This window comes from Mustela putorius, unplaced genomic scaffold (assembly GCF_011764305.1).
Source record: "Mustela putorius furo isolate JIRA1106 unplaced genomic scaffold, ASM1176430v1.1 tig00002118_pilon_pilon_pilon, whole genome shotgun sequence".
Taxonomy (NCBI): domain Eukaryota; kingdom Metazoa; phylum Chordata; class Mammalia; order Carnivora; family Mustelidae; genus Mustela; species Mustela putorius.
The window spans coordinates 84,659-155,249 of NW_025421952.1; the positions used below are offsets into that span (position 1 = coordinate 84,659).

General features: G+C 47.9%; 1 protein-coding gene, 1 long non-coding RNA gene and 2 pseudogenes across 4 annotated transcripts; 2 read left to right on the forward strand and 2 right to left on the reverse strand.

The window, feature by feature from the left end:
• The first annotated feature begins 209 nt into the window (after window positions 1-209).
• LOC123394267 lies at window positions 210-6,375 on the forward strand (annotated as a pseudogene).
• Window positions 6,376-7,804: 1,429 nt separating this feature from the next.
• On the forward strand, window positions 7,805-10,878 carry LOC123394266 (intraflagellar transport protein 172 homolog). Of its 2 annotated transcripts, none has more exons than XM_045088019.1 (5): window positions 7,805-8,055; window positions 8,239-8,419; window positions 8,643-8,752; window positions 8,864-8,993; window positions 10,329-10,878. In XM_045088019.1, coding segments are annotated over exons 1-5 (453 nt in total). In that variant the 5' UTR covers window positions 7,805-8,053; the 3' UTR covers window positions 10,359-10,878. The 2 variants fall into 2 exon arrangements, with proteins under 2 accessions (XP_044943954.1, XP_044943955.1); XM_045088020.1 differs by lacking the exon at window positions 10,329-10,878 and adding an exon at window positions 9,104-9,229.
• Window positions 10,879-41,699: 30,821 nt separating this feature from the next.
• Window positions 41,700-56,467, reverse strand: LOC123394269. 2 transcript variants are annotated; one of them, XR_006608991.1, is made up of 5 exons: window positions 56,451-56,467; window positions 56,271-56,353; window positions 42,804-42,846; window positions 42,088-42,142; window positions 41,700-41,876 (listed from the first exon to the last, which is right to left on the reverse strand). It is a non-coding gene; the product is annotated as an uncharacterized LOC123394269 (long non-coding RNA). The 2 variants fall into 2 exon arrangements; XR_006608992.1 differs by lacking the exons at window positions 56,271-56,353; window positions 56,451-56,467 and adding an exon at window positions 52,211-52,287.
• LOC123394261 lies at window positions 56,468-67,679 on the reverse strand (annotated as a pseudogene).
• Between the last annotated feature and the right edge of the window lie 2,912 nt (window positions 67,680-70,591).

Sequence of the window (70,591 nt, forward strand, 5' to 3'; positions counted from 1 at the left end):
CAAGTGTATTTGCATTATGGGTTTCTAAAGCACCTTGTTCTCCTGGGCCAGAGTTTTATAGCCTTGGAGACCAGGATGCATCTTCTGTTTTAAGGACTATGATGTGGAGAATTGACCAAAGTCACAGTAGAGCTAATGGACCCAAAATTATTTGTCACTCAGGACGAACAGCTGGGCTTATTTTTGCCGCCTCTGCCTCTGCAGGATGGAGCTGCAAAGGTGACCTGCATGGCTTGGTCCCAGAACAATGCCAAGTTTGCGGTCTGCACAATGGACCCAGTGGTGTTGCTATATGATGACATGGGGAGCGGAGAGACAAATTCCCCACCAAACCAGCTACCTTGAAGGTGAAGAGAGTACTCTGTGTGTCAACCTGTTCATGGGGTCTTAGGAATCTGGAAAACTTCCTAACTAACTTCCCCAGCCATCTGCCTAGGAAATGGCCTGCCCCATCTTTTCTCAGGATAAATCCCTCACGCTCAATACAGTCACACAAACACCTTTTCTTCCCTTTTCTCTACCATGTGTGCTCATGACTTTTGTTTTTCTTTTCCATTTTTAACTCGTAGTATGGCAGGAAGAGCTATATGGTGAAGGGCATGGCTTTTTCTCCCGATTCCACTAAAATTGCCATAGGACAGACCGACAGCATCATCTATGTGTACAAGATAGGCGAAGATTGGTGAGGATAGAGACTGGGAGGTGGGGGTGACCTGAAAAAGAAAAAGAAGGGGAAGGCAGGAAGAAATGTCTCACTGGGGAAAGGGGAGAAGAGAAGGTGATGGTCCAAGCTGGGACGTGGAGAGCAAAGGCCTTCCCGAGTCTGTTGCTGATTCCCTATCTGTGCCTGCCTCGTGTTGTGAGATCCCATCCCTGGGGGAATCAGCCTAAGGTCAGCATGAGGACCTGTGATGGGAGCCCTTGGTGACACAGCATCTTTGTTCCTGTTCTAAAACTGCTCGGGCTCCATTTTATGCCTCCTTTCAAGGCTCTTATGGCAGGGTAGGCAACATTAGGGGGAGCAGGGAACGTATCAGGTCTTTTCTTCCCTTCCCCCAGCATCACATGTGGCACTTTCTTTATGAAAGTGTTTTTAAATGTGTTTTCCCTCCTTTTATTTGGCAGGGGTGACAAGAAAGTCATCTGTAAGAAATTCATCCAGACGGTAAAGTTCAGACCTGTCTCGTGGAGATTTGGATGAGCAAACATATATCAATATAGCTACCTGTAAATGTAACCGGAAGTTGCATTTTTCACGTGTCCATCTGACCTTTCCAGCTGAGAGGATGGAGGATGGTGCTGCGTGGCTGCCCCTCCTCCTTGCTTTCCCCCGTGAGCCTGGCTGTGTCCTCTTCTCCGCTTAGGCGACTGGGGCGATGGCAAGTGGCAGGGGTTCAGTTTGTTATAAGTGCGCTGGGCGACATGGACAGGGTTATCCTTTTCATGATTTCCTCCTTGCAGAGTGCTGTCACCTGTCTGCAGTGGCCAGCAGAGCGGCACATCATTGTGTTTTTGGACTGGCTGAAGGGAAGGTAAAGGGGGGAAGAGAAACACAGGAGAGGCTGTGGGTGGGGATAACGGTTCTGGAGAGAGAAATACAGTTAAATGTCTCCCTTAGGGTCAAGTTATATATTGGGGGAGAAAATGGAAGGACCGTTTTTTTTGTTATTTCTTTTTCTTTCCTTAGGATCTGGGTGGGATTGAAAGGAACCTTGTATCCATTTTCCCATTTTCAGGTTTCTTTAGAAAACACTAAAACTAATAAATCATCTACCATCTATGGGACAGATTCTTACATGGTATCACTGACAACAAAGTGAGTAAGGAAGAGCAGTATCCCAAGCTGAGAGACATAGGAAGAAGCGATGGGGAAGTCGGGACTGGGAGACTATAATATGGAAGATGGGGAGGACTGGTAGCAGGGAGCCCAGGTAGGGTAATCTTTGACATAGAAGTGTGATTTCTTGGTGAGTCAGAGTAATGAATTTATTTCATTTGAGCTATGAGGGAGCAAGGCCATTGCAAGGGCCCATCGGTCCACTTCATTCTGTGAGTCACCTCGAAGTGTATTTGCATTATGGGTTTCTAAAGCACCTTGTTCTCCTGGGCCAGAGGTTTATAGCTGTGGAGACCAGGGTGCATCTTTTGTTTTAAGGACTATGATGTGGAGAATTGATCAAAGTCACAGTAGAGCTAAAGGAACCAAAATTCTTTTGTCACTCTAGACGAACAGCTGCGCTTATTTTTGCCCCCTCTGCCTCTGCAGGATGGAGCTGCAAAGGTGACTTGCATGGCTTGGTCCCAGAACAATGCCAAGTTGGCGGTCTGCACAGTGTACCGAGTGGTGGTGCTATATGATGAACACGGGGAGCGGAGAGATAAATTCTCCACCAAACCAGCTGACATGAAGGTGAAGAGAGTACTCTGTGTGTCAACCTGTTCATGGGGTCTGTAGTCTCATTGGAGACTATAATATGGAAGATGGGGTGGACTGGTAGCAGGGAGCCCAGGTAGGGTAATGTTTGACACAGAAGCAGGATTTCTTGGGGAGACAGAGTAATCTCTTCCTCTTCTTCTCCCTCTTCCTTTTAATTCACTCACTTGTTTAGTTCCTCTGGGAAAGGAATTCTCTCTGGTCATGCAGATGGCACCATTGTTAGGTATTTCTTCGAAGATGAAGGCTCTGGAGAGTCACGGGTATGACGAAAGGATGCTGTGAGATGGGGGTAAAGAAATCCAAGATCCCTCCTAGGGGAGGTTGAACATTAAGATTGAGGTGGTTGGCGGGGGCACATTTAGATGCATTCACAGAGAAGATTTTTATTCGGGAGGCCACAGCTTAATATTTGTGGGCAATGAGGAATCGAGGGGATAGGATTCTGAGAGTAAGGGAAAGTGAAAATTATTATCTATGTAAAAAGTGTATTTATATGTATAAATCATTTAAAAAAGTCATTCTCAAGAGAGGAAAGGGAAAAGGTGGGGGATACAAGGAATGTTTATGTTTTACTTGATGTAATTCTCTATTGTTTGAAGAACTTTCCTTAAGAATTACTCATAGAGGGGTTCCTGGCTGGCTCAGTTGGTGGATCATGTGACTCTTGATCTCAGGGTTGTGAGTTTGAGTACCACATTAGGTGTAGAGATGCCTTAAATGACTAAAATTTTAAAAAGAAAGAAAAAGAAAGAAAGTAACCCCTTTCTGCCTGGATGGCTTTCTGCAAACTAGGAAAATTCTGGCCTTAGCCTACAGCACTCTCCTCCTGAAACTAGAGAATCTCTTCTTCCCTTTTGACTCCAACCTAAAAATATGACATTAAAGGCAGGAAAGAGAAATTCGTACTTTATTGGAAGCCAAAAGAGTTTAAAAAAAAAGAATTACTCATGTAATAATTAAATTTATTTCTTCTGTAAAGAAAGAGTTGTATGCTCCATGTGGACCTACCCAGTGTTAGATAATGTAGGATATGTCCCTTTGGGGGCCTTATAGGTGTTTACTAAAGAACTCAACATACAAGCCTTTTGAGGTTTCCTCTTGCGGACAATGTCAGACGTGTGTGTGTATGTCATACATACGTGTGTAAGAGTATAAAACCTAACGACAGTTTGTGAAGTTGTCTAGATTAGGATGTGCTTGGGTGGGAAAATGTTGGAAGATTTATACAGGGTATAAATTTTTCCTAGAAAGGAAGAACCTCTGGCTGAGGCTGTCAGAGTCAGAGCGATTGGAACCCTTTACTTCTGTCTTAGGGGAAGTCGGTTATCCACCCATGCCCGCCCTATGCCTTGGCTTGGGCAACCAACAGCATCGTGGCTGCAGGCTGTGATCGCAGAATTGTAGCCTATGGAAAGGAAGGCCACGTGCTACAAACTTTTGATTACAGCCGTGACCCTCAGGAGCGGGAGTTCACCACCGCTGCTGCAAGCCCTGGGGGCCAGTCTGTTGTGTTGGGAAGTTATGACAGGTGGGTCCCTTTCCATATGCATCTTCTGCCTACTTTCCCTGTGTACACTTGCTCTAGCCCACTTATTTTCAACCAGAGTGGGAGAATGGTTGGAAAGCAAGTATAGGTTTGAAGAGATCCTCAGGTTTTAATTCACTCACTTCCCTTTTCCTGCTCCCACCATCTGTTGGGACTCTGGCAGTTCCACAATACACCAGGATTTTGTGTCTCTGTGCCTCTGCCTGGGACTCCACAGTGGAATTCATCTCCACTCTCTTTGTATTACCGTTACCTCTTTTCAGACCACTGGCTCAGTGTTTGTCGCATGATATTACACTTTTGTGTTTATAGTTAACTGGCTAAACTGAAATGCCCATGAGAAGAGGGCCTATTCGCTTTTGTTTTTTTTTTTTTTTTTTTTTTTGAAATCTCCGGTGGCTAAATTAGCATCCAGTACATAATGTATGCTTAAGTGTTTGGTGAAGGAAAGAAGGAAGGAAGGGATGGATGATGGAAGGGTGAATTAAATAAATAAAATAAATAAAGGGCCCCGGTCCCCTCACATCAGCTTTATTAGTCCTGTCCTTTTATCCCCTTCGATGTCATCTGGGTCTCTTCCTTCTGTTTTCTGTTTCTTTTTTCCTTCTTTCTCCCTTGCTAACAGCTCATTTTTCTCACCAGCCATGATCTCCTTTTGTTTTTTTCCCCACTCCTATCGCTCTCACCCCATTTTACTTTTGGCTTGATTTTCCCACCTTCCTTCCTTTGAACCTTTGTGTCCTCTCCTATGAGATTCCCTAGCATGTGTGTGTTCTCTCTCACTTCCTCTCTTCTCTACTACAGCGAGACTCATTGCCTTCTGTTACGCACCCATTTCCACCCTTTTGCTCAGTCTCCATCTCTTCTGAAATCCACCTCCTTAATTTCAGACCTCGGGTACTCAACTGGAGCCCTCGAAGAAGCATCTGGGAAGAGGCAAAGCGCAAGGAGATTGCCAACGTATATACCGTCACTGCCTTGGCCTGGAAACGGGATGGCTCATGACTCTGTGCGGTGCGTTTTACTAGTAATCCCTTTCTGCCTGGGTGACTTTCTCCAACCTAGGAAAAATCCCCGGCCTTAGCCTAAAGCACTCTCCCTGAAACTAGAGACTCTCTTCTTCCCTTTTGACTTCAACCTAAAAATAGGACATTAACGGCAGGAAAGAGAAATTCACACTTTATGGGAAGCCAAAAGAGACAAAGAATTCTGTAGGCAGGGCTGATTTCTCCCTTTCCTCCCATCACTATCCTGGCGTCCTGTGAGTGCCACCTCTTTCCATCTGGTACTTCCCCAAACTGCCAGCCCTTTTACTGCTAACTCTTTCCTAGATTCTAGAACTTGGGTTTCAAGGGTGTCTCCAGATATCCTTCTGATGCCTGTTACCTTTTATGTTGTCGCTTTCCCTTCTAGGGCACACTCTGGTGGAGTGAAACAGTTTGACTGCTGCCTCCGGAGAAGCATTTACAAGAATGAGTTTGAGTTGACATGTGTGGGACCTAGCCAGGTAAGCAGCTGATAGCCTGCTGCACCAAAATCTCCTTCTGGACACTGCCACAGTGCCAAATTGAACCCCTGGCAGAGCTGTTCTGGAGAACAGAGTGTATCAGGCAACTCTTTGGCAACTTTCCTGCTATAGCCCTTCCCGTTTATTGTAAGAAAAGATTTAAACACCAAATTGAAGGGGTACAGAGATCGCCACTTCCATCTTCCTGGTTTAAAACTTTACTACCTGGGGCGCCTGGATAGCTCAGTCTTAAGTGTCAGACTCTTGATTTCAGCTCACGCCATGATCTCAGGCTTGTGAGATCAAGCACCCCGAGGGGCTCCACGCTGGGCATGGAGTCTGTTGAAGATTCTCTCTTTCCCTCTCCCTCTGCCCCACCCGTGTCTCCATCCCTCTCTAAAACAAAACAGAAAAAGCTTTATTACCTGTATGTTGTTAACTGGAGAGTTTAGAATTATGCAGGTGCATGACATTGCTTTAGGGCCTCTGAACTCACCGTGTATGACATTGCAAGGTAATTTCTTAGTTCCTGAGCCCACTTTTCTGTTTTCTCTTCCTCTGTCCTTTTTTCCTTCCATTTATTATTCATTGGTTCCTTCATTCTTTTTCTCTTTTTTAAAATTTTGTTCACTTATTTGACAGAGTGTCCGCACAGGATCAGGGGAACGCCAGAGGGAGAGGGAGCACAAGCTGGATGATGATATGATCCGCCTGGTAGGGAAGCACCACCCAGATCTCCTCAGTGACACACACCTACGCCTGGGCAAGGTGAGCCCTTCTCCGGTCTCGGCCATCTCTTCCCCGAACAGGCCCCACGTCCCCCTCGCCCCATCCTGACCCTCCTTTCGCCAGGAGCTGGAGGCTGAAGGCCGACTGCAGGAGGAGGCCGAGTATCACTACCTCGAGGCTCAGGAGTGGAAGGCAACAGTGAACATGGACCGGTCCAATGGGCTTTGGGAGGAGGCCTACCGGGTAAGGAGTCCAGGTCACTCTGGGGACACGCCCGTCCCTCTTCCCCACTCTCAAGTGACGCATTCTGAACTGGTCGTGGGTCTCTTTGAAAAAACACCCATACCGACAGGCAAAATTTCACATGCGGTAGGAGGGGTCTGTGGACTACCTGAAGTCCATCCTTGGACCCTGAGCAGGCTAAGGCTAACAGACCCCAAAAACTGAGCCATATCCCTGTTCTAGTAGAAAGACCTGACCTTTGTCAACGCTGCAGTCCGGTCAGAGAGGGGAAGGGAGCAGCCCTGTGGCCCTGCATGGGAGGATTGCCAAATGGCTTTGCTTCACAGGTTCCCAAGGCTCACAGAGGAGCTGATGCCCACAAGCACGTGGCCTATCTGTGGGCAAAGAGCCTGGGAGGAGCATCCTCAGTGAGACTGCTCACTAAGCTCGGACTCCAGGCAGCTGCCGTGGACCACGCCGCCGACAACTGATGAGGCCCCACGGCTTCTCTCCCCTGGACCCTTTCGAGACAGAGCTTCTACATAGACAAGGAAAACGGCTGTATAGCTGAGAAGTGTTTCTGAAAATGGAGGCAGGAAGTGAAGAAATCCTTGGAAGAACGTGATGGAGAGGCAAGGAATGAATCAGTAGCTCTGCCCCTGTTCCCCGGGGCCTCAGAACAGTGTTTAGCTGTTCTAAGAAGATGGAAAGTGATCCGCGTTTTTCCTTCTTTTTCAAAAAGACCTTTTTAAGCAATTACTATAGCCAGTGTGGGGCTTGAACTCAACCTCAGATCAAGGGTCCCTCATTCTACAGACTGAGCCAGGCAGGTGCCCCAGAGAGAAGAGCTTTTAAAGTGAAGGTGCACTAAGCCAGTAATTGACTTCTGAGTAACAGAAGTGGGCTTCTGTTAAATGCAAAAAGAGCTTTTCTTAAGCAAATGTTACAAAGACCAGTAATAATCCTGCATGGAGTCAGATGGCTGAGGGTAGTCAATGTTTTAGAGAGACAGTTTTTCTGCTAGTATAAATGTGGCTCAGGAGGAAGTGGTGGAGAACCCGGCGCCCTTGCTCCCGAGGCAGAGTAGTGCTGGGAGGCTCACTGCGGTCCCCTGCCTCACGCCCATCCCATTCCTTTATGCCCACTGGTCGCAGGAAGCACAGGCTTTTCCAAGTGTCCCCTGACCCCGTCCTCCTTTACGTGTCTGTGTGCTTCTGTGTCACTTCACATGGGTTGTCTTCTCAGTCTGTTCTTTCCCTCCCCTGGCCCCGTCTCTACCCTATTTGTTTTCTCTTGCCCTGCTCCGCCTCTTATAAAATGAAAGTACTGAGTAGGCAGACCTTACCTACACCTTCCATTTCAGCTCATTTGAATTTGCTTTTGAACTCTCCCGGCTGGCCCTCAAGCACAAAACCCCTGAGATGCATCTCCCATATGCTATGTACCTGCTCCTCCTCCCTTGCTTTTAACCTGGACCTCCTCCTGTCTCCCGGCTGCCATGATGGCAATCTGCTTCTGATCGTGTGCGGCTGCCCTTCTGTCCCTACAGGGTAAATTTGAAGAGGCCAAAGCTGAATTCATCAGGGCTGGTACGCCCAAGGAAGCAGCCCTCATGTGAGTTACCCGTCAATTCCTTACACCCGTCCTCCCCCACCGCAGCCCCAGGACCTGGCATGGCCACCTTCACCTGAACCTAGTACCAATAAATCTTCTACCCCCCTCTGATATGGCTGTCTGTCTCCCACTATTGAGGCCTCAGTCCTGTGCTGAGCCTCCCGTGTCCTCTTCTGGGAGCAGGTTCGTCCATAACCAGGCCTGGGAAGCAGCTCAGCAAGTGGCCGAGGCCCACGATCCTGACACTGTCGCCGAGGCGCTTGTGGGGCAGGCCTGGGGGGCCTTGGAGGAGAAGGACATTCAGAAAGCAGAAGGGCTGCTGCTTCGGGCCCAGAGACCGGGCCTGCCCATCAATTATTATGAGGTAGGGCAAGAGAATGTAATGTAAGAACCCACAGAGCACTACACTAACCAATACTACTGGGAAAGATCCAGAGAGTTAGCACTGGAGAGGGGGAAGGAGACAAGGAGGAGAAGAGAGGTGCAAGGACCCTAGGGATCCGTGGCCCATAGTATAGAGCACCTGTGTGGCAGTGGGAAGGTGTCATGCCGGCCTCTGCCTTCCTGATACCTGGAAATCTGAGCAGGAGGCTGGATTATGGAGCGACGCTCTGTGGATCTACAAGGACTATGTGCGGGGTCAGCTGGAGGTTCTGAGGGAAGAGTATGAGCGGGAGGCTACCAAGAAAGGGGCCAGGTATGACGCCAGGAAGCAGCAAGTGTGGGCAGGGCTGGAGCTTGGGTCACAAGGTGCACGGCATAGGCCACGCTGCCCAGCTTGTCCTGGTCACGTGTACTCTCATCTCAGGGGCATGGAGGGGCTCGTGGACCAAGCTCGCCAGTGGGAGCAGGCTGGAGAGTATAGCCGTGCCGTCGACTGCTACCTCAAGGTGCGGGGCTCAGGCAGCAGCAGCCTGGTGGAAAAGTGCTGGATGAAGGTGAGGCGGGCTCCACCCTTCCCTGGCCGCCCACTTCCCGGACCACCCTCACAGCCAGCATTCCTCCTCAGACATTGCTTTTTCCTCCTGGGCCTCTCATTTTCGCTCAGGCGACAGGTACCTGCTGAGTGCTTGCTAGATGCTAGAGCCAGAACTATGAAAACTATAAAAGGGGATCTGAGGCAGAACGCCTAACAGACTGAAATTGGGGGAAGTTGGACACCACTGTGGCTCAGCTAATTGAGTACCCCTCGGTGAAGATAAAGGATGTGATTTGAAGTGGAGTTCAGAGGCGGGTGAGGTCCCGACTGAGAGGGAGGGAGGCTCTGTGAGGGAGGGGGGCAGACCTGGGACCAGAGCTGGAAGGGCAAATCCAGAGGCCGGAGCTGGGGCCAGAAGGAAGCCAGGAAGAAAGCAGAGTCTCCTCCTCTACATGAAAGCTCCTAAAGAGAAGAATCTAGCCGGTTAAGCCAAGTCAGTAGGTTTCATCAATTCCTAAACATATATATAATCACATTTTATTATCTTAGAAATTGGGTTGCATATCAAGTTTTATATATTTTTTTAAATTTTTATTTATTTATTTGACACAGAGAGAGAGATCACAAGTAGGCAGAGAGGCAGGCAGAGAGAGAGGGTGAAGCAGGCTCCCTGCTGAGCAGAGAGCCTGATGCAGGGCTCCATCCCAGGACCCTGAGATCATGACCCAAGCTGAAGGCAGAGGGTTAATTCGCTGAGCCATTCAGGCGCCCCTGCATGTGAAGTTTTAAATGATGTATCTGGGGTACCTGGGTGACTTGGTGGGTAAAGCATCTGACTCTTATTAATTTTCGGCTCAGCACATGAACTAGGATTGTGAGATCAAGTTCTGCATTGGGCTCTGTACTAGGTGCGGATCTGCCTTAGATTCGCTCTTCTTCTCCCTCTGCCCCACCCCACTCGTGCTATCTAAAACAAAGTAAATGATGCATCTTTGATTCAGAGAAATACGGTATTAGGAGTTTGAGGGGGATGTGGATTCAGAGCTGCAGATCCTAGATCTCAAGGTCTGCATCTGCCTGGCAGCTTCCTAGGGGGCTGTGGCTGGAGTGAGTCACGTGACACAACTCCTTCCTCTGAGACCCCGCCAAGGGAAGCTGTAGGTGGGGTTTAGAGCCCCAAACATGGCTTCAGGGCCCCTTCCTCCTGTTCCATCCCTTTGCGCGACACCCAATATCCCTTCACCCTCCGTTCCCCCCTCCAGCAAGACGAGTGGGCTTTCTAGGTGGAGATCAATTATCGCCCCTTTATTTACTTAGAGAAATTACAGACCCATTCCCACCTCCCTTCCGCCAGGTAGAGCGGCATAGAAGCTCTGAGTGCTGAGGGTGCTGGTATCAAAGGCAGTGGCCAAGCAGGAAAGAAGCCACCAAAGGGGCAGGTCGGTGAAGGCTTGATCCAGTCAGTGAATAATGGGGACGAATCTCTTCTCATCTGTTAGCTGCAGGCCTCTAAACTTGGCCTGTTTTGGAGTATTTTGTGTGTGGTCCCTAGGAGACGTGTTTGAGGAGCCCTTGCAATTTTCAGACAGATTGTGTCTGAGCCACTCCCTGGGGCAGCTGTGTTGGAGTCTCTCCTTAGCGGGACTGTGATGGGTTCTCGCAGAGAGATGGGTTTTCCCACACCAACTGTACTGGCCCCTTTCAGACTGGTTCTGTTGGTTCTGCTCAGAATGACTGTCTCTGTTCCTCACAGAGGGACTACAGTGAGTTCTCTCTGAGAAACTGCGACCAATCTTCTCAGAGGGTCTGTGCTGTCTTCTTTCAATAGGGCTATGTCCTCTCACCTCCAAGACATGGAGATGGATTTTCCCACATGAACTGTACTGGCCCCTTTTAAATTGGTTCTGTTGGCTCTGCTCAGAATGACTGTATCTGTTCCTCTCAGAGGGACCGCATCCACTTCTTTCAGAGGGACTACAATGATTTGTCTCTGAGGAACTGCAACCACTCCTCTCAGAGGGCCTGTGCTGTCTTCCCTCAGTAGGGATGAGTCTTCTCACCTCCAAGACACGGAGATAAGTTTTTCCCACATGAACTGTACTGGGCCCCTTTCAAATTGGTTCTGTTGGCTCTGCTCAGAATGACTGTGTCTGTTCCTCTCAGAGGGACTGTGTCCATTTCTTTCAGGCAGACTACCATGAGTTCTATCTGAGGAACTGCGACCACTCGTCTCAGAAGCCCTGTGCTGTCTCTCCTCAGTAGGGCTCTGTCCTCTTCACCTCAAGAAACGGAGATAAGTTTTCCCACATGAACTGTACTGGCCCCTTTCAAATTGGTTTCTGTTGGCTCTGCTCAGAATGACTGTCTCTGTTCCTCTCAGAGGGAATTCTTTCATTTCGTTCAGAGGGACTACAGTGAGTTCTATCTGAGGAACTGCGACCACTCCTCTCAGAGGACCTGTGCTGTCTTCCCTCAGTAGGGCTGTGTCCTCTCACCTCCAAGAAACGGAGATAGGTTTTCCCACATGAACTGTACGGGCCCCTTTCAAATTGGTTTCTGTTGGCTCTGCTCAGAATGACTGTGTCTGTTCCTCTCAAAGGGACTGCTTCGATTTCTTTCAACGGACTACAGTGAGTTCTATCTGAGGAACTGCGACCACTCCTCTCAGAGGGCCTGTACTGTCTTCCCTCAATACGGCTGTGTCCTCTCACACCACTGTACTGGCCCCTTTCCGACTGGTTCTGTTGGTTTTGCTCGGAATGACTGTCTCTGTTTCTTTCAGAGGGACTGCGTCCATTTCTTTCAGGGGGACTACAGTGAGTTCTATCTGAGGAACTGCGACCACTCCTCTCAGAGGACCTGTGCTGTCTTCCCTCAGTAGGGCTGTGTCCTCTCACCTCCAAGAAACGGAGATAGGTTTTCCCACATGAACTGTACTGGCCCCTTTCAAATTGGTTCTGTTGGCTCTGCTCAGAATGACTGTGTCTGTTCCTCTCAAAGGGACTGCTTTGTTTTCTTTCAGACAGACTACAGTGAGTTCTATCTGAGGAACTGCGACCACTCGTCTCTGAGGACAGGTGCTGTCTTCCCTCAGTAGGGCTGTGTCCTCTCACCGCCAAAACACGGAGATAGGTTTTCCCACATGAACTGTACTGGCCCCTTTCAAATTGTTTCTGTTAGCTCTGCTCAGAATGACCATCTCTGTTCCTCTAAGAGGGACTCCATCCAATCTTTCAGAGGGACTACAGTGAGTTCGCTGAGGAACTACGACCACTCCTCTCAGAGGGCTTCTGCTGTCTTCTCTCAATAGGGTTGTGTCCTCTCACACCAACTGTACTGGTCCCTTTCAGACTGGTTCTGTTGTTTCTGCTCAGAATGACTGTTTCTGTTTCCTTCAGAGAGACTGCGTCCATTTCTTTCAGAGGGACTACAGTGAGTTCTCTCTGAGGAACTGCGACCACTCCTCTCAGAGGACTTGTGCTGTCTTCCCTAAGTACGGCTTGTCCTCACACCTACAAGCACCGGAGTTAAGATTTCCCACATGAACTGTACTGGCCCCTTTCATATTGGGTCTATTGTCTATGTTCAGAATGACTATCTCTGTTCCTCTCAGTGGGACGACGTCCATTTCCTTCAGAGGAACTACAGTGAGTTCTCTCTGAGCAACTGCGACCACTCCTCTCAGAGGGACTGTGCTGTCTTCTCTCAATATGGCAGTATCTTCTCACTTCCTAGGGACTGAGATGGTTTTTCTCACACCACTGTACATGCCCCTTTCAGACTGGTTCTGTTGGTTCTGCTCACAATGACTATCTCTGTTCCTCTCAGTGGGACTGTGTCCATTTCTTTCAGAGAGACTACATGAGTTCTATCTGAGGAACTGCGACCACTCCTCGCAGAGGTACTGTGCTGTCTTCCCTCACTAGGGCTGTGTCCTCTCACCTCCAACACACAGAGATAGGTTTTCCCACATGAACTGTACTGGCCCCTTTCAAATTGGTTTTGTTGGCTCTGCTCAGAATGACTGTCTCTGTTCCTCTCAGAGGGACTGCGTCCATTTCTTCAGACGGACTACAGTGAGTTCCTTCTGAGGAACTGCGACCACTCCTCTCAGAGGACCTGTGCTGTCTTCCCTCACTAGGGCCGTGTCCTCTCACCTCCAGGACACGGAGATACGTTTTCCCACATAAACTGTACTGGCCCCTTTCAAATTGGTTCTGTTGGCTCTGCTCAGAATGACTGTCTCTGTTCCTCTCAGAGGGACTGCGTCCTATCGTTCAGAGGGACTGCAGTGAGTTCTCTCTGAGGAACTGCGACCACTCCTCTCAGAGGGCCTGTACTGTCTTCTCTCAATAGGGCTGTGTCCTCTCACACCAACCGTACTCCCCTTTCAGACTGGTTCTGTTGGTTCTGCTCAGATGACTGTCTCTGTTTCTCTCAGAGGTACTGCGTCCATTTCTTTCAGAGGGAGTACAGTGAGTTCTTTCTGAGGAACTGCGACCACTCCTCTCAGAGGACCTGTGCTGTCTCCCCAAATTAGGGCTTGTCCTCACACGTCCAAACAAAGGAGAGAAGTTTTCCTACATGAAGTGTACTGGCCCCATCAAATTGGTTCTGTTGGCTCTGTTCAGAATGACTGTGTCTGTTCCTCTCAGTCGGACCGCATCCCTTTCTTTCAGAGGGACTACAATGATTTTTCTCTCTGAGGAACTGCAACCACTCCTCTCAGAGAGCCTGTGCTGTCTTCTCTCAATAGGGCTGTGTCCTCTCACTTCCAAGGGACTGAGATGGGTTTTACCCACACCAACTATACTGGCCCCTTTCAGACTGGTTCTGTTCGTTCTGCTCAGAATGACTGTCTCTGTTCCTCTCAGAGGGACTGCGTCCATTTCTTTCAGAGGGACTACAGTGAGTTCTATTTGAGGAACTGCGACCACTCCTCTCAGTGGACCTGTGCTGTCTTCCCTCAGTAGGGCTCTGTCCTCACACCTCCAAGAAACGGAGATAGGTTTTCCCACATGTACTGTACTGGCTCCTTTCAAATTGGTTCTGTAGGCTCTGCTCAGAATGACTGTCTCTGTTCCTCTCAGTGGGACTGCTTCCATGTCTTTCAGACGCACTACAGTGAGTTCTATCTGAGGAACTGGGACCAATCCTGTCAAAGGGCCTGTGCAGTCTTCTCTCAATAGGGCTGTGTCCTCGCACTTCCTAGCGACTGAGGTGGGTTTTCCAACACCAACTGTACTGGCCCCTTTCAGACTGGTTCTGTTGGTTCTGCTCAGAATAACTATCTCTGTTCCTCTCAGTGGGACTGCGTCCATTTTTTTCAGAGGGTTTTACAGTGAGTTCTATCTGAGGAATTGCACCAACTCCTCTCAGAGGACCTGTGCTGTCTTCCCTCAGTAGGGCTGTGTCCTTTCACCTCCAACACACAGAGATAGGCTTTCCCACATGAACTGTACTGGCCCGTTTCAAATTGGTTCTGTTGGCTCTGCTCAGAATGAATGTCTCTGTTCCTATCAGAGGGACTCCGTCCAATCTTTCAGAGGGACTACAGTGAGTTCTCTCTGAGGAACTACGACCACTCCTCTCAGAGGGCCTCTGCTGTCTTCTCTATAGGGTTGTGTCCTCTCACACCAACTGTACTGGTCCCTTTCAGACTGGTTCTGTTGTTTCTGCTCAGAATGACTGTTTCTGTTTCTTTCAGAGAGACTGCGTCCATTTCTTTCAGAGGGACAACAGTGAGTTCTCTCTGAGGAACTGAGACCACTCCTCTCAGAGGATCTGTGATGTCTTCCCTAAGTACGGCTTGTCCTCACACCTCCAAGCACTGGAGATAAGATTTCCCACATGAACTGTACTGGCCCCTTTCATATTGGTTCTATTGTCTATGCTCAGAATGACTATCTCTGTTCCTCTCAGTGGGACGGCGTCCATTTCCTTCAGAGGGAATACAGTGAGTTATATCTGAGGAACTGCGACCACTCCTCTCAGAGGGACTGTGCTGTCTTCTCTCAATATGGCGGTATCTTCTCACTTCCTAGGGAGTGAGATGGTTTTTCCCACACCACTGTACATGCCCCTTTCAGACTGGTTCTGTTGGTTCTGCTCAGAATGACTATCTCTGTTCCTCTCAGTGGGACTGTGTCCATTTCTTTCAGAGGGACTACATGAGTTCTATCTGAGGAACTGCGACCACTCCTCTCATAGGGACTGTGCTGTCTTCCCTCAGTAGGGCTGTGTCCTCTCACCTCCAACACACAGAGATAGGTTTTCCCACATGAACTGTACTGGCCCCTTTCAAATTGGTTCTGTTGGCTCTGCTCAGAATGACTGTCTCTGTTCCTCTCAGATTGACTGCGTCCATTTCTTTCAGACGGACTACAGTGAGTTCTTTCTGAGGAACTGCGACCACTCCTCTTAGAAGACCTGTGCTGTCTTCCCTCAGTAGGGCCGTGTCCTCTCACCTCCAATACACGGAGATATGTTTTCCCACATAAACTGTACTGGCCCCTTTCAAATTGGTTCTGTTGGCTCTGCTCAGAATGACTGTCTCTGTTCCTTTCAGAGGGACTGCGTCCAATCATTCAGAGGGACTACAGTGAGTTCTCTCTGAGGAACTGCGACCGCTCCTCTCAGAGGGCCTGTACTGTCTTCCCTCAATACGGCTGTGTCCTCTCACACCAACTGTACTGGCCCCTTTCCGACTGGTTCTGTTGGTTTTGCTCAGAATGACTGTCTCTGTTTCTTTCAGAGGGACTGCGTCCATTTTTTTCAGAGGGACTACAGTGAGTTCTATCTGAGGAACTGCGACCACTCCTCTCAGAGGACCTGTGCTGTCTTCCCTCAGTAGGGCTGTGTCCTCTCACCTCCAAGAAACGGAGATAGGTTTTCCCACATGAACTGTACTGGCCCCTTTCAAATTGGTTCTGTTGGCTCTGCTCAGAATGACTCTGTCTGTTCCTCTCAAAGGGACTGCTTTGATTTCTTTCAGACAGACTACAGTGAGTTCTATCTGTGAAACTGCGACCACTCCTCTCAGAGGACCTGTGCTGTCTTCCCTCAGTAGGGCTGTGTCCTTTCACCTCTAAGACACGGAGATAAGTTTTCCCACATGAACTGTACTGCCCCCTTTCAAATTGGTTCGGTTGGATCTGCTCAGAATGACTGTCTCTGTTCCTCTCAGAGGGACTGCGACCAATCTTTCAGAGGGACTACAGAGAGTTCTCTCTGAGGAACTACGACCACTCCTCTCAGAGGGCTTCTGCTGTCTTCTCTCAATAGGGTTGTGTCCTCTCACACCAACTGTACTGGTCCCTTTAAGACTGGTTCTGTTGTTTCTGCTCAGAATGACTGTCTCTGTTTCCTTCAGAGAGACTGCATCCATTTCTTTCAGAGGGACTACAGTGAGTTCTCTCTGAGGAACTGCGACCACTCCTCTCAGAGGACCTGTGCTGTCTTCCCTAAGTACGACTTGTCCTCACACCTCCAAGCACCGGAGTTAAGATTTCCCACATGAACTGTACTGGCCCCTTTCATATTGGGTCTATTGTCTATGCTCAGAATGACTATCTCTGTTCCTCTCAGTGGGACGACGTCCATTTCCTTCAGAGGAACTACAGTGAGTTCTCTCTGAGGAACTGCGACCACTCCTCTCAGAGGGCCTCTGCTGTCTTCTCTCAATAGGGTTGTGTCCTCTCACACCAACAGTACTGGTCCCTTTCAGACTGGTTCTGTTGGTTCTGCTCAGAATGACTGTCTCCGTTTCTTTCAGAGGGACTGCGTCCATTTCTTTCAGAGGGACTACAGTGAGTTCTCTCTGAGGAACTGTGACCACTCCTCACAGAGGACCTGTTCTGTATTCCCTAAGTAGGGCTTGTCCTCACACCTCCAAATACCGGAGATAAGATTTCCCAAATGAACTGTACTGGCCCCTTTCAAATTGGTTCTGTTGGCTCTGCTCAGAATGACTGTCTCTGTTTCTCTCAGAGGGACTGTGTCCAATCGTTCAGAGGGACTACAGTGAGTTCTCTCTGAGGAACTGCGACCACTCCTCTCAGAGGGCCTGTACTGTCTTCCCTCAATACGGCTGTGTCCTCTCACACCAACTGTACTGGCCCCTTTCCGACTGGTTCTGTTGGTTTTGCTCAGAATGACTGTCTCTGTTTCTTTCAGAGGGACTGCGTCCATTTCTTTCAGAGGGACTACAGTGAGTTCTATCTGAGGAACTGCGACCACTCCTCGCAGAGGTACTGTGCTGTCTTCCCTCAGTAGGGCTGTGTCCTCTCACCTCCAACACACGGAGATACGTTTTCCCACATAAACTGTACTGGCCCCTTTCAAATTGGTTCTGTTGGCTCTGCTCAGAATGACTGTCTCTGTTCCTCTCAGAGGGACTGCGTCCTATCGTTCAGAGGGACTGCAGTGAGTTCTCTCTGAGGAACTGCGACCACTTCTCTCAGAGGGCCTGTACTGTCTCATCTCAATAGGGCTGTGTCCTCTCACACCAACTGTACTCCCCTTTCAGACTGGTTCTGTTGGTTCTGCTCAGACGACTGTCTCTGTTTCTCTCAGAGGTACTGCGTCCATTTCTTTCAGAGGGAGTACAGTGAGTTCTTTCTGAGGAACTGCGACCACTCCTCTCAGAGGACCTCTGCTGTCTCCCCAAATTAGGGCTTGTCCTCACACGTCCAAACAAAGGAGAGAAGTTTTCCTACATGAAGTGTACGGGCCCCATCCAATTGGTTCTGTTGGCTCTGTTCAGAATGACTGTGTCTGTTCCTCTCAGTCGGACCGCATCCATTTCTTTCAGAGGGAGTACAATGATTTCTCTCTGAGGAACTGCAACCACTCCTCTCAGAGAGCCTGTGCTGTCTTCTCTCAATAGGGCTGTGTCCTCTCACTTCCAAGGGACTGAGATGGGTTTACCCACACCAACTATACTGGCCCCTTTCAGACTGGTTCTGTTCGTTCTGCTCAGAATGACTGTCTCTGTTCCTCTCAGAGGGACTGCGTCCATTTCATTCAGAGGGAGTACAGTTAGTTCTATCTGAGGAACTGCGACCACTCCTCTCAGTTGACCTGTGCTGTCTTCCCTCAGTTGGGCTGTGTCCTCACACCTCCAAGAAACGGAGATAGGTTTTCCCACATGAACTGTACTGGCTCCTTTCAAATTGGTTCTGTAGGCTCTGCTCAGAATGACTGTCTCTGTTCCTCTCAGTGGGACTGCTTCCATGTCTTTCAGACGCACTACAGTGAGTTCTTTCTGAGGAACTGGGACCAATCCTGTCAAAGGGCCTGTGCAGTCTTCTCTCAATAGGGCTGTGTCCTCTCACTTCCAAGCGACTGAGGTGGGTTTTCCAACACCAACTGTACTGGCCCCTTTCAGACTGGTTCTGTTGGTTCTGCTCAGAATAACTATCTCTGTTCCTCTCAGTGGGACTGCGTCCATTTTTTTCAGAGGGTTTTACAGTGAGTTCTATCTGAGGAATTGCACCAACTCCTCTCAGAGGACCTGTGCTGTCTTCCCTCAGTAGGGCTGTGTCCTTTCACCTCCAACACACAGAGATAGGCTTTCCCACATGAACTGTACTGGCCCGTTTCAAATTGGTTCTGTTGGCTCTGCTCAGAATGACTGTCTCTGTTCCTCTCAGAGGGACTCCGTCCAATCTTTCAGAGGGACTACAGTGAGTTCTCTCTGAGGAACTACGACCACTCCTCTCAGAGGCCCTCTGCTGTCTTCTCTATAGGGTTGTGTCCTCTCACACCAACTGTACTGGTCCCTTTCAGACTGGTTCTGTTGTTTCTGCTCAGAATGACTGTTTCTGTTTCTTTCAGAGAGACTGCGTCCATTTCTTTCAGAGGGACAACAGTGAGTTCTCTCTGAGGAACTGAGACCACTCCTCTCAGAGGATCTGTGATGTCTTCCCTAAGTACGGCTTGTCCTCACACCTCCAAGCACTGGAGATAAGATTTCCCACATGAACTGTACTGGCCCCCTTTCATATAGGTTCTATTGTCTATGCTCAGAATGACTATCTCTGTTCCTCTCAGTGGGACGGCGTCCATTTCCTTCAGAGGGAATACAGTGAGTTATATCTGAGGAACTGCGACCACTCCTCTCAGAGGGACTGTGCTGTCTTCACTCAATATGGCGGTATCTTCTCACTTCCTAGGGAGTGAGATGGTGTTTCCCACACCACTGTACATGCCCCTTTCAGACTGGTTCTGTTGGTTCTGCTCAGAATGACTATCTCTCTTCCTCTCAGTGGGACTGTGTCCATTTCTTTCAGAGGGACTACATGAGTTCTATCTGAGGAACTGCGACCACTCCTCTCATAGGGACTGTGCTGTCTTCCCTCAGTAGGGCTGTGTCCTCTCACCTCCAACACACAGAGATAGGTTTTCCCACATGAACTGTACTGGCCCCTTTCAAATTGGTTCTGATGGCTCTGCTCAGAATGACTGTCTCGGTTCATCTCAGAGGGACTGCGTCCAATCGTTCAGAGGGACTACAGTGAGTTCTCTCTGAGGAACTGCGACCGCTCCTCTCAGAGGGCCTGTACTGTCTTCCCTCAATACGGCTGTGTCCTCTCACACCAACTGTACTGGCCCCTTTCCGACTGGTTCTGTTGGTTTTGCTCAGAATGACTGTCTCTGTTTCTTTCAGAGGGACTGCGTCCATTTCTTTCAGTGGGACTACAGTGAGTTCTATCTGAGGAACTGCGACCACTCCTCTCAGAGGACCTGTGCTGTCTTCCCTCAGTAGGGCTGTGTCCTCTCACCTCCAAGAAACGGAGATAGGTTTTCCCACATGAACTGTACTGGCCCCTTTCAAATTGGTTCTGTTGGCTCTGCTCAGAATGACTGTGTCTGTTCCTCTCAAAGGGACTGCTTTGATTTCTTTCAGACAGACTACAGTGAGTTCTATCTGAGGAACTGCGACCACTCGTCTCTGAGGACAGGTGCTGTCTTCCCTCAGTAGGGCTTGTCCTCTCACCGCCAACACACGGAGATAGGTTTTCCCACATGAACTGTACTGGCCCCTTTCAAATTGCTTCTGTTTGCTCTGCTCAGAATGACCGTCTCTATTCCTCTAAGAGGGACTCCGTCCAATCTTTCAGAGGGACTACAGTGAGTTCGCTGAGGAACTACGACCACTCCTAAACAGGGCTTCTGCTGTCTTCTCTCAATAGGGTTGTATCCTCTCACACCAACTGTACTGGTCCCTTTCAGACTGGTTCTGTTGTTTCTGCTCAGAATGACTGTCTCTGTTTCCTTCAGAGAGACTGCGTCCATTTCTTTCAGAGGGACTACAGTGAGTTCTCTCTGAGGAACTGCGACCACTCCTCTCAGAGGACCTGTGCTGTCTTCCCTAAGTACGGCTTGTCCTCACATCTCCAAGCACCAGAGATAGGATTACCCACATGAACTGTACTGGCCCCTTTCATATTGGGTCTATTGTCTATGCTCAGAATGACTATCTCTGTTCCTCTCAGTGGGACGACGTCCATTTCCTTCAGAGGAACTACAGTGAGTTCTCTCTGAGGAACTGCGACCGCTCCTCTCAGAGGGACTGTGCTGTCTTCTCTTAATATGCGGTATCTTCTCATTCCTAGGGACTGAGATGGTTTTTTCTCACACCACTGTACATGCTCCTTTCAGACTGGTTCTGTTGGTTCTGCTCAGAATGACTATATCTGTTCCTCTCAGTGGGACTGTGTCCATTCCTTTCAGAGAGACTACATGAGTTCTATCTGAGGAACTGCGACCACTCCTCGCCGAGGTACTGTGCTGTCTTCCCTCAGTAGGGCTGTGTCCTCTCACCTCCAACACACAGAGATAGGTTTTCCCACATTAACTGTACTGGCCCCTTTCAAATTGGTTCTGTTGGCTCTGCTCAGAATGACTGTCTCTGTTCCTCTCAGAGGGACTGCGTCCATTTCTTTCAGACGGACTACAGTGAGTTCTTTCTGAGGAACTGCGACCACTCCTCTCAGAGGACCTGTGCTGTCCTTCCCTCAGTAGGGCCGTGTCCTCTCACCTCCAAGACACGGAGATACGTTTTTTCCCACATAAACTGTACTGGCCCCTTTCAAATTGGTTCTCTGTTGGCCCTGCTCAGAATGACTGTCTCTGTTCCTCTCAGAGGGACTGCGTCCTATCGTTCAGAGGGACTGCAGTGAGTTCTCTCTGAGGAACTGCGACCACTCCTCTCAGAGGGCCTGTACTGTCTTCTCTCAATAGGGCTGTGTCCTCTCACACCAACCGTACTCCCCTTTCAGACTGGTTCTGTTGGTTCTGCTCAGATGACTGTCTCTGTTTCTCTCAGAGGTACTGCGTCCATTTCTTTCAGAGGGAGTACAGTGAGTTCTTTCTGAGGAACTGCGACCACTCCTCTCAGAGGACCTGTGCTGTCTCCCCAAATTAGGGCTTGTCCTCACACGTCCAAACAAAGGAGAGAAGTTTTCCTACATGAAGTGTACTGGCCCCATCAAATTGGTTCTGTTGGCTCTGTTCAGAATGACTGTGTCTGTTCCTCTCAGTCGGACCGCATCCCTTTCTTTCAGAGGGACTACAATGATTTCTCTCTGAGGAACTGCAACCTCTCCTCTCAGAGAGCCTGTGCTGTCTTCTCTCAATAGGGCTGTGTCCTCTCACTTCCAAGGGACTGAGATGGGTTTACCCACACCAACTATACTGGCCCCTTTCAGACTGGTTCTGTTCGTTCTGCTCAGAATGACTGTCTCTGTTCCTCTCAGAGGGACTGCGTCCATTTCTTTCAGAGGGACTACAGTGAGTTCTATCTGAGGAACTGCGACCACTCCTCTCAGTGGACCTGTGCTGTCTTCCCTCAGTAGGGCTGTGTCCTCACACCTCCAAGAAACGGAGATAGGTTTTCCCACATGAACTGTACTGGCTCCTTTCAAATTGGTTCTGTAGGCTCTGCTCAGAATGACTGTCTCTGTTCCTCTCAGTGGGACTGCTTCCATGTCTTTCAGACGCACTACAGTGAGTTCTATCTGAGGAACTGGGACCAATCCTGTCAAAGGGCCTGTGCAGTCTTCTCTCAATAGGGCTGTGTCCTCTCACTTCCAAGCGACTGAGGTGGGTTTTCCAACACCAACTGTACTGGCCCCTTTCAGACTGGTTCTGTTGGTTCTGCTCAGAATAACTATCTCTGTTCCTCTCAGTGGGACTGCGTCCATTTTTTTCAGAGGGTTTTACAGTGAGTTCTATCTGAGGAATTGCACCAACTCCTCTCAGAGGACCTGTGCTGTCTTCCCTCAGTAGGGCTGTGTCCTTTCACCTCCAACACACAGAGATAGGCTTTCCCACATGAACTGTACTGGCCCGTTTCAAATTGGTTCTGTTGGCTCTGCTCAGAATGACTGTCTCTGTTCCTCTCAGAGGGACTCCGTCCAATCTTTCAGAGGGACTACAGTGAGTTCTCTCTGAGGAACTACGACCACTCCTCTCAGAGGCCCTCTGCTGTCTTCTCTATAGGGTTGTGTCCTCTCACACCAACTGTACTGGTCCCTTTCAGACTGGTTCTGTTGTTTTGTTTCTGCTCAGAATGACTGTTTCTGTTTCTTTCAGAGAGACTGCGTCCATTTCTTTCAGAGGGACAACAGTGAGTTCTCTCTGAGGAACTGAGACCACTCCTCTCAGAGGATCTGTGATGTCTTCCCTAAGTACGGCTTGTCCTCACACCTCCAAGCACTGGAGATAAGATTTCCCACATGAACTGTACTGGCCCCTTTCATATTGGTTCTATTGTCTATGCTCAGAATGACTATCTCTGTTCCTCTCAGTGGGACGGCGTCCATTTCCTTCAGAGGGAATACAGTGAGTTATATCTGAGGAACTGCGACCACTCTTCTCAGAGGGACTGTGCTGTCTTCTCTCAATATGGCTGTATCTTCTCACTTCCTAGGGAGTGAGATGGTTTTTCCCACACCACTGTACATGCCCCTTTCAGACTGGTTCTGTTGGTTCTGCTCAGAATGACTATCTCTGTTCCTCTCAGTGGGACTGTGTCCATTTCTTTCAGAGGGACTACATGAGTTCTATCTGAGGAACTGCGACCACTCCTCTCATAGGGACTGTGCTGTCTTCCCTCAGTAGGGCTGTGTCCTCTCACCTCCAACACACAGAGATAGGTTTTCCCACATGAACTGTACTGGCCCCTTTCAAATTGGTTCTGTGGCTCTGCTCAGAATGACTGTCTCTGTTCCTCTCAGATTGACTGCGTCCATTTCTTTCAGACAGACTACAGTGAGTTCTATCTGAGGAACTGCGACCACTCGTCTCTGAGGACAGGTGCTTTCTTCCCTCAGTAGGGCTTGTCCTCTCACCGCCAACACACGGAGATAGGTTTTCCCACATGAACTGTACTGGCCCCTTTCAAATTGCTTCTGTTTGCTCTGCTCAGAATGACCGTCTCTATTCCTCTAAGAGGGACTCCGTCCAATCTTTCAGAGGGACTACAGTGAGTTCGCTGAGGAACTACGACCACTCCTAAACAGGGCTTCTGCTGTCTTCTCTCAATAGGGTTGTATCCTCTCACACCAACTGTACTGGTCCCTTTCAGACTGGTTCTGTTGTTTCTGCTCAGAATGACTGTCTCTGTTTCCTTCAGAGAGACTGCGTCCATTTCTTTCAGAGGGACTACAGTGAGTTCTCTCTGAGGAACTGCGACCACTCCTCTCAGAGGACCTGTGCTGTCTTCCCTAAGTACGGCTTGTCCTCACATCTCCAAGCACCAGAGATAGGATTACCCACATGAACTGTACTGGCCCCTTTCATATTGGGTCTATTGTCTATGCTCAGAATGACTATCTCTGTTCCTCTCAGTGGGACGACGTCCATTTCCTTCAGAGGAACTACAGTGAGTTCTCTCTGAGGAACTGCGACCGCTCCTCTCAGAGGGACTGTGCTGTCTTCTCTTAATATGCGGTATCTTCTCATTCCTAGGGACTGAGATGGTTTTTCTCACACCACTGTACATGCTCCTTTCAGACTGGTTCTGTTGGTTCTGCTCAGAATGACTATATCTGTTCCTCTCAGTGGGACTGTGTCCATTCCTTTCAGAGAGACTACATGAGTTCTATCTGAGGAACTGCGACCACTCCTCGCCGAGGTACTGTGCTGTCTTCCCTCAGTAGGGCTGTGTCCTCTCACCTCCAACACACAGAGATAGGTTTTCCCACATGAACTGTACTGGCCCCTTTCAAATTGGTTCTGTTGGCTCTGCTCAGAATGACTGTCTCTGTTCCTCTCAGAGGGACTGCGTCCATTTCTTTCAGACGGACTACAGTGAGTTCTTTCTGAGGAACTGCGACCACTCCTCTCAGAGGACCTGTGCTGTCTTCCCTCAGTAGGGCCGTGTCCTCTCACCTCCAAGACACGGAGATACGTTTTCCCACATAAACTGTACTGGCCCCTTTCAAATTGGTTCTGTTGGCCCTGCTCAGAATGACTGTCTCTGTTCCTCTCAGAGGGACTGCGTCCTATCGTTCAGAGGGACTGCAGTGAGTTCTCTCTGAGGAACTGCGACCACTCCTCTCAGAGGGCCTGTACTGTCTTCTCTCAATAGGGCTGTGTCCTCTCACACCAACCGTACTCCCCTTTCAGACTGGTTCTGTTGGTTCTGCTCAGATGACTGTCTCTGTTTCTCTCAGAGGTACTGCGTCCATTTCTTTCAGAGGGAGTACAGTGAGTTCTTTCTGAGGAACTGCGACCACTCCTCTCAGAGGACCTGTGCTGTCTCCCCAAATTAGGGCTTGTCCTCACACGTCCAAACAAAGGAGAGAAGTTTTCCTACATGAAGTGTACTGGCCCCATCAAATTGGTTCTGTTGGCTCTGTTCAGAATGACTGTGTCTGTTCCTCTCAGTCGGACCGCATCCCTTTCTTTCAGAGGGACTACAATGATTTCTCTCTGAGGAACTGCAACCTCTCCTCTCAGAGAGCCTGTGCTGTCTTCTCTCAATAGGGCTGTGTCCTCTCACTTCCAAGGGACTGAGATGGGTTTACCCACACCAACTATACTGGCCCCTTTCAGACTGGTTCTGTTCGTTCTGCTCAGAATGACTGTCTCTGTTCCTCTCAGAGGGACTGCGTCCATTTCTTTCAGAGGGACTACAGTGAGTTCTATCTGAGGAACTGCGACCACTCCTCTCAGTGGACCTGTGCTGTCTTCCCTCAGTAGGGCTGTGTCCTCACACCTCCAAGAAACGGAGATAGGTTTTCCCACATGAACTGTACTGGCTCCTTTCAAATTGGTTCTGTAGGCTCTGCTCAGAATGACTGTCTCTGTTCCTCTCAGTGGGACTGCTTCCATGTCTTTCAGACGCACTACAGTGAGTTCTATCTGAGGAACTGGGACCAATCCTGTCAAAGGGCCTGTGCAGTCTTCTCTCAATAGGGCTGTGTCCTCTCACTTCCAAGCGACTGAGGTGGGTTTTCCAACACCAACTGTACTGGCCCCTTTCAGACTGGTTCTGTTGGTTCTGCTCAGAATAACTATCTCTGTTCCTCTCAGTGGGACTGCGTCCATTTTTTTCAGAGGGTTTTACAGTGAGTTCTATCTGAGGAATTGCACCAACTCCTCTCAGAGGACCTGTGCTGTCTTCCCTCAGTAGGGCTGTGTCCTTTCACCTCCAACACACAGAGATAGGCTTTCCCACATGAACTGTACTGGCCCGTTTCAAATTGGTTCTGTTGGCTCTGCTCAGAATGACTGTCTCTGTTCCTCTCAGAGGGACTCCGTCCAATCTTTCAGAGGGACTACAGTGAGTTCTCTCTGAGGAACTACGACCACTCCTCTCAGAGGCCCTCTGCTGTCTTCTCTATAGGGTTGTGTCCTCTCACACCAACTGTACTGGTCCCTTTCAGACTGGTTCTGTTGTTTCTGCTCAGAATGACTGTTTCTGTTTCTTTCAGAGAGACTGCGTCCATTTCTTTCAGAGGGACAACAGTGAGTTCTCTCTGAGGAACTGAGACCACTCCTCTCAGAGGATCTGTGATGTCTTCCCTAAGTACGGCTTGTCCTCACACCTCCAAGCACTGGAGATAAGATTTCCCACATGAACTGTACTGGCCCCTTTCATATTGGTTCTATTGTCTATGCTCAGAATGACTATCTCTGTTCCTCTCAGTGGGACGGCGTCCATTTCCTTCAGAGGGAATACAGTGAGTTATATCTGAGGAACTGCGACCACTCTTCTCAGAGGGACTGTGCTGTCTTCTCTCAATATGGCTGTATCTTCTCACTTCCTAGGGAGTGAGATGGTTTTTCCCACACCACTGTACATGCCCCTTTCAGACTGGTTCTCTTGGTTCTGCTCAGAATGACTATCTCTGTTCCTCTCAGTGGGACTGTGTCCATTTCTTTCAGAGGGACTACATGAGTTCTATCTGAGGAACTGCGACCACTCCTCTCATAGGGACTGTGCTGTCTTCCCTCAGTAGGGCTGTGTCCTCTCACCTCCAACACACAGAGATAGGTTTTCCCACATGAACTGTACTGGCCCCTTTCAAATTGGTTCTGTGGCTCTGCTCAGAATGACTGTCTCTGTTCCTCTCAGATTGACTGCGTCCATTTCTTTCAGACGGACTACAGTGAGTTCTTTCTGAGGAACTGCGACCACTCCTCTTAGAAGACCTGTGCTGTCTTCCCTCAGTAGGGCCGTGTCCTCTCACCTCCTATACACGGAGATACGTTTTCCCACATAAACTGTACTGGCCCCTTTCAAATTGGTTCTGTTGGCTCTGCTCAGAATGACTCTGTCTGTTCCTCTCAAAGGGACTGCTTTGATTTCTTTCAGACAGACTACAGTGAGTTCTATCTGTGAAACTGCGACCACTCCTCTCAGAGGACCTGTGCTGTCTTCCCTCAGTAGGGCTGTGTCCTTTCACCTCTAAGACACGGAGATAAGTTTTCCCACATGAACTGTACTGCCCCCTTTCAAATTAGTTCGGTTGGATCTGCTCAGAATGACTGTCTCTGTTCCTCTCAGAGGGACTGCGACCAATCTTTCAGAGGGACTACAGAGAGTTCTCTCTGAGGAACTACGACCACTCCTCTCAGAGGGCTTCTGCTGTTTCTCTCAATAGGGTTGTGTCCTCTCACACCAACTGTACTGGTCCCTTTCTGACTGGTTCTGTTGTTTCTGCTCAGAATGACTGTCTCTGTTTCCTTCAGAGAGACTGCGTCCATTTCTTTCAGAGGGACTACAGTGAGTTCTCTCTGAAGAACTGCGACCACTCCTCTCAGAGGACCTGTGCTGTCTTCCCTAAGTACGGCTTGTCCTCACACCTCCAAGCATCGGAGTTAAGATTTCCCACATGAACTGTCCTGGCCCCTTTCATATTGGGTCTATTGTCTATGCTCAGAATGACTATCTCTGTTCCTCTCAGTGGGACGACGTCCATTTCCTTCAGAGGAACTACAGTGAGTTCTCTCTGAGGAACTGCGACCACTCCTCTCAGAGGGCCTCTGCTGTCTTCTCTCAATAGGGTTGTGTTCTCTCACACCAACAGTACTGGTCCCTTTCAGACTGGTTCTGTTGGTTCTGCTCAGAATGACTGTCTCCGTTTCTTTCAGAGGGACTGCGTCCATATCTTTCAGAGGGACTACAGTGAGTTCTCTCTGAGGAACTGTGACCACTCCTCACAGAGGACCTGTTCTGTATTCCCTAAGTAGGGCTTGTCCTCACACCTCCAAACACCGGAGATAAGATTTCCCAAATGAACTGTACTGGCCCCTTTCAAATTGGTTCTGTTGGCTCTACTCAGAATGACTGTCTCTGTTTCTTTCAGAGGGACTGCGTCCATTTCTTTCAGAGGGACTACAGTGAGTTCTATCTGAGGAACTGCGACCACTCCTCGCAGAGGTACTGTGCTGTCTTCCCTCAGTAGGGCTGTGTCCTCTCACCTCCAACACACAGAGATAGGTTTTCCCACATGAACTGTACTGGCCCCTTTCAAATTGGTTCTGTTGGCTCTGCTCAGAATGACTGTCTCTGTTCCTCTCAGAGGGACTGCGTCCATTTCTTTCAGACGGACTACAGTGAGTTCTTTCTGAGGAACTGCGACCACTCCTCTCAGAGGACCTGTGCTGTCTTCCCTCAGTAGGGCCGTGTCCTCTCACCTCCAAGACACGGAGATACGTTTTCCCACATAAACTGTACTGGCCCCTTTCAAATTGGTTCTGTTGGCTCTGCTCAGAATGACTGTCTCTGTTCCTCTCAGAGGGACTGCGTCCTATCGTTCAGAGGGACTGCAGTGAGTTCTCTCTGAGGAACTGCGACCACTCCTCTCAGAGGGCCTGTACTGTCTTCTCTCAATAGGGCTGTGTCCTCTCACACCAACTGTACTCCCCTTTCAGACTGGTTCTGTTGGTTCTGCTCAGATGACTGTCTCTGTTTCTCTCAGAGGTACTGCGTCCATTTCTTTCAGAGGGAGTACAGTGAGTTCTTTCTGAGGAACTGCGACCACTCCTCTCAGAGGACCTGTGCTGTCTCCCCAAATTAGGGCTTGTCCTCACACGTCCAAACAAAGGAGAGAAGTTTTCCTACATGAAGTGTACTGGCCCCATCAAATTGGTTCTGTTGGCTCTGTTCAGAATGACTGTGTCTGTTCCTCTCAGTCGGACCGCATCCATTTCTTTCAGAGGGACTACAATGATTTCTCTCTGAGGAACTGCAACCACTCCTCTAAGAGAGCCTGTGCTGTCTTCTCTCAATAGGGCTGTGTCCTCTCACTTCCAAGGGACTGAGATGGGTTTACCCACACCAACTATACTGGCCCCTTTCAGACTGGTTCTGTTCGTTCTGCTCAGAATGACTGTCTCTGTTCCTCTTAGAGGGACTGTATCCATTTCTTTCAGAGAGACTACATGAGTTCTATCTGAGGAACAGCGACCACTCCTCGCAGAGGTACTGTGCTGTCTTCCCTCAGTAGGGCTGTGTCCTCTCACCTCCAACACACAGAGATAGGTTTTCCCACATGAACTGTACTGGCCCCTTTCAAATTGGTTCTGTTGGCTCTCCTCAGAATGACTGTCTCGGTTCCTCTCAGAGGGACTGCGTCCAATCGTTCAGAGGGAGTACAGTGAGTTCTCTCTGAGGAACTGCGACCACTCCTCTCAGAGGGCCTGTACTGTCTTCTCTCAATGGGGCTGTGTCCTCTCACACCAACTGTACTGGCTCCTTTCAGACTGGTTCTGTTGGTTCTGCTCAGAATGACTGTCTCTGTTTCTCTCAGAGGTACTGCGTCCATTTCTTTCAGAGGGAGTATAGTGAGTTCTCTCTGAGGAACTGCGACCACTCCTCTCAGAGGACCTGTGCTGTCTCCCCAAATTAGGGCTTGTCCTCACACCTCCAAACAACGGAGATAAGTTTTCCTACATGAAGTGTACTGGCCACATCAAATTGGTTCTGTTAGCTCTTCTCAGAATGACTGTGTCTGTTCCTCTCAGTCGGACCGCATCCATTTCTCTCAGAGGGAGTATAGTGATTTCTCTCTGAGGAACTGCGACCACTCCTCTCAGAGACCCTGTGCTGTCTTCTCTTAATAGGGCTGTGTCCTCTCACTTCCAATGGACTGAGATGGGTTGACCCACACCTACTATACTGGCCCCTTTCAGACTGGTTCTTTTCGTTCTGCTCAGAATGACTCTCTCTGTTCCTCTCAGAGGGACTGCGTCCATTTCTTTCAGAGGGACTACAGTGAGTTCTATCTGAGGAACTGCGACCACTCCTCTCAGTGGACCTGTGCTGTCTTCCCTCAGTAGGGTTGTGTCTTCACACCTCCAAGAAACGCTGATAGGTTTTCCCACATGAACTGTACTGGCCCCTTTCAAATTGGTTCTGTAGGCTCTGCTCAGAATGACTGTGTCTGTTCCTCTCAAAGGGACTGCTACCATTTCTTTCAGACGGACTACAGTGAGTTCTATCTGAGGAAATGCGACCACTCCTCTCAGAGGACCTGTGCTGTCTTCCCTAAGTACGGCTTGTCCTCACACCTCCAAACAACGGAGATAAGATTTCCCACATGAACTGTACTGGCCCCTTTCATATTGGTTCTATTGTCTATGCTCAGAATGACTATCTCTGTTCCTCTCAGTGGGACGGCGTCCATTTCCTTCAGAGAGACTACAGTGACTTCTATCTGAGGAACTGCCACCACTCCTCTCAGAGGGACTGTGCTGTCTTCTCTCAATATGGCGGTATCTTCTCACTTCCTAGGGACTGAGATGGTTTTTCCCATACCACTGTACATCCCCCTTTCAGACTGGTTTTGTTGTTTCTGCTCAGAATGACTATCTCTGTTCCTCTCAGTGGGACTGTGTCCATTTCTTTCAGAGAGACTACATGAGTTCTATCTGAGGAACTGCGACCACTCCTCGCAGAGGGACTGTGCTGTCTTCCCTCAGTAGGGCTGTGTCCTCTCACCTCCAACACACAGAGATAGGTTTTCCCACATGAACTGTACTGGCCCCTTTCAAATTGGTTCTGTTGGCTCTCCTCAGAATGACTGTCTCGGTTCCTCTCAGAGGGACTGCGTCCATTTCTTTCAAACGGACTACAGTGAGTTCAGAGGGCCTGTACTGTCTTCTCTCAATAGGGCTGTGTCCTCTCACACCAACTGTACTGGCTCCTTTCAGACTGGTTCAGAATGACTGTCTCAGTTTCTCTCAGAGGTACTGCGTCCATTTCTTTCAGAGGGAGTACAGTGTGTTCTCTCTGAGGAACTGCGACCACTCCTCTCAGAGGACCTGTGCTGTCTCCCCAAATTAGGGCTTGTCCTCACACCTCCAAACAACGGAGATAAGTTATCCTATATGAAGTGTACTGGCCACATCAAATTGGTTCTGTTAGCTCTGCTCAGAATGACTGTGTCTGTTCCTCTCAGTCGGACCGCATCCATTTCTTCAGAGGGACCTCAGTGATTTCTCTCTGAGGAAGTGCGACCACTCCTCTCAGAGACCCTGTGCTGTCTTCTCTTAATAGGCCTGTGTCCTCTCACTTCCAATGGACTGAGATGGGTGTACCCACACCAACTATACTGGCCCCTTTCAGACTGGTTCTTTTCGTTCTGCTCAGAATGACTGTCTCTGTTCCTCTCAGAGGGACTGCGTCCATTACTTTCAGAGGGACTACAGTAGGTTCTATCTGAGGAACTGCGACCACTCCTCTCAGTGGACCTGTGGGGTCTTCCCTCAGTAGGGTTGTGTCTTCACACCTCCAAGAAACGGAGATAGGTTTTCCCACATGAACTGTACTGGCCCCTTTCAAATTGGTTCTGTAGGCTCTGCTCAGAATGACTGTGTCTGTTCCTCTCAAAGGGACTGCTACCATTTCTTTCAGACAGACTACAGTGAGTTCTATCTGAGGAACTGCGACCACTCCTCGCAGAGGGCCTGTGCTGTCTTCTCTCAATAGGGCTGTGTCCTCTCACTTCCAAGCAACTGAGATGGGTTTCCAACACCAACTGTACTGGCCCCTTTCAAATTGGTTCTGTTGGCTCTGCTCAGAATGACTGTCTCTGTGCCTCTCAGAGGGACTCAGTCCAATCTTTCAAAGGGACTACAGTGAGTTCTCTCTGAGGAACTACGACCACTCCTCTCAGAGGGCCTCTGCTGTCTTCTCTATAGGGTTGTGTCCTCTCACACCAACTGTACTGGTCCCTTTCAGACTGGTTCTGTTGTTTCTGCTCAGAATGACTTTCTCTGTTTCTTTCAGAGAGACTGCGTCCATTTCTTTCAGAGGGACTACAGTGAGTTCTCTCTGAGGAACTGCGACCACTCCTCTCAGAGGACCTGTGCTGTCTTCCCTAAGTAGGGCTTGTCCTCACACCTCCAAGCACCGGAGATAAGATTTCTCACCTGAACTGTACTGGCCCCTTTCATATTGGTTCTATTGTCTATGCTCAGAATGACTATCTCTGTTCCTCTCAGAGGGACTGCGTCCATTTCTTTCAGACGGGCTACAGTGAGTTCTTTCTGAGGAACTGCGACCACTCCTCTCAGAGGACCTGTGCTGTCCTCCCTCAGTAGGGCCGTGTCCTCTCACCTCCAAGACATGGAGATACGTTTTCCCACATAAACTGTACTGTATCCTTTCAAATTGGTTCTGTTGGCTCTGCTCAGAATGACTGTCTCTGTTCCTCTCTGAGGGACTGCGTCCAATCGTTCAGAGGGACTACAGTCAGTTCTCTCTGAGGAACTGTGACCACTCCTCTCAGAGGGCCTGTACTGTCTTCTCTCAATACGGCTGTGTCCTCTCACACCAACTGTACTGGCCCCTTTAAGACTGGTTCTGTTGGTTTTGCTCAGAATGACTGTCTCTGTTTCTTTCAGAGGGACTGCGTCCATTTCTTTCAGAAGGACAACAGTGAGTTCTATCTGAGGAACTGCGACCACTCCTCTCAGAGGACCTGTGCTGTCTTCCCTCAGTAGGTCTGTGTCCTCTCACCTCCAAGAAACGGAGATACGTTTTCCCACATGAACTGTACTGGCCCCTTTCAAATTGGTTCTGTTGGCTCTGCTTAGAATGACTGTGTCTGTTCCTCTCAAAGGGACTGCTTTGATTTCTTTCAGACAGACTACAGTGAGTTGTATCTGAGGAACTGCGACCACTCGTCTCTGAGGACAGGTGCTGTCTTCCCACAGTAGGGCTGTGTCCTCTCACCGCCAACACACGGAAGTAGGTTTTCCCACATGAACTGTACTGGCCCCTTTCAAATTGGTTCTGTTGGCTCTGCTCAGAATGACTGTCTCTGTTCCTCTCAGAGGGATTGCGTCCATTTCTTTCAGACAGACTACAGTGAGTTCTATCTGAGGAATGGAGCCAACTCCGCTCAGAGGACCTGTGCTGTCTTCCCTCAGTAGGGCTGTGTCCTTTCACCTCCAAGACACGGAGATAGGCTTTCCCACATGAACTGTACTGGCCCGTTTCAAATTGGTTCTGTTGGCTCTGCTCAGAATGACTGTGTCTGTGCCTCTCAGAGGGACTCAGTCCAATCTTTCAGAGGGACTACAGTGAGTTCTCTCTGAGGAACTACGACCACTCCTCTCAGAGGGCCTCTGCTGTCTTCTCTATAGGGTTGTGTCCTCTCACACCAACTGTACTGGTCCCTTTCAGACTGGTTCTGTTGTTTCTGCTCAGAATGACTGTCTTTCTTTCAGAGAGACTGCGTCCATTTCTTTCAGAGGGAATACAGTGAGGTCTCTCTGAGGAACTGCGACCACTCCTCTCAGAGGACCTGTGCTGTCTTCCCTAAGTACGGCTTGTCCTCAAACCTCCAAGCACCGGAGATAAGATTTCTCACCTGAACTGTACTGGCCCCTTTCATATTGGTTCTATTGTCTATGCTCAGAATGACTATCTCTGTTCCTCTCAGTGGGACGGCGTCCATATCCTTCAGAGGGACTACAGTGGGTTCTATCTGAGGAACTGCGACCACTACTCTCAGAGGGACTGTGCTGTCTTCCCTCAGTAGGGCTATGTCCTCGCACCTCCAACACACAGAGATAGGTTTTCCCACATGAACTGTACTGGCCCCTTTCAAATTGGTCTGTTGGCTCTGCTCAGAATGACTGTCTCTGTTCCTCTCAGAGGGACTGCGTCCATTTCTTCAGACGGACTACAGTGAGTTCTTTCTGAGGAATTGCGACCACTCCTCGCAGAGGGCCTGTGCTGTCTTCACTCAATAGGGCTGTGTCCTCTCACTTTCAAGCAACTGAGATGGGTTTCCAACACCAACTGTACTGGCTCCTTTCAGACTGGTTCTGTTGGTTCTGCTCAGAATAACTATCTCTGTTCCTCTCAGTGGAACTGTGTCCATTTTTTTCAGAGGGACTACAGTGATTTTTATCTGTGAAACTGCGACCACTCCTCTCAGAGTACCTGTGCTGTCTTCCCTCAGTAGGGCTGTGTCCTCTCACCTCCAAGACACGGAGACAAGTTTTTCCACATGAACTGTACTGGCCCCTTTCAAATTGTTTCTGTTGGCTCTTCTCAGAATGACTGTGTCTGTACCTCTCAGAGGGACTGCGTCCATTTCTTTCAGACAGACTACAGTGAGTTCTATCTGAGGAATGGAGCCAACTCCTCTCAGAGGACCTGTGCTGTCTTCCTTCAGTAGGGCTGTGTCCTTTCACCTCCAACACACGGAGATAGGCTTTCCCACATGAACTGTACTGGCCCGTTTCAAATTGGTTCTGTTGGCTCTGCTCAGAATGACTGTCTCTGTGCCTCTCAGAGGGTCTCTGCTGTCTTCTCTATAGGGTTGTGTCCTCTCACACCAACTGTACTGGTCCCTTTCAGACTGGTTCTGTTGTTTCTGCTCAGAATGACTGTCTCTGTTCCTCTCAGAGGGACTGCGTCCAATTGTTCAGAGGGTCTACAGTGAGTTCTCTCTGAGGAACTGCGACCACACCTCTCAGAGGGCCTGTACTGTCTCCTCTCAATAGGGCTGTGTCCTCTCACACCAACTGTACTGGCCCCTTTCAGACTGGTTCTGTTGGTTCTGCTCAGATGACTGTCTCTGTTTCTCTCAGAGGTAGGGCGTCCATTTCTTTCAGAGGGAGTACAGTGAGTTCTTTCTGAGGAACTGCGACCACTCCACTCAGAGGACCTGTGCTGTCTCCCCAAATTAGGGCTTGACCTCAAACCTCCAAACAACGGTGATAAGTTTACCTACATGAAGTGTACTGGCCCGATCAAATTGGTTCTGTTGGCTCTGCTCAGAATGACTGTGTCTGTTCTTCTCAGTCGGACCGCATCCATTTCTTTCAGAAGGACTACAGTAATTTCTCTCTGAGGAACTGCAACCACTCCTCTCAGAGAGCCTGTGCTGTGTTCTCTCAATAGGGCTGTGTCCTCTCACTTCCAAGCTACTGAGATGGGTTTACCAACACCAACTATACTGGCCCCTTTCAGACTGGTTCTGTTGGTTTTGCTCAGAATGACTGTCTCTGTTCCTCTCAGAGGGACTGCGTCCATTTCTTTCAGAGGGACTACAGTGAGTTCTATCTGAGGAACTGCGACTACTCCTCTCAGTGGACCTGTGCTGTCTTCCCACAGTAGGGCTGTGTCCTCACACCTCCAAGAAACGGAGATAGGTTTTCCCACATGAACTGTACTGGCCCCTTGCAAATTGGTTCTGTAGGCTCTGCTCAGAATGACTGTCTCTGTTCCTCTCAGTGGGACTGCTTCCATTTCTTTCAGACGGACTACAGTGAGTTCTATCTGAGGAACTGCGACCACTCCTCGCAGAGGGCCTGTGCTGTCTTCTCTTAATAGGGCTGTTTCCTCTCACTTACAAGCAACTGAGATGGGTTTCCAACACCAACTGTACTGGCCCCTTTCAGACTGGTTCCTTTGGTTCTGCTCAGAATAACTATCTCTGTTCCTCTCAGTGGAACTGTGTCCATTTTTTTCAGAGGGACTACAGTGAGTTTTATCTGTGAAACTGCGACCACTCCTCTCAGAGGACATGTGCTGTCTTCCCTCAGTAGGGCTGTGTCCTCTCACCTCCAAGACACGGAGATAAGTTTTCCCACATGAACTGTACTGGCCCCTTTCAAATTGGTTCTGTTGGCTCTTCTCAGAATGACTGTGTCTGTACCTCTCAGAGGGACTGCGTCCATTTCTTTCAGACAGACTACAGTGAGTTCTATCTGAGGAATGGAGCCAACTCCTCTCAGAGGACCTGTGCTGTCTTCCCTCAGTAGGGCTGTGTCCTTTCACCTCCAACACACTGAGATAGGCTTTCCCACATGAACTGTACTAGCCCGTTTCAAATTGGTTCTGTTGACTCTGCTCAGAATGACTGTCTCTGTGCCTCTCAGAGGGACTCCGTCCAATCTTTCAGAGGGACTACAGTGAGTTCTCTCTGAGGAACTACGACCACTCCTCTCAGAGGGCCTCTGCTGTCTTCTCTATAGGGTTGTGTCCTCTCACACCAACTGTACTGGTCCCTTTCAGACTGGTTCTGTTGTTTCTGCTCAGAATGACTGTCTCTGTTTCTTTCAGAGAGACTGCGTCCATTTCTTTCAGAGGGACTACAGTGAGTTCTCTCTGAGGAACTGCGACCACTCCTCTCAGAGGACCTGTGCTGTCTTCCCTAAGTACGGCTTTTCCTCACACCTCCAAGCATCGGAGATAAGATTTCCCACATGAGCTGTACTGGCCCCTTTCATATTGGTTCTATGTCTATGCTCAGAATGACTATCTCTGTTCCTCTCAGTGGGACGGCATCCATTTCCTTCAGAGGGACTACAGTGACTTCTATCTGAGGAACTGCGACCACTCCTCTCAGAGGGACTGTGCTGTCTTCTCTCAATATGGCGTTATCTTCTCAATTCATAGGGACTGAGATGGTTTTTCCCACACCACTGTACATGACCCTTTCAGACTGGTTCTGTTGGTTCTGCTCAGAATGACTATCTCTGTTCCTCTCAGTGGGACTGTGTCCATTTCTTTCAAAGGGACTACATGAGTTCTATCTGAGGAACTGCGACCACTCCTCTCAGAGGTACTGTGCTGTCTTCCCTCAGTAGGGCTGTGTCCTCTCACCTCCAACACACAGAGATAGGTTTTCCCATATGAACTGTACTGGCCCCTTTCAGACTGGTTCTGTTGGCTCTGCTCAGAAAGACTGTCTCTTTTCCTCTCAGAGGGACTGCGTCCATTTCTTTCAGATGGACTACAGTGAGTACTTTCTGAGGAACTGCGACCACTCCTCTCAGAGGACCTGTGCTGTCTTCCCTCAGTAGGGCCGTGTCCTCTCACCTCCAAGACACGGAGATACGTTTTCCCACATAAAATGTAATGGCCCCTTTCAAATTGGTTCTGCTGGCTCTGCTCAGAATGACTGTCTCTGTTTCTCTCAGAGGTACTGCGTCCATTTCTTTCAGAGGGAGTACAGTGAGTTCTCTCTGAGGAACTGCGACCACACCTTCAAAGTGCCTGTGCTGCCTCCCCAAATTAGGGCTTGTCCTCACACCTCCAAACAACGGAGATAAGTTTTCCTACATGAAGTGTACTGGCCCCATCAAATTGGTTCTGTTGGCTCTTATCAGAATGACTGTGTCTGTTCCTCTCAGACGGACCGCATCCACTGTGGTTCTGTTGGCTCTGCTCAGAATGACTCAGAATGACTGTCTCTGTCTGTGTTCCTCTCAGAGGGACTGCGTCCATTTCTTTCAGACGGACTACAGTGAGTTCTATTTGAGGAACTGCGACCACTCCTCTCAGAGGACCTATGCTGTCTTCCCTCAGTAGGGCTGTGTCCTCACACCTCCAAGACACGGAAATAAATTTTCCCACATGAACTGTAGTGGCCCCTTTCAAATTGGTTCTGTTGGCTCTGCTCAGAATGACTGTCTCTGTTCCTCTCAGAGGGACTGCGTCCAATCTTTCAGAGGGACTACAGTGAGTTCTATCTGAGGAATTGCGACCACTCCTCTCTGAGGACCTGTGCTGTCTTCCCTCATTAGGGCTGTGTCCTCTCACCTCCATGACACGGAGATAGGTTTTCCCAAGTGAACTGTACTGGTACCTTTCAAATTGGTTCTGTTGGTTCTGCTCAGAATGACTATCTCCGTTCCTCTCAGTGGGACTGCGTCCATTTTTTTCAGAGGGACTACAGTGAGTTCTATTTGAGGAACTGCGACCACTCCTCTCAGAGGACCTGTGCTCTCTTCCCTCAGTAGGGCTGTGTCTTTTCCTCCAAGACACGGAGATAAGTTTTTCCACATTAACGGTACTGGCCCCTTTCAAATTGGTTCTTTTGGCTCTGCTAGAATGACTGTGTCTTTTCCTCTCAGAAGGACCGCATCCATTTCTTTCAGAGGGACTACAGTGATTTCTCTCTGAGGAACTGCGACCACTCCTCTTAGAGGGCCTGTGCTGTCTTCTCTCAATAGGGCTGTGTCCTCTCACTTCCAAGGGACTGAGATGGGTTTACCCACACCCACTGTTCTGTCCCCTTTCAGACTGGTTCTGTTGTTTTTGCTCAGAATGACTATCTCCGTTCTTCTCAGTGGGACTGCGTCCATCTCTTTCAGAGGGACTATAGTGAGTTCTATCCGAGGAACTGCGACCACTCCTCTCAGAGGGTCTGTGCTGTCTTCTCTCAATAGGGCTGTGTCCTCTCACTTCCAAGGCACTGAGATGGGTTTTCCCACACCAACTGTACTAGCCCTTTCAGACTGATTCTGTTGGTTCTGCTCAGAATGACTGTCTCTGTTTCTCTCAGAGGGACTGCTTCCATTTCTTTCAGACGGACTACAGTGAGTTCTATCTGAGGAATTGCGACCACTCCTCTCTGAGGACCTGTGCTGTCATCCCTCAGTAGGGCTTTCTCCTCTCACCTCAAGACACGGAGATAGGTTTTACCAAATGAACTGTACTGGCCCCCTTCAAATTGGTTCTGTTGGCTCTGCTCAGAATGACTGTCTCTGTTCCTCTCAGAGTGACTGTGTCCATTTCTTTCAGGCGGACTACAATGAGTTCTCTCTGAGGAACTGAGACCACTCTTCTTGGAGGACCTGTGCTGTCGTCTCTCAATAGGGCTGTGTCCTCTCACTTGAAAGGGACTGAGATGGGTTTTCCCACACCAACAGTACTGGCCCCTTTCACATTGGTTCTGTTGGTTCTGACAGAATGACTGTCTCTGTTCCTCTCAGAGGGACTGCGTCCATTTCTTTCAGACGGACTACAGTGAGTTCTATCTGAGGAAATGCGACCACTCCTCTCAGAAGACCTGTGCTCTCTTCCCTAATAGGTCTGTGTCCTCTCACCTCCAATACAAGGAGATAAGTTTTCCCACATGAACTGTACTGGCCACTTTCAAATTTGTTTTGTTGGCTCTGCTCTGAATGACTGTGTCTGTTCCTCTCAGAGGGACTGTGTCCATTTCTTTCAGGTGGACTCCAGTGATTTCTATCTGAGGTACTGCGAGCAATCCTCTCAGAGGTCCTGTGTTGTCTTCCTTCAGTAGGGCTGTGTCCTACCTCCAAGACACGGAGATAAGTTTTCCCACATCAACTGTACTGGCCCCTTTCAAATTGGTTCTGTTGGCTTTGCTCAGAATGACTGTCACTGTTCCTCTCAGAGGAACTACGTCCAATCATTCAGAGGTACTACAGTGAGTTCTCTCTGAGGAACTGCGACCACTCCTCTCAGAGGACCTGTGCTGTCTCCCCTAAATAGGGCTTGTCCTCACACCTCCAAACAACGGAGATAAGATTTCCCACATGAACTGTACTGGCCCCTTTCATATTGGTTCTATTGTCTATGCTCAGAATGACTATCTCTGTTCGTCTCAGTGGAACGGCGTCCATTCCTTCAGAGGGACTGCAGTGAGTTCTATCTGAGGAACTGCGACCACTCCTCTCAGAGGGACTGTGCTGTCTTCTCTCAATATGGTGGTATCTTCTCACTTCCTAGGGACTGAGATGGTTTTTTCCACACCACTGTACATGCCCCTTTCAGACTGGTTCTGTTGGTTCTGCTCAGAATGACTATCTCTGTTCCTCTCAGTGGGACTGTGTCCATTTCCTTCAGAGGGACAACTTGAGTTCTATCTGAGGATCTGCGACCACTCCTCTCAGAGGGACTGTGCTATCTTCCCTCAGTAGGGCTGTGTTCTCTCACCTCCAAGACACGGCGATAAGTTTTCCCACATGAACTGTACTGGCCACTTTCAAATTGGTTTTGTTGGCTCTTCTCAAAATGACTGTGTCTGTACCTCTCAGAGGGACTGCGTCCATTTATTTCAGATAGACTACAGTGAGTACTATCTGAGGAATGCGCCAATTCCACTCAGAGGACCTGTGCTGTCTTTCCTCAGTAGCCTTGTTTCCTTACACCTCCAACACATGGAGATAGGCTTTCCCACATGAACTGTACGGGCCCCTTTCAAATTGGTTCTGTTGGCTCTGCTCAGAATGACTGTCTCTGTTCCTCTCAGAGGGTCTCCGTCCAATCTTTCAGACGGACTACAGTCAGTTCTCTCTAAGGAACTACGACCACTCCTCTCAGAGGGCCTCTGCTGTCTTCTCTCCATAGGGTTGTGTCCTCTCACACCAACTGTACTAGTCCCTTTCAGACTGGTTCTGTTGTTTCTGTTCAGAATGACGGTCTCTGTTTCTTTCAGAGAGACTGCGTCCATTTCTTTCAGAGGGACTACAGTGTGTTCTCTCTGAGGAACTGCGACCACTCCTCTCAGACGACCTGTGCTGTCTTGCGTAAGTACGACTTGTCCTCACACCTCCAAACACCGGAGATAAGATTTCCCACATGAACAGTACTGTCCCCTTTCAAATTGGTTCTGTTGGCTCTGCTCAGAATGACTGTGTCTGTTCCTCTCAGAGGGTCTGCGTCCATTTTTTCAGTTGAACTGCAGTGAGTTCTATCTGAGGAACTGCGACCAGTCCTCTCAGAGGACCTCTGCTGTCTTCCCTCAGTAGGGCTGTGTCCTCTCACACCAACTGTACTGGTCCCTTTCAAATTGGTTCTATAGGCTCTGCTCAGAATGACTGTGTCTGTTCCTCTCAAAGGTACTGCTACCATTTCTTTCAGAGGGACTACAGTGATTTCTATCTGAGGAACTGTGACCACTCCTCTCAGAGGGCCTGTGCTGTCTCTCTCAATAGGGTGTGTCCTCTCACTTCCAAGCGATTGAGATGGGTTTCCAACACCAACTGTACTGGCCCCTTTCAGACTGGTTCTGTTGGTTCTGCTCAGAATAACTATCTCTGTTCCTCTCAGTGGGACTGCGTCCATTTTTTTCAGAGGGACTACAGCGAGTTCTATCTGTGAAACTGCGACCACTCCTCTCAGAGGACCTGTGCTGTCTTCACTCGGTAGGGCTGTGTCCTCTCACCTCCTAGAAACGGAGATAGGTTTTCCCACGTGAACTGTACTGGCCCCTTTCAAATTGGTTCTGTTGGCTCTGCTAAGAATGACTGTGTCTTTTGCTCTCAGACGGACCGTATCCATTTCTTTTAGAGGTACTACAGTGATTTCTCTCTGAGGAATGGCGACCACTCCTCTCAGAGCGCCTGCGCTGTCTTCCCTCAGTAGGGCTGTGTCCTCGCACCTCAAAGACACGGAGATAAGTTTTCCCACATGGACTGTACTGGCCCCTTTCAAATTGGTTCTTTTGGCTCTGCTCAGAATGACTGTGTCTATTCCTCTCAGAGGGACTGCGTCCATTTCTTTCAGGGGGACTACAGTGAGTTCTATCTGAGGAACTGTGACCACTCCTCTCAGAGGACCTGTGCTGTCTTCCCTCAGTAGGGGTGTGTCCTCTCACCTCCAAGACAGGGAGATAGGTTTTCCCACATTTCTTCCTCAACCTCCTCTGTGCTTGCGCCTCAGGAGCCTGTTCTACCCTGTTGTGGCTGTAAGCAGGCAAAACATTCTCCTAAGGACAGCAGCTCCTCTTGATCATTATGCAGCAACTCCAGCCTTTTCTAAAGGAACAACCCGGCAAATCCGGAGCCATAGTTTACCGCCCAAACTAAGTAAATAAGCAACCACCTAGCAATCTCTCTTTTCCCTCTGTTTTTCCCTCCCTCTTTCCCTCTTTCCAACCTCCCTTCTTTGGTCTCTTCCACCCTCCCTCTTACAAGTTCTACCACCTTTGGGGCATCTGGCTAGCTTGGTTGGTAGAGCATGCAATTCTTGATCTCTAAAATCCAATTCAATTCAAGTAGAGTTTACTTAAGACAAAAACAAAAACTTCCACCACCCAACCTCCTCCCAGAAACGACCTTCCCTGACCTTGCACATTCCAGATGTTGGAAGATCTGTTGAAGACTTCTCTCCATTGACCAGAATGCGTACTCCTGGGCCCATCCCATAGGGAGACCTGAAAATCTGGATACAAGAGTAGGTCAATGTCACTGAAGTGATATTAAAGTACTAGTAAGGAAACCAGTAAGAATAGTGACTTGACTTAGAAAAGGAACAGCTATCATTCTGAAGGAAGTAAAACAGTACTAGGTACCTTTCTCTTCACTCCTATAGAGCTTATCAGTAGAGTAAGCTGAAGAGAGGAGGAATAGATGTGAAGGTCAACTCTACTCACTGTGTCCCATTAGCTTCGGAGCAGCTCATCCTAAGATTTTCTTCCCACTGGGAAGCTGGGAGCAGAGATAAAGAAGCTTTTAGCACCCTAATGGTTGATACCACCTCTACCTTGTTCCACCCCCTTGTTGTACACATAAGAAAACAAAAAGGTGAAACCATGCCTAGGGTCATTAAGTTAATTAGTGGTAGAGCTCAGACTTAACCCAGGGCTCAAGTTTTTATATTTTGAACTCTACTATGCTGCCTTCACCGTGGAGTAGATGAAGCTGTTGGAAAGAGCAGGAACAATCATGCGAGTAGGGAGTTGGAGTAGGGGAACCAAAGTTCATAACACATATTTTTTCCCCCAAAGGATTCTATCCAGTGCCTATGACAGGGGAAAAAGTTATCGGAACTTCCTGCACCAAACATTAATCTCACCCAATTTCTTTCCTGATACTTTGAGTTCTACACAAAAGGAAAATTAGGCAAGAAAGCATGGGGAAAGGAAGCATAGGAAGAATTATCAATCTGTTTACATCTCTTTGGAAGTTGCTCAAAAGAATCTGGCATCTTTGGAGATGCTAGAAAGAATAAGCACATTTCTTTCATTTACATAATCCTTTTCCAATTCCCTCCCTCAACCTGTTATTAAAGTCTGGAGTCTTAAAGCAGACCCACAGTTGATTTGTCAGTAGCCTTGAGCTGAAGAATCAAGGATAGGATCTTTCTGACCTGTGAGTTTCTGGATCTTTTTGAATTTATGCTTCTTTGAAGTCTAGAGAGGCACAAAGAGAAAAGAATAAAATCAGAAAATGTTCTAGGTTAGAGAATCAAGAGCACATTTCCTCTTACAGACACAAATATTGATCCATTCGGTGTCCATAACCACAGCACAACTGGCACCCCATTCATGTATTCATAGATCATTTAATGAGTGCTTACTAAGTTCTAGGCAGTAGCTTGGGTGCTAGGACTACAAAGGTAAATATGACCCCTGTATTCTGGGAATTCACATTAATAGGGAAAACAGATGTCTAAACACCTAAGTTATAATACAGTGTGGTAAATATAGAGCACATAAACCACATGTAAATAAATATAGAACAGAAACATCTAAATATATTAATAAATAAATTTAAATTTATAGGTATATTAATAAATAAATATATAACAGAAATATAAGCGTCAGAGAATAAAAGGACAGGGATTCACTGCCTGGGAGAGATGGGAAAAGTTACTCCAGAAGTGGCCAATTGTACTGGAGTCTGAAAAATCAGCAGAAAGTTTTTAGGTGAAAAAAGAGCATTCCAGGCAAGTCCAAAGCAACATCCCCAAGAAGATTATAAAGTCATGAGTGTCAGGTGCACATTTGCTAAGACAAAAGCTGAAAATAGAAGTGGAAGCCAGATTTTGCCAAATGATGGAATTTTTATTTTATCCTTTAGGGCAGAATTTCCCGATCAGTAACATAAACTCCTGAGTTTTTTGCAAGCACGTTCCAAGTCACTTTAAAGGCAGAATTACATTTGTTACCATTCAAATAAAACAATTTTTATTTCTCCCTTTTGAATCATGACATCAGTCTCGGAGAGTGTATTACAAGAGCCTACATAATATTCATAGTATTGCCAAAATGTTTTAGCTAAACAATGTTGAATAAAAGTGTTAAAAGCAAAAATTCTCCCAAGAATCCTGTTTCAACATAAGAAAGTAAATCAATGTGATACACCACATTAATAACACAAAGGGGAAAAAAACTGGACAATTATCTCAACTGGTGGAGAAAAAGGATTGCCAAAATCCAACACCTATTCGTGATTTAATAAAAAAAATTAAAACACTTAACAAACTAGGGATAGAAGGGAATTTCCTCAATATAGTAAGGGGTATTAATGAAAAACCCATAGCTAATATCATTCTCAATAGTGAAAGCCTGACAGCTTTTCTTTTAAGGTAGTGAACAGACAAGGATGCTCAATTTCAGTACATTTCTTTTCTTTTCTTTTTTTTTTTTACAGATTTTATTTATTTTATTTGACAGACAGAGATCACAAGTAGGCAGAGAGGCAGGCAGAGAGAGAGGGGAGGAAGCAGGCTCCCCACTGAGCAAAGAGCCTGATGCGGGGCTCGATCCCAGGACCCTGGGATTATGACCTGAGCCGAAGGCAGAGGCTTTAACCCACTGAGCCACCCAGGCACCCCTTCACTACTTTTCTTTAACATTGTGCTAGAAACTCCAACCAGAGCAATTAGGTAAGAAAAGTAAAACCATCCTTTCCTTTGAAGAGGAAAAGTTAAACAATCTCTATCTCTATTCACAGACGACATAATCTTATTTACAGGATATCATAAAGAATACACACGCACACACACAACACACACACACAGAAACCCAATTAGAACTAATAAATGAATTTAGCAAAGTTACAGAATGCAGTATCAACACACAAAAATCAGTTGTTGTTGTTGTTGTTTTAAGTTGGCTGCATACTGGGCCCAATGGAGAGCTTGACCTCATGACCTAAGATCAAGATAAAGATCAATATCAAGACCTAAGCTGAGATCAAGAGTTGGATGCTTAGGGGTACCTAGGTGGTTCAGTCATCAAGCATCTGCCTTCTACTCAGGTCATGATCCCAGGGTCCTGGGATCAAGCCCCACATCTGGCTCCCTGCTCAGCTGGAAGCCTGCTTCTCCCTCTCCCACTCCCCCTGCTTGTGTTCCCTCTCTCACTGTCTCTCTCTCTCTGTCAAATAAATAAAATATTTTTAAAAATAAATAATTGAATTTAATTTTTTTTTAAAAAGATTGAAAATAGAAACCCTGCCTACGTTTCCAGCCTGCCTCAAGAATTTGGGATTTATCAGCCTCCAGAAAAATATTAATATCAGCTAATTTTTCAATCTCCCCCCCAACTCTGTGTGTGTGTGTGTGTGTGTGTGTGTCTATGTGGTGTTATAATAACACATCTGGTGTTTGTCCCAGACTCCTGACACAGAGCTTCAAAAACACTGGGGGGGCACCTGGGTGGCTCAGTGGGTTAAAGCCTCTGCCTTCGGCTCAGGTCAATATCTCAGGGGTCCTGGGATCGAGCCCCGTATCGGGCTCTCTGCTCAGCAGGTTCCTCCTCTCTCTCTGCCTGCCTCTCTGCCTGCTTGTGATCTGTCTCTCTGTCAAGTAAATAAATAAAATCTATTAAAAAAAAAAAAACGGTTTGGTGAGACACTTGTCTGTTGCTTTGTTTAAAAAAAAAAAACACTGGGAATTTCCTGAGTGATAGGAATGCCTTGGTTATGCTAATGAGGTAGAAAAGAAATGTTACTTCTCCCTTTACTTTGGGAGGGTGAATTAACCTTGATTCTAGAATCTGATCAAGACATTATTAGAAAGGAAAAAACTCACAGGTCAGTCTCTTTCAAGGAAACAGACGCAAAATTCCTAAACTTAATATCGGCAAACGTGATCCAACAATATATAAAAAGGATCATGAACAGTGTCACAAACATGTTATATCTGTTTCAGGAATTCACAGTTGGTTTAATACTTTAAAATTTCATTGTATTTCAGCACTTTAATAGAATAAACAAGAAAAATCATATGAGCATCTCAATAGAGGCAGAAAAAGTACTTGATAAAATTCAACACCCATTCACGCTAAAATTCTTAGCAACCAGAAGTAAAAGGGAGCTTTCTTCATCTGCTAAACAATATTTACAAAAGCCACACAGCAAACATTATGCATAAATGGTGAGTTAAAGAAAAACTTCCTCTACATAAAGAAAGAAGATAAAAATCCCCACTATCTACTGAACACAGTACTGGGAATCTTACTCCATGCAACAAAGCAAGGAAAAGAAATAGAAGTCATAGGATTAGAAAAGAAGAAATAAAGTTATCATATGCAGACAATGGGACTGTGTAGGGAATCACAAAATGCCTTTGGAAAAGCATCTACCGATCCATTTTCAGGATTGATAAGCAAATTAAGCAAGACTTTTAGATAAAAGGTCAATATAGGAACCCCCCCTTATTTTTTTGAAAAGTCCATTTTATTTTGAGGTATTTATTATTATTTTTAAAGATTTTATTTATGGGTGCCTGGGTGGCTCAGTGGGTTAAGCCTCTGCCTTCAGCTCAGGTCATGATCTCAGGATCCTGGGATGGTGGCCCACATCAGGCTCTCTGCTTGGCAGGGAGCCTGCTTCTCCTCTTTCTCTCCCCCCCTCTGCCTGCCTCTCTGCCTACTTGTGATCTCTGTCTGTCAAATAATTGAATAAAAAGAAATCCTTAAAGATTTTATTTATTTTCGATAGAGACAGTGAGAGAGAACATGAGAGGAGAGAAGATCAGAGGGAGAAGCAGACTCCCCATGGAGCTGGTAGCCTGATGCGGGACTCAATTCCGGAACTCCAGGATCCTGACCTGAGCCAAACGCAGTTGCTTAACCAACTGAGCCACCCAGGCACTCTATTTTGAAGTGTTGACATAATTTAGAAAATGACATTTTTTTTTTTAAGATTTTTTTTTTGAAATAATCTCTACATCCAGTGTGGGGCTCAAACTTACTATCCCAAGATCAAGAGTCACATGCTCTACTGACTGAGCCAGGCAGGTGCCCCTAGAAAATGGCATTTAAAAAGACCAGACCTGGGTGGCTCAGTGTGTTAAAGCCTCTGCACCTGGGTGGCTCAGTGTGTTAAAGCCTCTGCACCTGGGTGGCTCAGTGTGTTAAAGCCTCTGCCTTCGGCTCAGGTCATGATCCCAGGATCCTGGGATCGAGCCCCGCATTGGGCTCTCTGCTCAGCGGGGACCCTGCTTCCCCCTCTCTCTCTGTCTGCCTCTCTGCCTACTTGTGATCTCTGTCTGCCAAATAAATAAATAAAATCTTTTAAAAAGTAATAATAATAATAAAAATAAAATACCAGAATTGTGTCCCTCCTAATAATCATCATGACCTCTGAAATTGTCTCCCATCCCTCCAAAAGTAATTCTGATAAGACTTAGATCCAACTTACCCATTTAAAGAAATAGAGAAGAAAAATGGAACATATTAAATAACAACATGAGTATTTAATCAGTAAAATCTTGCATGCAAAACCCTAGAGGACAAATGATCCATTTCTTTAACATATAAATGGAAAGAATAAAAGAAAGATATGGAGGTAGGGAATCTACAAATTATAAGGAAATAAAAACACACCAACCAATCTCAATATGTGAACCTTATTTAGATCTTGAGTCAAACAGACTGTCAAAAATGATTTTTATCATTTATGATACATTTGGTATTTGAATACTGATGGATATTTGATGGTACTCAAAGATGATTGTTAAATTTTTAGGCATATAATGATACTGTGATTAAGTATTTTCTCTTAAAAGAGTCTTTACCTTTTAGAAAAACACACATTTAATTAGGAATGAAATTATGTTACCCGACATTTGCCTTGTCAAAACAATGTGGGTTATGGAATCACGAAGATTCATTATGCACTTTTTTAAAAGATTTATTTTTTTATTTCTTTGACAGAAAGAGATCACAAGTAGGCAGAGAGGCACGCGGGGGTCAGGGGGGTGGGGAGCAGGCTCACTGCTGAGCAGACAGCCCGATGCAAGGTTCGATCCCAGGACCCTGAGATCATGACCTGAGCCAAAGGCAGAGGCTTTAACCCACTGAGCTACCCAGGTGCCCTTGAGCCACCATTTTTGCCTTCAGATGCCCAAGATGAAAAGCAACAGTTACTCCCATGGTTTAAGAACCTAACCATCTGGGCACTTGGGTGGGTCAGTTGGTTGAGTGTCTCTTGATTTGGGCTCGTGTCCTGATCTGAGAGTCATGGGATCAAGCCCCACATTGGGCTCCATGCTCAGTGGGAAACCGACTTGAGGTTTCTCTCTCTCTCTCCCCCTCACTGCCCCTCCTCACTGCTTGCGCACACGCTCTCCCTAAATAAATAAAAATAAAATCTTTGTTTTTTAAAAAAGGACATGACCTTCCACCATTTGGGATAAACTGCAAAAGCTCCAGAACTCCCATACAGTACAAAGTTTGGGGGAGGAAAAACAGACCCTGGGCTTTTTAGCCAACCTAGGTCATAGGAGGCTTAAAGCAGATTATACTCAATGTAGACAAGGAACTATATTTGCCCTTTCTTATATCTAAGTGTTCTGGAACAATGCACACCTGTTAAAGTCAATGAACTTTCATGCCTCACCTGTTACATGGGGGAAAGTGGGCATTCGTCTTTTCCTCTTAAAGATGTTAAAATGAACTTTCCAACTTTAAAAAACATGCTGCTTTAAAATGAAAATATTATATACCTAATGTCACTTATCATGTATTATGAAAAAGAGATAAAGCGATGTATAAATTCCCAAGGGGTTGACAAATTTTGACAACGAAAGTTTTCAGGGTCCAAACAGGCTGGGAAAAGCTGCTGCAGGGGGTGGGGTGCTGAGAGATTTTGTTTGTTGGTTCAGTCAGTTTTGGCGAGTGACACAGTCAGCCGTGGGAAGCTCTGTGCGTGTGGTTTCTCTTCCATAAAGCCAGGGCTATGTTCTATGCTCTAGGCTGGAAAAAGTTGGTAGGAGACCAGCCAGCATACCATAAAAAGATGAAGTCCTAGTGAGGACAGTAATACTCAAGTGGGATTGCTGTGTTTGAGAGATGTTTATGAGAAGAAAAAACACTGAAAGGAACTTTGTGGCCAAATATGTTGATAACTACATCTACCTCCAAGATCTAGAGTATAGGCTAATGCTGTCCAATAGAATTTTTTTCTATGATGATGAAATATCCAAGATCTGCTCTGTCCAATGTGATAGCCTCTAGCCACATGTGATACTTGAAACGTCCACAGTGCGAGTAAGGAACTGAATTTTAAATTGTATGTAATTTTGGTTAATTTAAATTTGAATGGCGCCACGTGGCCAGTGGATACCGGACTGGGTAGCACAGGTCTAGACAATTAATCTGAGCGAGGCAAGGTGAACATCTCTGCATAGATTTTTTACAAGCACTTCAAATGGTAGAGTTCATTTTCAGCCTCCTACCACACAACGTCTGCCTAATGTTTCCTATGTTGTTCAAAATGCCATCATCTTGTCCGTCACCCAGGGTTAAAATTGAAAAGTCATGTATTCATTTCACAGACACCCAGGGAGCACTTACTAAATGTCAGGGAACATTTTTCACGCAACTAGAACAATCATAAAATTTGTACAGAACTACAAAAGATCCCAAACTGCCAAAACAATCTTAGGGGGGAGGAAAAAAACACATCTGGAGGGGTCACAATCCCAGATTCCAAGGTATACTACTTCAAAGCTTTAAGAATCAAAATAGTATGGTACTGGCACAAAAACAGGCACACAGATCAATGGAACAGAATAGAAAGTCAGAAATAAACTCATGATGATATGGTCAATTAATCTTTGACAAAGGAGGAAATATGTGATGGGAAAAAGTCTCTTCAACAAATGGTGTTGAGAACACTGACTTGCTAAATGCAAAAGGATGAGATTGGACCATTTTCTTACAACATACACAAAAATAAACTCAAAACAGGTAAAGGACCTCTATGTGTGACCTGAAACCATAAAAATCCTGGAAGAGAGCACAGGGAGTAAGTTCTCTGACATTGGCCACAGCAACATATTTCTAGATATGTCTCCTGAGGCAAGGGAAAGCAAAGCAGAAATAAACTGTTAGGACTACACCAAAACTAAAAGCTTCTGCACAGCACAGGAAGCAACCAACAAAACCAAACAACAACTTACTGAGTGGGAGAACATATTTGCTAATGACATATCTGATAAAGGGTTACTATCCAATAGAGAGAGAGAAATTACACAATTCAACACCCCAAAAACCAAGTAATCCAATTAGAAATGGGCCGAAGAGAGGTGCCTGGGTGGCTCAGTCAGCGAAGTGTCCGACTCTCTGTCTCAGCTCAGGTCGTGATCTCAGAATCATGAGATCAAACCCCACGTTGGGCTCCACACTCAGGGCTGAGTCTCCTTGAGATTCTCTCGCTCGCCTTCTGCCCATCCCCCCACACTCGTGTTTCTCTCTCTCTCTCTAAAATAAATAAGTAAAATAGTTTTAAAAATTTAAAATAGAATTATATTATCCAGTAATTGCATTATTGGATATTTACCCAGAAACTTTGAAAACACGAATTCAAAAGGATATAGTACCACTATGTATATAGCAGCATTATTTTTTTAAAAGATTTTATTTATTCAATTGACAGAGAGAGAATGGATGAGTGAGGCGGAGGGACAGAGGGAAAGAGAGAAGCAGGCTCCCCCTGAGCAGGGAGCCTGACACGGGGCTTGATCCAGGACCCCAGATTCATAATCTGAGCCGAAGGCAGACACTTAACCAACTAAGCCACCCAGGTGTCCCCAGAGTAGCATTATTTACAAAAGCCAAATGATGGAAGGACTCCAAGTGTCCACTGACAGATGAATAAATAAAGAATATGTGATACACACACACACACACAAACACACAATGGAATATTGTTCAGTCATAAAAATGAATGAAATCTTGAAAAAAAATGAACGAAACCTTGTCAATTGCAACAACGTGCATGGATCTAGAGAATATAACGCGAGGTGAAATAAGCTGGTCAGAGGAAGACAAATTCCTCGTGATTTCACTCACATGTGGAATTTAAGAAACAAAACAAATGAACAAAGGAAAAACAAAGAGAGAAATCAAAAGAGAGACTCAAGTACAGAGAACAAACATGGTTCCCAGAGGTGGGGGGTGGGGGATGGGTGCACGGGATTAAGAGTACACTTATCTGGATAAGCACTGAGTGATGTATAGAATTGTTGATTTACTATATTGTACACCTGCAACTAATATAACACTGTATGTTAACTATACGGCAATTAAAATTATAAAATTATAAAATAATATACAAATTTCCTTTCTTTAAAAAAAAATGTGACAAGGCACCTGGGTGGCTCAGGGGTTTAAAGCCTCTGCCTTTGGCTCAGGTCATGATCTTAGGGTTCTGAGATCCAGCCCAGCATCGGGCTCTCTGCTCAGCAGGGAGCCTGCTTCCTCCTCTCTCTCTGCCTGGCTCTCTGCCTGCTTGTGATCTCTGTCTGCCAAATAAATAAATAAAACCTTAAAAAATAAGTAAATAAATAAAATCTTAAAATAAAAAAACCCTTGGACATAATTTTTTTTTTAAGATTTATTTATATCTGAGAGAGAGAGAGCGTGGAGCAGGGGGACGGGAGGGAGAAAGGAGGAAGGGACAGAGCCAGACTCCCTGCTGAGCGCAAGGCAGGTCACCAGGCTTGATCTCATAATCCTGAGATTATGACCTGAGCCTAAATCAAGAGTCACAGACCAACTGAGGCACCCAGGTGCCCCCTGACATCTTCCCATTGCATATAGAATGGATATATATATATGTACATATACATACATATATTTCTGTATGTATGAACTCTTCAGCCTGGCATTGAAAGCCCTCTACAATGTCACCTCTGTCAATTTTCCAGATTTTTCTGTCACTGACCTCCCTATACTTCTACCTTCCAACCACATAGGTGTCCTCTCTTCAAACATATCCGACACTCTTCAGTTTCCCCCGCTTTTCCCCAATCCATTCCTTCCAACTGGAAAGTCGTCCCTACTGTCTTCCATCCACCCTATCCATGTCCAAAGCCCTTCCCTTCTTCTGAAGCACAATTCAATCCTGAGCTCCCCCAGAGGCATTTTCTAGATCCCCCTGCTTCAAAAGACTGCCTCCAACCCCTTCAGCACTATTTATACTTCTACTAACTCTTATCATTTTCTCTTTCATTATGTATATATCCATCTCTCCCCCCCCAGGTTCGACTAGAGCTCCTAGAGGGTGCGGTTGGGGTTTTATTTTTCCTCAATGTCTAGTGCGCCACCATATATAATAGGAGCTCAAGGTTTGCTGAAATAAACTGAAAGGAACACGACTGAGCATGATTGACACTTCTAGGAAGACATCCATAGGCACTGTCTCAACTCCCCTCTTCCCCCACCCAGTTCCTCCCCTGGCCCAAGAGGTAGGCGTTTCCAGTGCTTCAGAGGCAGGGACGGGGAGCAGTGGTTTTCCAGGGAAGTTTGCATCACATACCTCTGAGGCTCTCTTGGCTGCCTCCTGTTCCCTGCTCTGTCTTCCAGAGAAGAGCAGCCAAAGCCTCCAAAGGAATATAAACCAAGTAGTAGTAGAAGGCTGACACATGACGGAGGAGGTATGGCCAGCCGCCAAATCGGTGCCATTTCTCAACCCCCTGCCTCTCTCAGCCAAACAATATTACCCCTCAAGGCTGTGACTCCATATGACAGCACAATGGTCATTGCAAGGTCAACCTGACAGGGCCCAGCCAATGTGCGAGCTGCTTGGGTCTCTTCTCTGAGATGTGTCCATCAGAGGCCCCTTCCTGCAGCTGCCCATGGGCTCTGCCTTGGCAGCCAATGCTCAGGGAAGACCTCCTTTAGCATTCTACTAGGATTGGGTGGGCCAAGTTGGCATAGAGAGTATGGAGGGAAGATTTCAAAGGAGCAGCCCCTCCAAAGGGCTTATCTTGTCCTATAAGCATCTTCTCTGGAACCTTTCACTCTCTAGAGGTCCAGGTCTGCTGTCCTATGTTCCCAACCACAAATTAGAATACTGAGGCAAGTACATTTAGGAAACCTAGGCTATCGTAACTACAGATACTCTCAGGAACTGTGATTTATACATTGTTTCTAACTCCAAAGATTGACACATTTCTTAGTTGCTATAGCATTGAAACAGAGATGAGATGTCACTTAGGGAAATTAAATGATCTTAGAGGATCACTCAGCTCTAAAAACCCATAGTCTCATTTTCCAGAAGATTTATTATGTCATTACACCCAGAGTAAACTGGATTCTCTATGGTTAATTCCCTGTAAACAAGATTTACAAAGAATCAACTTGTGCTATACTATAAAACTGGCCAGGTTTTTTTTTTTTTTTTTCATGTAGGAATGTTAATTGGAAGATCAATTCAATTAAATAGCTATTGAATAGCAGGCACTGTTTTTGAAAAAGACAATGATGGTATCTCACCTCACAGAATTTTCAACCCACTGGGGAAGACCAAGTAATGTTCTCAGGAAGCCCATCATCAAGGAAGTGGTTAAAAAACACATGATATGTCCAGATTATGAAAGACTTTGCAGTCATATAAAGATTATAAAGAATGATACTTGATAGGCTGAGCACACCTTCCGAGGCAGATTACTAGTATATGCCAGCCTGATGTTCTAAGGTTAAGCTTCGAGGTACAGTTTTGGTTCTTAGAACACGTGTGTACAATTTGACAAACACTTATAAAAAGGATTTTTATTTATTTATTTGAGAGAGTGAGAGAGAGAGAGGAGTCTCTAAGCAGGGGGAGGGGCAAAGGGAGAGGGAGAAGCAGGCTTCCCATTGAGCAGAGAGCCAGACACAGGGCTTAATCCCAGGACCCCAGGATGGTGACCTGAGTCAAAGTCAGATGCTTAAGCAACTGAGCCACCCAGGTGCCCCACTTTTTTCTCTATGTGTTTAAAAATGTAGTCTTTCAGGGTATCTGGGTGGCTCTGTGGATTAAGCCTCTGCCTTCAGTTCAGATCATGATCTCAGGGTCCCGGGATCGAGCCCCGCACCAAGCTCCCTGCTCACTGGGGAGTCCGCTTCCCTCCCTCTCTCCCTGCCTCTCTGCCTACTTGCGATCTCTTTCAAATAAAGAAATAAAATCTTTTAAAAAATATATTCCTTGTGTCTTGAATATTCACTCACCATTATGTTCGAGTTTTGTGATCTCTGTCAAATAAATAAAATATTTTTTTAAAAAATGATGATATGGATATATTTATACCGAAAAGTGTTCTTATTTTTTCAGTGAAGAGAAGCAAGTTAAAAACAGCATGGCAAGGATGGTCCTATTTTCGTATAAGTATATTTAAACACTTACACATGCATACAAAAGCCTAGAGGGACATTCTCCAAAATTTGTCTAAGTGGTTTTTTGGAAGAAGGGTGGGTTTTTTTGTTTTTTGTTTTAAACAGATTTTATTTATTTATTTGACAGAGAGATCACAGGTATGCAGGGAGGCAGCAGAGAGAGAGAGGAGGAAGCAGGCTCCCTGTGGAGCACAGAGCCAGATGCGGGATTCTATCCCGGGACCCTGAGATCATGACCTGAGCCAAAGGCAGAGGCTTTAACCCACTCAGCCATCCAGGCACCCCATTCTAAGGATATGTTTTTAAAATGGGACACTGGATGTTTTGTTTTCATAACATTAAAAAAAAAAAAGCATTTGTATCTGAGATTTATTCTTTTCCTTGGCACAGTCAAGGTCGAATTTAAGGAATATAAGCAATCCCTTAGATCCTTTAGTCTCCTGAAAACACTGGGGCTCAGTGAGCCCACTGAGCCACCCAGACGCCCCTAGAAGAAGGTTCTTATGGATGCTTTTCTCCTTTTGATTTCTGTATTTTCCAAAGTGTTTACAATAAAAATATTGCTACTATAATTATAATTTTCTTTAAAAACACAGATCTTTTTCAAAGATCACAGGATAACATTCCCTACTATATCCCCTATCCCTGGAATAGGACCAGGCACGTGATAGGTACATAATGAATGAATGAGTAAAAGAATCTGGCTCAATTCATGGATATGGTGGAAATTTGTACTGTAAAGTGAAATAAACCACAGACGTAGAGTCACAAGGCCAGGGTTCCAGTCCTGGATCCTGCTTTAGCCACGTGGCTGTGATTACAATGCTTTAATCTCTTAGTTTCAGCTTCTTTATCTGAGATGGGGGGAATAACCTACATCCTACATCCCTTATGAACCCATTATGAGAAATGATATTATAAATGAAATAGTTTGTAAAGTACAGAGTCCTACGTGTGTATTAGGTATGATGACGGCACAGTGGAAGCTGGAAGAGGCATCTCACATCAAGGAGGGTTCTAGACAATGTGGGTTTCATCGGAGAAGATTTCTCAGGAGATGCGAGATGTCAAAGGAGACCACGAATGTGGAAAGTATGCCAAAAAAGTAGAGCTGTGACCAATGAACACCATTTGGAAGGGAAGACAAAGGTACGCACTGGAAGGAGCATGGACCCCCTGGCTCAGGGAGAAGGGCTTCCTTTGAGTTCTGAGTGCAGGTAAGAAAGCATGGCAGCTGTTTGGTCAAGTCAGGAAGCTTCCTGGAAGAGGTGATCTGAATAATGGATGAGACCACATCTCTCCAGCGCAACCCTTCAGGGCCCTGACGGTGCCCTGTGGATGGTGGGCAGGAGTTAGGTGAGAAAACCGAGGAACCACAGATGCAAAACTGCTTTCTTTCTTGGGCCACAAAGCACAGCTGAACTAATATTCAGATGTCCCAGTGCCCTCTCCAGACCAAAATGCAAAGTATATCCAAATTGATAATTATTGCTATGATTATTTTCACTGCTTGTACTGATAATGTCTTGCTAAAGCATTATCAGTGCATCAGTAGTGAAATTATAATTAGTAAAATTATAATTACAAATATAATCAATTATAATTAGTGAAAACTAGTGAAATTATCATTTCCTTATATTACAGACAATATCTGTATTTTGTCTGCAGTGAATTCAGCATAGTGACCTTGCAAGGATATACCTTAAAGACTTTTGTATGGTGAGGATGACTATAACATCAACAATGAACCTGAAACAAGGGACAAATGAGTATCTGTCAGGTGACTGGTGGCCTGGCCTGTCTTTTTCATATATTCCTGGAGAGAACTGAGCCACTTCCTTGGAAACACTGACCAGTGACCCAGTAACACAAGAACTTGCCCAGCTGGCTTTCTGGGAGTCCAACAAAGCTTTCCACCCTCCAGCCTTGAGGTTTGTTTGGTTGTATTTTGTTGTTGTTGTTTTGTTTTGTTTTTAGATTTTATTTATTTATATGCCAGACAGAGATCACAAGTAGGTAGCGGTAGGGGGCAGCAGGCTCTCTGCTGAGGAGAGAGCCTGATACAGAACTCAATCCCAGGAGCCTAAGATCATGACCTGAGCCAAAGGCAGAGGCTTAACCCACCCAGCCACCCAGGCACCCCAGCCTTGAGTTTTCTAATTTCTGGAACCCTTGCCCCTCTGAGTCCCTCAGCACAGAGAACACCCTCTCATTCCCCATACCTGGAAGAAGTTCCCTTCGTATTCGAAGAAAAGCAGTGGCCACGTGATGCGGATGATGGAGGGAAGAGCTTCCTCAGAGGGGTCTGGAGAAACAGAGAGAGAATGAGCCAGAGCAGCATCCCCAGGAAGGCCTTGCTGTAACTGCCACCCCAGGTTCCGTCCCCAAGGCTGGACCCTCACCGGCAGGGTCTGCCCCCCACGGTGCTATGCGCCACGGCCTGGATGTGGGCCCTCTTCTCCTTCACCTGCTCCAGGAGCGCCTGCACCTCCGTGAGGTTGTCTAGGAGAGGGGAGGGCGCCAGAGACGAAAGCTGTTCTTCCTGTTCCCTGTGGTCCTGTCAGGACAGCGCCCCTCTCCCTCCCTCGGAGCAGGTGCTTTAAGACCCAGAAAAATGACAGCTCCCCTGAGTCACTCCCCTGCCTCCCTCTGCTCACCCCACCGCTCCTGCCTTCCCTCTCACCATCCAGGGTGAAAATGAAGACCACGGTGCCGATTTCTGTGAGGGATGGCAAGATGCACGTCAGGAAGTCCTCTTGGGAGAAGGAGAACTGGGGACCCTGGGCCCGAGAAAATGGGGGGCCCCCTCCCATGAAGAACTCCCACCCACAGACCTGCGGACCACAGAGGGCCTCACAGGACCTCTCACACAGCGTGTTTGTACACAGATGGAAGAACCGAGGTTCAACGAGGTCAAGTGTTTTGCCCAAGATGATGCAGCAAGTTGAGGGAAGAGCCCTGGACTAGAGCCAGCTTTAGAGGGAGAATCCAGAACCTTCCGCCCTCTCTGTGCTTCCCCAAAGCCTCCCGACCTCTAACCCATATTCCCTTCCCTGGACTGTCTGCCTGCTCTCCTCCCCCCACCTGTCCCCAGCGCCCCTCACCTCCCACTCCCTGCACACCTGTCACCTTCACAAACCTGCCCCATGTCCCGTCATACACTCGCCCCCGTGGAGGAGCTCAGTCCTCTGGTTAAACATGTCACTCTGATCACCAGTGAGAAAGCTGTGGATATCTCGGTAGTCTGGAACGTTTAAGGACAGGGAGAAAGGAATGATGGGCTTTATAGGAAAGATTGATTCTAGGCTTGGGGGAACGTTCATGGGTCTTGAAGGAAAGTGCCCAGAGGGGTGGCGGGTGAGGTGTCACACACATGGGAGGCCACAGCTAAGCGGGGCTGGGAGTTGAGGAACCAAGTCCTGAGTAGGGGTTCACAGCAAGGAGCATTTGACTGAAATGCCTATTCAAATAGGACAGTCTGGACATCGAATGAGGAACCCCCATGGGCTGCGGATGGGGGTAGGAAATCAGTTTGCATTCAGGAGGAGCCAGGAAGAAAGTCTAGACTGGGGGTCCCACCGGCACCAAAGCTGTGGATACACTCCACTCCATCCATGATGGCCATGATGCCCAGGGTCTGCCAGCCAACCAGGTACACACGGCCTTTTTCCTCCAGGCTGAGCACGGGCCAGAAATCAGGACACGAGAGGAGACACGGCAGTGAGAAAAGATCAGGGATCAGAGCAAGATGCACACGGCCAAGCACAGGTGCAAAACCAACAGAAAGGTTTACCGCGCCCTCCACCACGCAGACCTGCTCCCCTCACCGCGTTAAGGAGTCCTCAGGGTCTCCGCTGTTTTCAGGACAGTCCCCCATCCACGCAACCTCCCCACTCCTAATACGTTTCCACACACCTGATGCTGGCTTGCATCGTCAGGGCAGCGATCTTCGGGCTTTGACTCTAGGTCACCTGATGAGCCCGCTCTAATGTCCGCAGGATTTCCAGAAGGCACCTGGGAGAAAGGCCACCAGGGGAAGGGCCCAGGGCCCCCTCTAGACAGCATGGGTACCCAGCCCTGCCCAGGGGAAGGCACAATTCCCTGACAACTAAGTTCTGCTGGGCCCTAGCGGAGGTGCGGGGAGTCCTGTCAGAACGCAGGGCAGAGGACAGAAAGGACTTCCGTGAGCAGAACACAAGACCCAACCGAGGCCGAAGGACATGAAGAGAGCGGGGAGAGGAGGACGGGCTCGGAGCGGACGAGGAGGTCAGCGGGGATTCTGGGAGCCAGGCCAGAGACACAGGCCCCCGCAGAAGGAGTTCTTCCTGCATGACCTGGGCCCTCCCCCAGCCAAAGACTCTCTGAAATGAGGTGAGCTTTCGGTGTCCCAGGTGGGCTCAGGGATTAGGTGTCCCAGGTGGGCACAGAGATCAGTGGGACCTGAGGAGCCCAGGGTCCCCAGGAAACAAGTGAGACTTTGTGTGCTAAGAAACCCAGGCCAGCTCTTTTCCCACGGCCCAGGGTGCGGTGGCGGTGGGACAGGCCCTGAAATGAGCATCCACTGCGGCACATACATTTTTGGTGAAGGAGAGTCCTCCATTAAAAGGAGCAGGGTTAACAGTATCTCAGACTCATTTATATCTTCACATGAATTACGCTACAAACCTGGAATCTGGGAGTTGAGAAAAGGACCTCAGAAAGCACCCGGCCGCCCCGCCCCCCAGGGCCACCACTGCATGTGCAGAGCTGCTCTTGAGGAATCCACAAGCCTTCCATGGAACATTCCAGCGACAGAAGCCTTCAGCTTCATCAAGAGGCCCACGCCAATGGTGAAGTCAGCAGAGCTCCCTGCTCCTGGCCGGGCACCAGCATCTCCAGGGGTGGTCTCAAAAATTAAGTGATTTCAGGGCCTCACCCCAAAGTGACAACATCCGAGCTCTCGCACAAGTGCCTACGAATCTACTTTCTTCTTGCTTTAACACTCCTGAGGCTGAACATCCAGGGAACCACACCTGAGCACTATCGGTTTCACATGCTGATCTCTGGGATCAAAGCGGCCATCTACATAGAGAATAAGGCGGAGGTGATTGGGTGGCACAGAGTCCTCAGGAAAGGGGGACAGGGTGGGGTTTGAGTAGCCAGAGGGGGACCCAAGGGGAGCCTAGGATGACAAAGGAGAATGGTTGCTACAATAAGGGAGCTGGGCAAAGGGGAATCAGAGGCCACTCCGCACCCACGGCTCCTTTGAACAGATGCTTCTCTTTGGGGTCCGCATCGTCCCAACCCTATTCTATCTCCTGGGCCTTGTTTTCCTTGTCTCTCCATTCCTGTTTTGAATGTCTGCTTTCTGGTATTTGATGTGGCCTCTGTAAGCTGCCTTTAGTCCTTCCCGAAACAAGAGACTACATCAACCAGTGGACCAAAAAAACGAAATAAAAACAGAAACAAAACAGAATAAAACAAAAACCCACCCAAAAACAAAATCCTCATAAGCTCAGGGACAGTCCGTATTTACTCTAATGTTCTGAGATGTGGTGAGCAAGACCATAGCCACCATGCCCTCCTCTTCGTGGCTGTAATGTAGATTTTGGTTTTGTTTGTTTGTTTTGTTTTGTTTTAAAGATTTTTATTTTTTTATTTGGCAGACAGAGATCACAAGCAGGCAGAGAGGCAGGTAGAGAGAGGGGAAGCAGGCTCTCTGCAGAGCAGAGAGCCCGATGTGGGGCTTGATCCCAGGACCCTGGGATCATGACCTGAGCCAAAGGCAGAGGCTTTTTAACCCACTGAGCGAGCCACCCACTCGCCCCTGTACTGTAGATTTTGACAGGTTTCCTCTCAGCCTCCCTCAGGGGCCTGGCCCGTCAATGCCTTTCATTACAGTGGGCTCACCTGGCCATGTTCACGGGGCTGAAACCAACCAGGACTGGTAAGAAGGTGCCTGGGCTGTCCATGCCGGAGTCCACCTGGGCTGCCACAAAGGGAGCCTGATGGCAGGGGGAGAAAAAGGGTATGATGAGAGCGCAGGGGTTACTCTAGTGTTTCCTGAGGCGCAGGACCATCAGATTCCCCCGAGTCCTTGTTAGAAATGCAGAGTTCCAGCCCCAGGGAAGATTTACTGGATCTGCCTTGGAAGGGGAAAGCTCCAGGCCTGTATTTTTAACATGGGTCCCCCAAGGAAATCCTCTGCATGGTAAAGTTTCAAAACTACTGGACTAAATTGTATGCTCCTTAAGGTCGGTGTCCTGCCCTCCTTGTGTGTCTCCTTCCGCATCTAGCATTGCTCGACCTGTTTTTCTCTTAGTGAATTGTTAGAATCAGAATACTGCAGTGGTGAGAGAAAATTGGGGACACCAAATCCAGTGCTTGGAATCTTGTTAAAATGCAGATTCAGACTCAGTAGGTCTTGGTGGGGGGCGAGATTCTACATTACTAGCAAATCTTTGGAGATACTGATGTTGCTAAGCAAGGACCATGCTTAAGTAGCAAAGGACAGGTCCAGGGGTCAGCTTCTTATGTAAAGAGCAAGAGAGTAAATATTTTAGGCTTTGGGGCCCCTGTGAACTCTATGCAATACCCAACCCTATCGTTGTAGCATGAAGTGGCCATAGATCTTCTGGCCGTATATGTCAAACACAAATGGCTGTGTCTCAATAAAACTTTATTTACATAAACAGGCAGCAGCATGATGGCCACTGTGGTTTGCTGACGCTGGGACTAGTCCATCTACCTTGCTTGTTGAATGGACTGACACACAGGTATTCTGGAATCGGATCCTTTCCCTGTCATTCCACATTCATGCAGCTGGGTCTCAATTAGTGAGAGTAAAATCAAAATTCCTTGCGTGAACCCTTTCTGTTTTCTAGTACCCACTTCCGCAATCTATTTTCCATGCTGTTCTGCCCCCACCCCCTTCCTCCCTGTAGAATGGATCCCCCCAGGCTGTCTTCACACTCACAGAGAGTCCCACCGAAATGCCAATGACAATCACCCTCTTCTTCCCAGAGACCACCTAGGAGAGGAGGGTGGGTGAGACCGTGCCACCAGGAGGATTCTAGGATACAAACCTATTGCATGGAGATGTCAGGGTCAGGACTGCGGAAGAGGATGGGCTTTGGCTGGATGGGGACTTCAGTGTCCTCGTGAGAAGGAACAGACAGAGACGTCTGGTTGACTATCAGGGGAAAACACAGACCTTCTTCAGTTCTTCAATCCCCTCCCTAGATGCCACCACAGACCTAAGAGGACAGACTCAAAGTCAGTGGCACTGGTTGGAAAGCAGAAGATTATGGTATACTAGGGAAGAAAAGGGAATGCATTAAGAGAAGGGAATGATGGAAAGATATCATTGACTGAAACACCTACTATTTGCTGAACACCACAACAGACACTTTTTAGGGCTGGACACTCCAATTCCAACAAGGGCCAGACAGGTGACATGAGTATGTGAAATGGGCCGAGGATAAGGCAATAAGAAATAATGGCGACCAAAGCAAACTGGGCACGATCTCCACCTGAAAGCCTGAAAATTCTATTTCTAGAAAATACTATCCAGGCCAAAGAAAATATTCACAGGCCAACGTGGCTTACCTGTCACTGCTTGCAATGAGGTAGGTGTAGAGGTTTCTGTCCTAGACCTTTCAAAGCTGGTTGAAGGAGACCTGTCACCGGGGGGAAGGACACGGGTTAGTGATGAAAGTGAAGGGAGCGGTAACCTTGGATTTTGACAACTAGTGTGAGGATTCCCTCAGGCCAGCGCTTAAGCCAGTCCTGCTTGGAATTTGGCACGTCGAAAGCTACTTGCAGATGACAGCTTGGGGTGCATGGGATGTAGAGACACCCTCAATAGATGGAGTGGGGCCCCCAGTTGGGTTCGGAAGATACGATACGAGTTCCACGGTGAGATCTGTCTTTGAGAAGAGAGGGAGCCAGGGCCTCAAGAGGGCCACCTAGGAGCTTAGCTATGATGAGCTTTATGGTCCTGAGGGTTACCCCGAGAAGGCAGAGGAAGGAAAATCGGGGACCAGGATACTCACAGACATGAGAAACGCCATCCTGCCAGAGCTGCCCCCTCCACTCAGCACCACCAGCTCCCCCTCAGGTTCCTGAGAAAGAAAAATTCCCAGTGTCGCCAAGGCCTAGCTCCTAGCTCAGCTTGGGGGGAAGCACATTCCTTCTTTGGCAGCAACAGAAGAACTCCTGGGGAGACTCCTTAACCCTCCTTAACCACAAAAGGGAACAGAAAGATGCCTGGATGTGAGAACGAAACTTCATTCTGACTCCTAAATCTGGCTTAGCTACTTACTCCAACCTTACTCATTCCAGAAAGGACGGAGAGCAGCTTTGTATCCAGCAATCACTCAATAAAAAGCAGTGCTACCCAGCAATTATTAGCTGGATATATTTGGGCAAGCTACTGTGATTGTCCTTTGTTTTCCTATCTGAAAAAAAAAAATGGAAACAATCACACTCATTTCACAGGTTTTTTTTGCAAAGGTAATGAGTGTGAAAGCACAATGTCAATTACAGAGTGTGATGTAGATAATAGTTATTCTAATTACTGTTGATTAATAAGATGACAATAAAGAGGCCAGAGGGAGGACTGGGAGAAAGGAGAATGGAGATGGAGTAAAATGAGAAGTGGAAGCCAAGCCAAAAAGAGATCAAGTGGGGGAGGGAGAGAAGTTAGGAGGGGAGGAGACAGAGAGACTGTACCTTCAGCACTTCCTGCACTTTGCCAGCCACTTGGACCATGGTGGTCAGAACTGATTCACTATACAGTCTCTGTAGGGAGCAGGTGGGAATCAGAAGCCAAAAAAAGGACAGTGGATTTGGGGGGGACGGGGAGGAATGAATGGTGTGGTGGAGGGGCTCTCAGGTCTCAAACACGAAGGACCATTGGCATGGAGCTGGCATCTTTATTTTCAGTGTCCAGGGGATGGGTCTGGGTTACCTAGTCTGTGGGCATGACTTGCCGCTCCTCCTGGAAGATCTCAGCATCACATTGTCCCAGCAATGGAACAATTCCCTCGGCATCTGCTTTGTCGAGGTCCTGGGTCAGTGGGTTTGACTCCTCTGTGATTGGCAGGGCTGCCTCATACCCAGACCTCTAGAGGGAAGGGAGCACAAGGATGCAGACAGGAAGCCCAGGCCTCGCTCACGCCTCTGGATCTGGAGGTGGGAGCGGCAGCAGGCACAAGGTTTGGGGACACACACACACACACACACACACACCCACACAGCATCCAAGGATTTAGCCTGAACTTGGTACTCTGGGCCTAAAGGGGAAGGTCAGGAAGGAAGATGGGAAGGAGGAGAGGGAGGGAAAACAGAAACCCAGGGTGGAGGGAAGTCCAGAAGAGAAATGATTCTAGGAATCAGTGCAGAAGACCAACATGGAGAAGGTGGGATGAGGGAGTCTCACCTCCCACTTGCCAGGCTCTGGGGTCTCAATCGCGTGTTGAAACCATTTTGTGCCTGGCATGGTCTCATGCTCTGGACACCCTGTCGTACCTCCATCTTCAGCTACACAAACGCTTCTGTCACGCTAACTCTGCTTCCAGCTGGCGGGGGCCTTATCTGAGCCACAGTGATGATTAACCCAGGTACCCTGGCCTCTCCGAGCACCGCCCCCTCTGAGTATCTCTCCCCACACCCTTTCCCTATCAGTGGGCCCCCATCCCTCTGGGCACCCCAGGGAAGCTCTAGGGCTCCCTCTTTGCATACATGCACACTGCCCAGCCTCTGTTTTGCCCCATGAAGGGGCAAACCTGAGGTTCATCACTCTTAACCTTTGGAAATAATGACCTCTTCTCCAGAGGACCTGGAGCTCAGAAGTGCAGGGTAATACCCAGTCCCATGACAATGAGAATCCCTGAGCAGAGGATTCTTCTGGGACAAGGATGAAACAGCAGGCCAGAGATCAGGGTCCTCAGGGACAGCAGAGGTCAGAGGACCTGAGCCGTGGCTTGATCACATGTCCAGAACACACAGTACTCCGGGCCCCTCTTGCTCCATTTCACTCTTTCATCTCAGAAGGAAGGTAACAGAAGCTTTGGAGCCCCAGGGGGACACACGCTGAACTGAAATTTACGGGAAAAAAGTGCCACGGAAATAGAAATGCTGCAATGAGAATTAGAAACCAAAGTATCTGCCCTAAATACATGAGCCAACAGTTATTTACACTGAACAATGCACTTTTCACATGCAGTATCTCACTGGGTGCATTCCCACTAAGGAGACCACACTGACACCCTCGTTTTACAGATGGTAAAGCAGAGGCTCAGAGAAGTTAGGTCGTTGCTGAAGATCACACAGTTGACAGAAAGGGGACTCCCACCAGGTTGTTACTCCAGATCTCATGAAATAGTTTAAGGATTTATGTTGGTTAAACGAATGAAGTAACTAACACGCTGGTGCAAATTCATGATAATCCCTCGCTCACACAGTGTCATAAGATTTATAAAGACATTCCCCAACATTATCTCACTGGATCCTGCCAACAGCCCTATGAGGTTCTGGACGCTCTGGTTTTAGGAAACCTGACACTTAGACGACGAATTTCTGCACACCAGGCAGGAAGAAGAGCTAAAAACCATAGGTTGCTGCTCTTTATTTAGACTTCCCCCGCTATATACCCAGCCTGCTGTCTTAAACCCCTGGACTCCAGCTCCTCCCGTGCCCAGACACCTAGGTGACGCTCAATAAATATTTGTTTAATAAATTAAAGAATGAATGAGAGCGAAGAGAACCAATATCAGATTACCAATGGGGAAGAGATTTAAAAGCTGACGCAGTCTACAAGTGGAGATTTTACATCAATTATCTCGCCACTCTGTCCCCTCCGGCAGGGGAAGTGGGATTCCTCCTCCCAACTTGGCTAATTCTACCCGGGCAGGGAAGGGGCCCTCCCGGGAGCCCGAGTCCCTCGCACCTGTGCCTCTCTCTACGGCCCCCCCCCCCCCCCCCCCGGCTGGCTCCTTGGACAGAGCCAGGATCAGAGGCAAGGGGACCGGGGAGGCCGCCAATGGGAGGGTCCTGGGAGGATCCCTTGGAGAATGGGGTCGGGGGAGGGGGGGTAGGGGGATGACCGCGGCAAGAACCCCGGCGGGGCGGGGCGGGCCGGCACGTCCCGGTTCAGCTGCGGCGGAGCGAGCGGGGCCAGCTCTGCAGAAGGCGGCGGCTAGAAGGCCGGGACGGTCACATCCCGCTGCAGGGGCCGGCGGAGCGGCCTCACTGCCTCCCGCACCGGGACTCCGGCCAGCGGCCAGGCCGCGCCGGCACCGCCCCCCGCTCAGGGAGAGACTAAGCGGCCCGTCGGAGCTCTGGGGTCCCCCGCAGCCCCGCGGCCCGCTCCCGCTGCGCCTCCGCCTGCCCTCTGCCCGCGCTGTATGTATGAGTGAGGAAACCGAACTCAAAAACAGATGCACTAACACCCTGGGGATGGGGACAGGGTCAGGGAGAGCCTCAGTTGGTGATCTGCCCAAGACTGAAGGATCCCGTAATCTCCTAGAGGGTAATGACACTCCCACAATCTCAGGCCTGGTGCCCATCCTCTTTCCACTGTCAGCAGGGCCAGAAGGTAGGTCTCTTGGGGTCTGTGTCCCTGGACCTGGGGAATGGCTATCAGATGGGATATGTCCTTCCATCCCCCGGGTCCGGGGGACAGACACTTGTTCAACTGTATCCCACTAGGTCCCAGATGGGCCCCCATTGCACCTGCATCAGGACTCTCGGCATCCCCAGCTGCCCTCACATCTTGCCTCTGGGTCTCAAAGGGGGAGGGTTCTTTGGGTACTCCCCCTCCCCCAGCAACTCAAAGGAATTGTCTGGGTCTGGAGGCAGATGCTGCACTGCACTACTCCAATGTCTTCCACGGAGTCTCAGGGGCTCCCCGTCTCACCTGGTGGCCCCCCAGCTGCTGGTGACCTCACCCCTTGGACATTTTTCCAATAAATGTTCTTGGACAAACTGGAGATGACTGTTTGGGATACTGTACACTAAGCTGAAGACACTTCCCCACTGTCTCTCCCCTGACCACAAGGGCCTCTCACAACCACCAACTCGACAGGAGGACTAACATTGTTTTAAGGTGTTTGTTTTGATTCTGTAGCCTTGAATGGGGGGGGGGGAGAGGACAGAAATGGGTGTAGAAAACAGAAGCCCTAGTTCCTTTTGTTTTGTTCAGTGAGAACGGGGGAGAAGGAAAAGAAGGGGAGGTTTATAAATTCTCCTGCATCCGTGGAAACGAAGGTCATACCACATGTGAGGGGCCGGTAACCTTTTTAACTTCACTGCCCACATTGACACCCAAGCTTTTCACCACTGATTCCTCTGACTCCTCCATCAACCTCGAGTTAATTTCCAGAAAGGGACTGAACGGTGTTTTGAGGCAAATGAAAGAGAAGCTCCGCTAATAGACCCTTCAGTGCCACGTGCTCCTATCCTGTGCACTCCTGTACCTCTAGTCTTTCCCGCACTCACTTTTCCTTTTCTTTCTGTCTGCCTCTGTCTCGCTGATTCGGTCAAAGTCAATAATAACTGTAAAGTGTAAATGACTTTATATTCACTCTCTGCCACTATATCCAGAGGAGGAGGATGGAAATAAAACTGAAGGGTTGGAACTCCCCTGTCAAAAGACTTATACTTTGGGCTCTGGGGCTACTTCCTTCCTGTGAAAATAGAGGCTTTCCTCTACTGTTTCTTAAATTCCAAAGCGGGGTGGAGGGGATGGTGCCAGTGAGAGAAAAACCACTGTTTTTCCAGAGGAAACCACTGATCTTTCCAGAGCAGGTGTATCAACGCTCCTTTTCTGCATCTCAGCCTCTCTGGCATGTTCCAAGAATTTAGACCAGTAATTCTGAAAGGGACCCCAATCCAAACAGATCAAGAAGTCATTATCCTTTTTACCTCACCAAGCTCCAATCCCACGTATCACAAGACTTAACTTCATCCTATCAGATAAGCCCCGTTCTCATTTGCCCTCCGCCTTGAACCACAAAAGCATCCAGATCTGGGCAGCAGTCTTTGATCCACTGCTACCCAGTTCTGCAGTAGTACCTCTCACTGGCCACTGGCGCGGAAACACTCACATCGCAGACTCTGGACACCTCATCTCTTGGGATGGAAGTGGCACGGGGTATAGAAGCATGGCATAGATATAGGGAGCTACGAGTTCAGAATATAAAGGCTGTTTCAACGCATCAGCTCTGGGTTGAATCCCAGTTACATCCTTTACTCTTCATTTGTTAAGGGACCCCTCTAATCCCGAGTCTCCTGGCATGAGAAATGGAACTAATAATGCCATCCCCTACAAAAGCTGTCTTTGAGATTAAATGAGATAATGCATCTACAACCTTTTGCACGGTACCTGGCAGACGCATCCTGAGGAATCGGTTAGCTATCATTATTAGCCTTGTGATACCCCGTGCACATCATAGAGCCTATCTGGATTCAACCCGGGCTGCTCCAAAACGTATGAAAGCAACCGCCCTGCCTTCCTCCAGGGTCGTAAGTATTAAAAGAAGTATTCAGCCACACTTCACTCACAATGCAGGCGGGAGGAAGACCGCGACCCATAGGACCTCGAGTTTGCGGAGGGCTCGTGGGCGTGGCTTCAGCTTGAGTTTGCAAGCGACGACAGGATTGGTTTGAAGAGAGGATTCGCGTCCACTCGGCCCCGCCCTAGACGTCACGGCGCCTGCGCACGTTCTCTCTGCTTCACAGCGAAGCTATGTGGTGACTTTGCGAAGTGTGTCTCGCTGTACTCGCGTCAGCGTTAGCGTCAGCGACAGCGCGTCAGCGGCAGTCGCTGCGGCAGCGTTACGGGTTGTCCAGGTAACCACGGGAGTTGTCGCTGATTGGTGGCATCCGAGAGACAGGTGTTCGTCTGGCAGTTGAAGCACCTGAGGACGCTGCTGAGCCCTCAGGTGAGGAGTTGCGTGCCTCTTCCCTCCCCCGCCAGCCTTAACGTTCCCAGAGAAGTGGGGGGAACTGAAATCTCACGATGGTGAGCGCCTACTGTATGCGGAATCTCTGCTCGGTCGGTAGTGTGCAGTAGCAGGACGGACCGCTAACCGCGGTAGCTTTCGTCCGTTTCCTTTGACATCAGTTGTGTACGAGGCCCCGTGCTGGGCGCACATGGAAACAGCGAACCTATGTCTGCGCCCGGATAAACGAGCGCTTTAGGTAAAAGCCCCAAAGACGGAGTGCGGAAGACCTCCCGTTCGTTCTGATGATGAAGATCTCAGATTCGGAAAAGGCTGGGCACCGGGAGAGGAACCATGCTGAAGAGAGGCTGGGTTTTGGAGCTAGGAGACCAGCACTCAAGTCCTAGTGCCAGCTGCACTTTCAATAAATGGTCCAATCCCGCTGACCTGAAGCCCTCGGCACACAGTCTCTAAGCGCCCACCCAGCGGCTTCATTGGGAAAATGGGAGTAACAATGATAGCAACCTGAGGGGGTTTGGGGGAAGAGTTCGCAAAAGCCTTCGCGAACTAAAAAGCCCCGTAGAATCTGATAGACGAGAGAGAACATTCAAAATAAAAAGGATAGACTCAGACAAAGCTAATGATAGTATCTGCCATTAGTGAATGTTTGCTATGTAGCCAGACAGCATCATTTAAAGAGTTAGGATTGTGGTTTGTGGAGTCAGACATACGGGGATATAAATCTTGGTTCCACCCCCTTAGGAATGTGTATGTAAATTTGAGCCAATTACTTAACTTTTCTGAAATCAGGTTCCCCATCTGTAAAATATGCATAATCATCTCTGTCTCAGCGTTTGAAGTAAAAGGACAATGCATATTGAGCATCTATCAAACTGCCTAGTCTATGGAAAGATCTTGTTAAAGGTTAGTTTTTATTATTCTACTCCCGGTCCCCATTGAATCCTCAGGCAGTGCTATGAGGAATGAGGAAGGCTTCACAGTGAATGTGGTATTAGGAGAATAGAGGGAAATTAGAACAAAAGAGAGAAGTGCTCATTGCTCAGGAAACTGCCCCCGAAATTGTAATTTAAAAATTCCTTTACCCTAATGGAATAATTGGAAGTGAAAATCCCCTTCAGTCTTTCAAAATAGGATGTCATGATACAGGGTAGGGCAAAGGCCCAGGATTGGCAAAATGATGAAGGAAGATGATGAGCAAGGAAAACGAGGAACCCTCAGGCCTTCAAACCTAATTTAATCAAGCGGTGGTTGGGGGGGTAAAGGTGGTGGTGAGGCTGTTTTTCTGACTCTGAGGATTTTGATGGGGGGAGGGGGAAAAAAAGGCCTTTTAAACCTGGGACTTTGGAGGTACCTGGGTTAGGAGTGACAAGTAACAAAGTTTCAAACCAGAGCTCTGGAGCCCTAGTAATTAATCACACAATTGGCTAATTTAGAGGCTAAATGTTTTATTTCAAGGAGGGAAGTACCTAGTGAAGAACCGTTGAGGACCAGGTGGTGGACAGAGGTGGAAGAGAATAGTCGACTGGGAGATGATCACTTCAAAATTGGACATCTGAGCAGTGCGTAGTTTGGGGGGGGGTGATTAAAAAAAATAAGCTGGTGGCAATTTCATCTTAAATCTCAACTCTGATTGTTTTTACTCCCCATTCCAGAACTTTCACTGTCTTTTTCCTACCAAATAAGCCTAAACACCTTGGCCTAATTTCAAAGTTTTTTTGCGCTGGCCTCCCTGTTTTTCCTGCCTTACTTCTTCTGTTCTAGTTGCAAGATAGTTTCAGCTGTATTAAATTACTGTCTCTTAATGAGATTTGCCTTTGCTCCTATCATTCCTTCTTCTTCAGATAACTTCCCCCATTTAACTACATCCAATTCTTCAAACCTTAAAGTTGGTCATTTAAACATAAAACGATTTCAGATTTCAGGCTTCCCCAAACTATCATCGTGCTTTGTACAGGCCTCTCTAATGGGATTTTTCCTGTTTGCACATGTTATTAGCCTGGGGACAGGGACCGTATTTTTGCTCTTTGTCTTCCTCTCTCAGCCCCTGACTACATGCCTTTCTCAGTGTGGTATTCAAAAAATATTGAATGAGGAGTGCCTGGGTGGCTAACTCATGAAGTGTCTTCAGCTAGGTCATGATCCAGGGTCATGGGATTGAGTCCCACATTGGGCTCCCTGCTCACTGGGAAGCCTGCTTCTCCCTCTTGCTCCCCCTTCTTGTGTTCCCTTTCTCGCTGTCTCTCTGTCAAATAAATAAATAAAACCTTTAAAAAATAATATTGAATGAAAAAAATGTATATATTGAAAAATGTATATATTGAATGAATGGCCGGATACCAGAACCTATTAAAAAAGAAGAAACTTATCAGACCAATTGATTTTATTTCCGTTGAGCTATGAGGGAGCAAGGCCATTGCAAGGGCACATCGGTACACGTGATTCTGCATGTCACCTCCAAGTGTATTTGCATTATGGGTTTCTAAAGCACCTTGTTCTCCTGGGCCAGAGTTTTATAGCCTTGGAGACCAGGACGCATCTTCTGTTTTAAGGACTATGATGTGGAGATTTGACCAAAGTCACAGTAGAGCTAATGGACC

Excerpts from the sequence above, each read along its gene's own strand:
- LOC123394266 (XM_045088019.1), top strand. Across the intron at positions 8,420-8,642 it reads TGCCCATCAATTATTATGAG|GAGGCTGGATTATGGAGCGA; the intron begins GTAGGGCAAGAG and ends AAATCTGAGCAG. Across the intron at positions 8,753-8,863 it reads GCTACCAAGAAAGGGGCCAG|GGGCATGGAGGGGCTCGTGG; the intron begins GTATGACGCCAG and ends CTCTCATCTCAG.